The sequence below is a fragment of the Nothobranchius furzeri genome, chromosome 9 (genome assembly GCF_043380555.1).
Source record: "Nothobranchius furzeri strain GRZ-AD chromosome 9, NfurGRZ-RIMD1, whole genome shotgun sequence".
Lineage (NCBI taxonomy): Eukaryota > Metazoa > Chordata > Actinopteri > Cyprinodontiformes > Nothobranchiidae > Nothobranchius > Nothobranchius furzeri.
Genome location: NC_091749.1, coordinates 35,760,457 through 35,828,637, shown reverse-complemented (window position 1 = coordinate 35,828,637; position 68,181 = coordinate 35,760,457). Strand labels below are relative to the sequence as shown.

At 42.3% G+C, this 68,181-nt stretch overlaps 2 protein-coding genes across 5 annotated transcripts; one reads left to right on the top strand and one right to left on the bottom strand.

Annotated features, from left to right (window-relative positions):
* Positions 1-7,627: 7,627 nt before the first annotated feature.
* On the top strand, positions 7,628-46,473 carry LOC107381152 (LIM domain only protein 7). 4 transcript variants are annotated; one of them, XM_070554819.1, is made up of 31 exons: positions 7,628-8,260; positions 8,361-8,456; positions 11,517-11,587; positions 11,785-11,854; positions 12,874-12,980; positions 13,432-13,462; positions 14,529-14,642; positions 14,719-14,872; positions 19,435-19,576; positions 26,185-26,244; positions 27,049-27,214; positions 27,399-27,544; positions 28,127-28,211; positions 28,491-28,731; positions 28,830-29,125; positions 30,033-30,350; positions 33,715-33,829; positions 36,513-36,674; positions 36,800-36,975; positions 37,071-37,134; positions 37,225-37,284; positions 38,953-38,978; positions 39,058-39,165; positions 39,250-39,333; positions 42,192-42,358; positions 42,460-42,504; positions 42,658-42,710; positions 42,790-42,958; positions 43,025-43,213; positions 45,608-45,710; positions 45,908-46,473. In XM_070554819.1, exons 2-31 carry the CDS (start codon positions 8,388-8,390, stop codon positions 45,956-45,958), a joined length of 3,642 nt encoding a protein of 1,213 aa, XP_070410920.1. In that variant the 5' UTR covers positions 7,628-8,260; positions 8,361-8,387; the 3' UTR covers positions 45,959-46,473. The 4 variants fall into 4 exon arrangements, with proteins under 4 accessions (XP_070410920.1, XP_070410921.1, XP_054587811.2 ...); XM_070554820.1 differs by lacking the exons at positions 7,628-8,260; positions 42,460-42,504 and having other exon boundaries at positions 8,297-8,456; XM_054731836.2 differs by lacking the exons at positions 7,628-8,260; positions 26,185-26,244 and having other exon boundaries at positions 8,298-8,456.
* Positions 46,474-59,542: 13,069 nt separating this feature from the next.
* LOC107381153 (BTB/POZ domain-containing protein KCTD12) lies at positions 59,543-62,589 on the bottom strand. The gene has a single exon (XM_015952710.3). The coding sequence runs from the start codon at positions 62,503-62,505 to the stop codon at positions 61,714-61,716; it is 792 nt and encodes a 263-aa protein (XP_015808196.1). The 5' UTR covers positions 62,506-62,589; the 3' UTR covers positions 59,543-61,713.
* Between the last annotated feature and the right edge of the window lie 5,592 nt (positions 62,590-68,181).

Sequence of the window (68,181 nt, the reverse complement as noted above, 5' to 3'; positions counted from 1 at the left end):
GCTGATTAGTTGTTGCTGCTGCTGACGACTGTAATGATAGTGGCTCTAATTGAAAACGGAGTATTCTGCAGAGAGCAGCATCACATTACTCCTCACCTCTCTGTGGACTGGTCCCAGAGAAACACAGAAATGGAAAATATGGGAGCGAACAGCCTCATGTGAAGGCAAATCAGATTGTCGTCACTGTCCATTTCACTCTATCCCTCCACCCACCCTCAAATGACACAATAAAACCTTTAAAAAGGCCGCCTGCAGAGCTACAGCACCCCCTGCTGGTGGTAAAAGGGAAGACATTTGATTCCTCACCTCTGATAAGGTGATGTATTCATAGGAAGTTTTGCCACAAATAAAATGAAACACATTTCATTTCTGTATGTTTCCTTTAATGTTTCTACTATTTTTTTCTTGCTGTTCATCCTTGGGGTTCCTTATCAAATAAAAGACAGACACTGGCATAGGGAAAAGTCAATCAAAGGCAGGTGTTTGACTTTTGTTTTAAACTGCAATTATACAATATTTCTGTCAGGATGAGGTGCATCTTGTGTATTTTTTAGATTTAAGTCTAAATTATTATATCCTTTTTATAAGATTTACAAGCCTACAACATCACAAATTACTAAATGATGTGGCAAGAGTTTAGAAAAGTGACTCGTGGTGTGGGTCACATTTTCTAACTTTAGAGTACAAACACTGTTTAGGTTAATGTTTGAGAAATTTACACTTTGGGAGACACTTTAATAAAAGCTGCAGCAGGAAAATGTAGAAAACCTGTTGGTGCAAAAAATATGTATTTATTTCTTTAAGTAAATGTGTATGTTTTTTTTTATTTCAAGCATGTTGAGATCAATTAAGTCATATTTAAAATTTTTAATTCATATAAACAAAGCAGCGGATTGTACATGTATAATGAATACATTAGAAAAGAACAGAAAAATTATGCTGATTTTAAGATCTTATTCATTTTCACTGACTTTGTTAAAGGTGCACTATGTAAGAATATAGTGAGAATTGTACGGTGAGAAAATCCCAGAAAGAATGTAATAGTTCCGTCATTTGGGAGGGAAGGTCATACTGAAACATATTTCATATCCAGCTGGCTGCAGGGATTGTCAGTTTTTCTCCTTTCAAAATAAAAGAAGGAGGGACGTAACTACTACTTACCATCAGTAAGTGTGGGGTTGCCGTGTCTCCTGCGAGTTAATACTCCAGCGCAGACAAAAATAATGTGATGAAGGCTGGCAAAAAGCTCCATAGTTGTTTAAAGTGGTTGTAGTAACCACATTTTAACACAGGCTGTCGTTTTTGCTTCATTTCTACATAATGTACCTTTAAATTAAATGTGTGAAACACTCATTTAATCAATACATTTGCTGTGGTCTCTAGTAGGAATGATTACCTTGTAAGCTGCACTTGGAGTGCAAAAAACACATGGTGCACCATTACTGGGAACTAGCAGAATGCCAAATCTGAGGAGAACAATACTTGGAGTCTTATTTCCTGATATTTGGACATCTCTTCTCTTATTGGATAACAGCAACTGAATCTGTTTATTTAGCAATTTTGATGTTTTATCTCCAAAACAAGCATAGAGGAGTTCTGCTGAGTGGTGGAATTGCTAATGCTAACAGCTAGCTTCTACTAGTCGAGACATTATCTGCCGTTTCCTGAATGCTAAACAAACAACAGCCGTCCCCATCGTGAGCCAAGATGGGTGAGTCCATGAATGTTAGTGACAGTGTGACATAGATCTGTCAGGCCTTTCAAATCCTAGAAATTCTGTTTTCTATCACAAGCTACTGCAGGAGATAGGTGTAGGACACATGTTCATCCTGCATGAAAAATTCAGAGTGACCTTTTATAATCAGAAATAAGATTTAAAGACGTTTTTTAGTGTTCCGCACCTTTAATGTGGAAAATGTACTTTGTCTTATTATCATTGTTTTAATTTAATGGTCTTTAACAATTAACCATTTCACGGTTTTATTTTAATAGTGTAGAATGACATTAATGCAGTTTATAGGACTTTATTCATCCTTGCCCCTCTTGCTTTGGCTCAATGAACACATCACATCATATTAAGTGCAGTCCAGATAAATCCCCATTGGATCTGTGATCGCTGGAGCTTCTGCGCTGTTACACGAGCTACTGCTGACTGACACTAATCCTGCTTCTTATCCAATCAATAGATGTGTGACAAACTCTCATAATAACCACTATGATCAGGTAGAGTTAGCAAACAGAGAGATGTGGTGATGGTGTGATGCAGCACGATTATATCTACATGCTAACTTTACTCAAAATTCAATATCCACACAAAAAAAATCACATTTTTAATATTCAGACGTAAACAGAGCAGAGGTCACACAGCTTACTGTTTAGCTTGTTCTGTTTGGACCACTTATACGATCCTAAAGCACGGTTGAGACTCATTCAGAAATGAGTTAAATAATTTATGTTTGCGTTAGAATAAAAGTCTGATTTGAATATTTTTTTTCGGTAAATGTCTTTTGTTTTCATTGGTTTGGTTAATAGGTGGGAGGTGTACGAAGGGGATTATTGATTATTAATTAACCCTGCATAAGTGTTTTAGACCTAATTTGTCTATAGAATCATTCCATCACTGCCCTCGGTTCCTTTGTGGTGCAAATCCTCAGGCTTTTAGCAGGAAATTGGATTGGAGTGAGCACCATCTGGGGTACAGGGTGAGGCCATCCAGCAGGTTCTCATCATACTTTCAGGTACATGAAAAATAAGATAAAAACAATTTTACATTGATACCAGGGGGGTTTATGAATGGAAATTAAAAGCTCTGAGGCAATCTGTCATCACTTCAGTGTAAAGGATGGCCTGGTGGAAAATCTGCCCTTGAAATAGACCGGCAGCTATCGAGACAGAGAGAATGTGAGGAAAATAAAACTCCACATTAGTTTGTATCCTTATTTTTATTATTCTCAAACATTTTCTTTGACTTATTAAAATGCTCCCCATCCTGTGAAACTGATGGTTTGTGTGCTTCACAGACAACAACAAAGATAAAAGAGACCACTCAGGAATGGAGACTAATGGGAAAGTAAACAACTTTATTTTTCTTGTGGAAAATAATATGTATTTGTTACAAAGATTTTAGCTCTGAGGACTTTATAGGTGTGAACCATGAAGTCAGAATATTCTATTTGGTTTGTGAAAATGCAATGATCATGGCACATTGGTGAATTGCACATTCAGCACATAAAGTTTAAAACGTATATTTTTTAAACTTATTTAATCCTCATCAGCCTTGGATTTGTGTTGCAACTTGTTGGTACAATAGTTGTAAAATAATTAAAGTCCAAATACACAAAGCACATTTATTTTTGGAGATTTAAATATTAGATCCAAGTGAGAACATTTTTAAAGACATACCTATTTAACTTTTTCATATTTTTAAATCAGTTTCTTGAGCCAGTATGTGCTAAAATAACCCTTTAAAAGGTTAATGAAGCGTCACCCCAGATCCCACTGCCCTCTGTGGCCAGAATACCACACTTGCAACATCAGAGTAGCGGGCTGATCCCTGTTGGACTTAGTAAAATTGAGTTGACATGCATGGTACTGTAGTCTGCTTCCAGAAGTTTCCTGCATGTTTTAGATCATAAACACAGCTGATTTGTTTAACTTGGTTGTGAACTGCTCCTCTAGGTACTTAATGAAGGCTAAGGAGACATTTCAGCTGGTAAATTATGGGAGTAAAAATACGAACGCACAGCGAGGTTTCACTTTTGGTTTCACTAACTGGACACTAGGGGGTGCTAAAAGCAAGCCAAAACTACAAAGTCTCCCTATAAATGTCAAGAGTGTTCTTACTTCAGTTTCTGCTGCAAAACCTGGACTTTCCCCACCGCAGTGACACGTTTCAGTTCCTCTTGGTGTTGTCAGGCCAGAGAGGATATACACTTCCTCTGGGGAATTTTGGGTCCCCCTCACTGTCTCCTCTTAGTGGGAGAAGACTGATAAAACTTCAATGGAGCCAGACCAGGCATTGTGGAGGAGCAGAAACTGAGGAAAACGCTAACTTTCCTCCAGGATCTTAATCTTTTGGTCACGTTACAAATCTCTTGGCTACAGGTGAGAGTTCCTTTTGTCACATCTTCATTACTGATCCACTGGTCCATCTTCTGCTCCTTACTACATCACTCGTTAAAAGACACAAAAAGCTAAACCTTCCTTTTGAGGTAAAGAATCACCACCTTCATGTTAGGCATTCAACAAACATAGAAGGGTGGGGAATTCACTTGTTACAGCAGCACCAACACTTAAGAGAATCATTTGAAGAAAATAATTACAAAGGTATGTGTATATGCACACCAGAGGTGGAAAGAGTACTAAAATGTTGTACTTAAGTACAAGTATAATTACTTTCATGAAATTTTACTCAATTACAAGTAAAATTACCTGCCTCAAAATGTACTCAAGTAAAAGTAAAAAGTAGCTTATTTCAAATGTAGTCAGAGTAAAAGTTACTTAGTTACTTTTTTGACTGTGCAAGGACGGGCTCTTCTGAATAGTTAAAAAAAAAGACAATGGGGTATAAATGTCTAAGTGGCCGCTTTTTTATTAAATGAACAAATATGCATATTGAAGTGCAAAGGCAGTTACACTGCAAACTAGTAACATAAATTAGGTTATAGTCACAAGCCCATGACTTCTCCCTAAATGACCCCCCCCCTCCCCCCCCTCCGGCAGATCCTGATAGGCCTACCCAGTCTCTCAGCCTCTCCAGTAGCAGTGATGGTCAGCAGTGTCAAAGGCTGCAGTCAGGTCCAGCAGGACCAGAACAGAACAGTCCCCTGCATCACTGTGAGTCAGAAGGTCATTAGAGACCCTAAGAAGAGCTGTTTCAGTAGAATGAGCTCTACGAAAACTTGACTGGAAGCTATCATAGATGTTATGTTGATCATGAGCAGCTGTGAGGTGTTTAGCCACAACCTTTTCCAAGATCTTGGAGATGAACGGAAGTTTAGAGATGGGTCTGAAGCTGCTATGGAGAGAGGGGTCGAGACTCGGTTTTTTAAGAAGCGGGTGGATTACACCGTTCTTAAAGAAAGCAGGGACCTGACCAGAAACCAGAGAAGCATTAATAATGGAGAGCACACTGGGACCGATGGACTGAAAAGCACTTTTAAACAAAGATGAGGGTAAGATGTGATGACTGTTGCTTGACTTGCTCCGCCCCAGCCTCTGCCATCTGGTCAAGGTGTCTTCTCATATTGATCAAACCTGTTGAATGACAAATACATAACACATATTTAATATATCTGGCAATTAAGTTTTGATAGAAGATGCAACAAGAATTGTTTTTAGTAATACATGCCTTACAAATACTATAATTTGTGTCGACAGACTCGTATAATTGAACTTTGTATGTTGACAGGATTGAAATGAATAAGAAACAGATTAAGGTATGATATTAAATTATAAAATATTACCTGCTTCAATGATATCGTGCCTCTCAGTCCAGGTGGTCTTGAACTTTGGAAGAAGGATTGCAGCAGCAGTCAGCTCAGGGTCTTCCATCATCTCACCAAAGTGCTTTTGGACACCATCCTGAATGGCTCTGAAGAGTGGCAGACACATCTCGGAGACAGTCTCCAGTCTGCTGAGTTTTTCTTTTAGCTGGAAGATCACTTGAGGGGTGGGACTAGGAAGCTCAAAAATGACCAATCAGAAAAAAGAAGGAAATCCCGACTGTACCACACGACGCGGTAGATTTCTAGTTGTAAAAAAAAATAGCATATGGCAATGGCGCAAACATCTTTTATTTTTTAGAAGAAATGCTTTTAGTGCGTCTACTTGTGGTTTTAAAGACATCTGTGTCATTTAGAACAGAGGAAAGAGCCGCAGGGAACTCCGCCGCTGTCTTCATTGTTTATGAGAAATTGAGCATCGCCGTGTATGACGTGAATTAAACAGGGGGAGTCAGTGGCAGGCCAGGCTATCTTTCTCGTACCAAAAGCGCCTATTTTCTTCTCCTACCCACCATTCATTGCACTGTAAGGTCACTGAACACATGCTTCACACTAAGAAGTTCAACTCACCTGTTGACCGCTCAAACATCCCTTCATTCCTTCTCACAAGCTTTGATCTTCTTAAGTGATCCTCCAGTCATCCGAATAGTCAGTTAGTGTTTCTTATCCTTTCCTTCGTACCCCGTAACACTCTCGTAACTTAAGCACTCAGTTCTTCTGGTGCGCGCCTTCAGCGTCCGCAGCACTTCCGTGTTTGGGTCTTACCAGTATAGACATACATATACATAGACACTTCGTTAAGCGCTGGATCACTCTCGAGTGCGTTAAGACGCTTCTACATATGTATATGTTTATACTCTTGTCTCTCTTCTCTGTGGTGTCTGAATCATCGTCTGAATCCAGTGCGAACCGTGCCGACAGTATTTTGCAATGTTGTTTGTTTTTTTTTTACTCGGCAACGGATAAGATAAAAAATGTAGCAAAGTACAATACTTACAAAAAACAATACTTAAGTAAAAGTAAAATTACAGATTTTAAAAACTACTTTAAAAGTATAAATGCGCAAAAAATCTACTCAATTACAGTAACGCAAGTAAATGTAATTCGTTACTTCCCACCTCTGATGCACACTGACAGTAAGCTAGGAGTTTAACATTCGACCACTAAAAAAAGATAAAAATTAAGAACTTGGGTTCTAGATCTATGCAGCGTACTGTAAGGGACACAGATATAGTAATTAAATCCGGTAATGCACATGTACTGAATACATGCTGGGCATTGCATTGATGTTATTGTGTACCAGGATAATGCCACTACAGCTTAAACTAACAAGTTATACACTCTTACTGCAGAGGGAATGAAAGATCTACGGTAGTGCTCTGTTTTATATCTGGGATGTCTCACTCTGCCTCTGAAGGAGCTGTCTATGGTCTCCAAAGTAGAAGGCAATGGGTTGAAGCGGTTTTTAAGATGAGGTCATCTTCCCTAGCATTCTCCTCTGACATCTCCTCAACTAAATCCAATTGGCAGGCCAGAACTGAGCTAGCTTTATTAACTAGCTGGTTAGTCTCTTCCTGTCCCGGTCAGAGTTGCCTGCACCCCAACAGACCACAGCAGAGTGGATAACAGGTCCAACCACAGAGTGATTAAAGGATTTTAGCAGATAGGAATTAACTCCAAAGGACCTCAGACTCCTCAGGAGGTGGAGGCAGCTTTGGCCCTTCTTATCCAGAGCATCTGTGTTGTTGGATCGGTTCAGTTTGCTGTAGAGGTGAACACCCAGGTACTTAAAGGTATCCACCACCTCAATGTCTGCTCCCTGGATGTTTACTGGGGAGTGAGGAGGAATGTTTCTCTGGAAGTCAATCACCATTTCCTTTTTCTTACTGGTGTTCAAGCGAAGGTGGTTACACTCACACCAGTCCACAAAGTCCATGATGACTGACCTGTACTCCAGGTCGTTCCCCTCAGACACACAGCCGGCAATGGCCGAGTCATTAGAGAATGCCTGGAGGCGACAGCTGCTGGTGGAGTAGGTGAAGTCTGAGGTGTAGAAGGTGAAGAGAAAGGATGAGAGCACTGTACCCTGTGGAGCTCTTGTACAGCACACAACCACCTCAGATGTACAGTTGTGCAGCCTCACATACTTGTCGGCTGCTCAATGGTCAACTTTCCTCGCAGGGTCACACCCATTAGGACAGTGGGAGGGTTAAATACCTGGGATGTTCATCTCATATATATAAGGAAAAAATGTAAAGATAGAGAATTTTAACATTTTTCTCAGAGTTCTTTAATCTCAGAATTCTGACTAATAATTTTGAGAAAAAGTCAGAAATCTGAGAAAAAAAATCTAATTCTGAGAAAAAATATCTGAATTCTGAGATTAAAGTCAGACATCTTTCTTTTCATTTTTTTTATTCAGTGGGCCTAGTCCTCCTTTTAATACTTAAGTCAAACAATTCACAAATAATAAAAAATAATCATAATATGTGAAATTATGTCAGTGCATGACTGTATAAGATAAACACTATGAATGGACTTCCATAAATTGCAAACATTCTCAAACATTTATAAGGACTCTGGTGTTATACCCTAACTGACCACCAGGAGGCTAATCATTGAACTACTTCCTCCCTTCATAAACTTTACATTAGTGGGCGGAGACTTTAAGCTCCACTTCACCCAATAACCTGTCAGTGATGCATCCTAATTAACTGAGAGCTTCAACCTGTGAGCTGCAGGACGAGTTGCATCAGGTAGGAGCTTATTTATTTCCTTTCATCCTACACTCTGACTCACTTCAACACATTGAGGCTCTTTCTGCTGATTCAAGCCGCGGTTCTGCTGTTTAATTAGAAACTTTCTTTCGGTGAGAAGATTGGGATGGAGTGGCGCCAACAGAGCAGCGTCAGCTGTGAAGACGCCTTCGACGAGGCTCAACGCTGGATTGAGGTTGGTTCTTGGTTTCACATCTTTTCCTTCTATTTCCTACAGAGACGCAACTGTTACTTCTATTTTTGCACGCCGTTATAGTGAAGACAGGAAGTGAAATCACATGTGCATCGATTGTTATTGAAGTTAAACGTTAATGAGAACTTTTCACCCTGATTTTTGACTTATAGGCTTTTATTTATTTATTTTTGCAACTTTTAAAATATTGTAAACTAGCAAATGTGTAGAGTTGGCTCTGAGAATAAATACAAAGGCACAAACAGCTGTTTAGATTAAATGGTCTAAATGGACAGAAGACACTAACAAGCATGACTTGGCCTTAATTGTTCCACTAATATCGGCCTGTAAGAAGAGTTAAACCTGCAAAAGTAGGTTTGTGCAGGGTCTTGGCGCACCATTGAGCCACACACACACTTTGGCACGCATCCTGGAGGATGTAGTTTTGCAGCAAAACATTCTCTTAATATCTCTGCCTGCTCCTGTCCAATAATTTTAGACTTTCTCAAATCAAAACCAATAAAACAAACGTGTGGACTGTAGACACAGTGTGTCAATCAACTCCAAATGGGACCATTAATGTCACTTATGTCTGAGAATATAGTTATGAGAGTTTCTGTCCAGGCCTCTGCTGGCAGGAAGCCCATGCCAATTTTACGAGTCTATTTTTCTGCACTGACAGATCAAAGGAAGGCAAACAATGATGAGATGTGTGTGTTAGACGGACAGGAGTGAAGCAAGGCGTGCTGATTTTCAAATAGTAAATTGAACGCTCTTGCTTGTGCCAAATGACGCTGTGAATGTGGTATCACAGATAGACCCAGCAAGGCTGTGAGATAATGGGCTTGCAGAATCCATACATAGCTGTTTTATCCCGAGCAGCTGCATGGAAATGTTTTCTCAGTACCTGCTGGTCTCACAATCAGAATGGATCAGCCTCCATGTTTTATGTAGAAAGCAATTTTTGTTTTGTGTGAAACTTGAGGAAGCAAAGTCCAACGGTTCCAAATGCTTTCCTGCTGTGGGGGATTGTCCTCATCTTAGGAAGGACAACCTTGCATTCAATTCCCCTTAATTCAAATTCAAATCAGAAAAATGTTAGAATACATGTTTCTTTGTTCATATCCTTAAATGCTTAAAATCTTCAAACTGGAATCGGCCAAGAAGTGGCACTTCTGGTCCTGAATGAACTATATCTGACTTGTGAAAATCCCGTCTTGCATCTGTAGACTCTTAGCTGTTGAGAACCAATTAAAGCCCCGATGCAGACCGTATACCACAGTGGCACATTGTGTTAAGCTGCATTAACCTTGCGCTGCATTGTTTGACTGATTCCACTGAGAAGCATCCGTGTGTGCCCAGTTCAGCTGAAACGGAGTTGTGATTGTGGGTTCCTGGGGGGACTAATTAGTGAGAAGAACAGCCTTTTGGGGGCCCTCTGTTAGCCATAGAGGCGGACTTTATTAGTCCCATTTTTATGTCCTCATTACAAAGCCCTCTTGCCCGAAGCATACTCCTGCTGGAAAAAAATGGCAATCTTTTATTTTTGGTCTTTGCCAAAAATAAATACATAAAAATAACTTGTTATGCTAATGAATGTCTACATACATTTTTTCTTGTATATTTTTGTTTTGCAAATAATCTCATTGTGTTTAAGTGGTTGAAATTAAATGTTACTTTTAGGCTGTTGAGATAAAACTTGCAACTCTATGGATTAAATGGAATTGTTTTTCTTCTACTTGGAGAAGCGAAAGTGGTCATCTTAGATTTAAGGATGATTGCCACAGTTAATATTGCTTACTGCCAAAAGGAAGACGATGCTTTTGCCTTTATTTGTTCATGCGTGGGTGTCTAACTGTTGGCGACATCTCATGAATCACTTGATGTACTTTAATGAAACTAAGAAGTCATTGGATACGTCTGGGTAACATTTAGGGTACTCTTAATATTGCTGCTGCAGCTAATCACTAATCAAATGCAATAAATATTAACATCTTCATTTGTGAACTTTGATGTAATATTTATAGTTGGTTGCTGACTTGTGTGCTAACAGATCACACAGGATCTTGTGAGATGTTTTCAAGGATGCACAAAAGTAAGATGTGCGTACCTGTGTTCTTTGGCCAACCAGTGATACGTTGTTAATCCTGACGCCTAACTTCTCATCAAATCAGGCATTTCCTGTTTGCGCCACTGGGTGATCTCCATGAAAGGTCAAAACGTGTATTAAAAGACAATGTGCTTGATGTTGCCTTAGCAACTTTATAGAACAAGCTATGTTTTGAACACAAACCTGGTCACAGAACACTCGCCCTTCCCCTCGGGTATTGTCCCTGACACGCTTCTACCAGAACCCACATTTCAAGAGGAAACAAAAGAGCACTGAACAGCAGTTGCTGTTTTCTAGGTCCAAATGTCTTTTGTTGTTTGTGACTTCAAATGGTGTTTTTCTTTTTGGGACTCTGGTAGTTTGTCCTAAAGTTGAAGAGGTAGCAGCTGACTGTTTCTCCTCCTGATATCATTGAGCTGCTAACCCCTCGAACCAGTGGTGTTCTGTTGCTAGATGCATAGTGCGTAATGAGTGGAGGATCCACAACATATTTATAGCTATACTGTTATAAATTTAGGAGGCTGGGGGGGGGGTAGCCCATGTGTTTTCCAAATTTGTCATTGTAGTTTCTGTCATAAGAACTTGTGAAGTTTAAATGTGAATCTGAGCATTTCGTTCATTTTAGACTACAATAAATCACCATATCTGTTTATTCTCCTGCTTTAAATATTTCTGTTTAGCATCAACCCAGCTGTTAAATTAAAATCTAAATAAACAGAAATGAATTAAGAAGTCTGTGCAAATTCTGTTTTTCATCTTAGCTGCTGACCTGACTCTGCACGAGTGTTCCTATCTTTTCAAATGCTGCTGGAAGCTGCAGTGCATCTTTGGCATGTCGGTGTCTACCATGCAGTCGGACGAATCCTTAAAATCCAGAATGGTTTTAGAAGTGAGAGAAATGTACTTGTCAGTGGATTAAATGATATCCCTTTTTTCCTTGTTGCTTCTAATAGGAAGTGACTGGAAAATCCTTCGGTTGCAACAACTTCCGTGCCGCACTGGAGAACGGAGTCCTGCTTTGCGAGTGAGTAATGGTTCTCATTTAGGTTGGGATGATTGAATTAAACTGCTGCAATGCAGAATACAAGTTTATTGTTGAAAAGACCGATGAGGCAACCCATTCTTTAGAATGTAGGTGATGCACACACATGTAGCTAATGACATGTCTCGGTAATTCCTTAACATTCAGCCCTTTTGCTAATTTCTCATTTCTTCATGAAGCCTGATCAACCAGCTGAAGCCTGGCATCATCAAGAGAGTGAACAGGCTTTCCACTCCAATCGCTGGCCTGGTGAGTGACAGACTTCACACTTCAGCCATCTGATGCATGTGTCAAGAGTGCAATAGGAAAATAACAAAGCACCTGTTAACCAGGAAGTGTTGACACATTGAGTGGTTTCCTGTCAAGACACCAAAGGCTGAAAACTGCATTTCTATGCCAGAACCAGGTTGCTGCATATATAAAGTTTTATCGGGCATCAATGCAATGCAGAGTTTCTTTGTTTTGGGCTCAGGGCCGTGTTTCAGTGGCGCCATACAAGCCTAATTACCAAAACTGCCCAAAGCAAGAGCAGAGAAGCATCGATAGCAACCTCTCCACAGAGGCCAGCAAATTGACTGAGCGTAACAACTGAGGCAGGAGTTCTGGTGGTGAGATGCAGATACAGGAGAGGTCTTGTTGATTTTACAGCCTAGAGGGCCTTACCTGGGGTTTGCATGTTTTTAATCCACTAAATGTACTAATATTTAACAAGGCAGCTGTCAAAACTGATCTACGTGTCAGTAGAAAGTGTTATTCATCGGGACTGAAACTGTTGGATAGTTATCATTACCACCTCTGTCTGGACATGATCCTGAGCTGCATCTCACTTCCCAAAATGCCTCAGAACCACAATAACTAAAGTATATTCACTCATGCTAATAAAAGTTAAATGTTTGTTTATGAAGTAAATTATTTGACTTGGGAAATGTATCGACACTTACAAGAACTCAGTATTTGTTCTATGCATGAGCAGAAAGAGAGCAATTTTAAACAGCCGACTTTATCAATTCCTAATTAATGGTTGTCTCTGGCTGTTAAAATCTGCTGTGTCTAAAACACTTATAATTACTGATAAATCAGTAATTATCGATGGGCAGTCCCAGCCCCTAATGGAGCTGCAGCTAAACACATCCATGTTTACTGTGGATCAGGCACTTTCCAGCTTCTACTCTCCTACTAATTTGAAGGCTTACTTTGTATAATCTGATCCCAAGTATTTAATATTTTTTCACCTATTCTGAACCTTTTTGATCTTTTGGCTACTTTAGGACAACGTGAATGTTTTTCTGAAAGCCTGTGGACGACTTGGCCTTAATGAGTCGCAGCTGTTTCACCCCGGCGACCTTCAGGATCTGTCCACTCGGGTCACCCTCAGGTGACGGTTCTAAGACTCCACATGTCATCATAACTTTCAAATGCTAGACTTATTTGTTTAGGACATAAGAGCCTTGTGTTCGGTTTTATCTCTACAACTTTCACCATAATTAGTCACGTAAACTGATGGGATGTTTCAGGTAAGCATCTGTTAGTTTTAGGATTTTATGACACCTGTGCTGAAAAAGGTAACTGTATGAGTCGCTTTGCATTGATAGTGATGAAAGCTTTGCCTGACTGAATCGTCCTGTTATGGAAGTTGTTCTGTATAAAAGCTGATAACCGGCTGATCATTGGTAGGTTGCAAATGAGGACCACTGTGATGTCTTTGTGGCTGTTTTACTGGGCATGCATTAACTGCATTCTGGTTGTCCATTAGTAAATGAAGTCAGAATATAGCGATATGATCATGATAAGTTCTGCTGTTGCAAATTGGTCTTTTATCGTTTCAGGAAGGATGAAAGTCAGCGGCGACTCAAAAATGTAAGTTCATATATTTATTTACCTCCAAAACCCCTAAAATGGTTTTTGAAAATTTTTATATTAAGCATTGATGTTCACTGAAAACCCATCTTGATTATAATCAGTCACTGAGTGTTTCATACAGGCTGTACATGAAAATAGTCTCCTACATCGTCTGATAGAAAATAAATGGTGAATCTCTAGAATTTGAGACGCCTGACAGATCTACGTCACACTGTCACTTGAAGTTAGAATATGGAAAATTTGAATAAAACGTTATGTTTAAATAATAAATAATACCTCCAGGGGGCATTTAGAGGTGTGCAGAATGAATTAAGTTCCTTCTTTAAAAGCTATATTTAAAAAAAAAAATTACATTTTGTTTTGAGCACAACACCAAGTTCATTTTTACATCTGCCAGCCACTAAAGTTGTGCTAAAGTCTGCTCAGCAGGGCAAACTAAGACTGTAAAATGTCAGACTTGACAAGTCAAGCAGCTGATTGAGCCCATAAATTGTTCTAAGAGGAAATAAACTTGTTAGTAGAAATGAGTGTACGATTCATCACTGAACATGGTGCTGGAACGTGTCGGAAGTGAACAACATCCCAACGGCTGGAAAATTAGTTCTGTTGTTGCGAAACCACCTCTTACACCAGAGTTTGCCTTGTTCATGTTCCATATTCAAACTTTAACATTCGACTAACCCATCTTGACTCACAACGAGGAAGGCTGTCGTTGGTTTAGTGTTCAGGAATCTGCAAAGAACGTATCTGCTAGTAAAAGCTAACCGTTAGCATTAGCAACACCAGCACACTTCAGAACTCCTTCAGGCCCGTGTGTCTCGTCTAGTCCTGCCTTTCCCAATTACTGATCGGTTTGCCTATCTTCCATTTTCTGGTTGGATTTTTTGTCGGCGGCAATTTTTGTTGTCACCTTTTAAAAATCACCAGAATAAAGTCTGATAACAGCGAGGTCATGAAGGGTGGCCTGCATTATAGCGAGGAACTACTGTATATATTTCTATTTCTATAGTAAACAAGGGATGTTTGTATAAAACATGTTAAAATCTATTTACTCCTTTTTTAGGTTCTTATTACAATCTACTGGTTGGGTCGCAAGGCTCAACTAGACACATGGTATGATGGTCCTCAGCTTAATTTCAAGGCCTTTGAGGGGCTGTTGGGTTTAGCTTTGTCCAAGGTAAGATGCTATTTTTGATCCTAGGCCATAGATGAATAAAATTTATATCAATATCAATCTTGTTTTGTGAAACTAGGCCTTAGAAGAGGGCAGTAATGTGTGTGTGAAAGATGAAAACAAGGATCGCCGCTCCTCAGAGGGTGAGGAGTGTCCTGACATGCGTTCTGCTACAGTGAATGCCGTGGATGGTTTTGAGTCCCTGAACACTCACACCAGCCGCCTACCTGAAGGTGTGTACAGTGTTAATACAGCACGTCTGTATTACTACATCAGACTGAATGTTTTTTCTGTCTGCATTTTTACGTTGTGTATTCACGACGATGAAGATATCGTGCAGACTTTTTTTATTTTTGAAGATTTTTTTTTTTCTCAGTGTCCTGTCTGGCTGTGAAGCAAACATAATTGATGTCTGAATGCTGATGACAAGCCTTACAGATTTACACTCAGGTGGAGCATCAAAGCGTCTGCTTTAATGTCACGCCTGATACATAAAACTTTATTGTTATTGTTTTTGAATGCTCTTTAATTCCGACCAGACATGCAGAGGTGAAAGGGAAAGGGAGACAAAGGGGGGTGGGGGGGGTGGGGGGTGGGGTGGGGGTTGTTTCGGTATCATAACTTAAAATATTATGATCTTTCAGTGTGTTTATTTTTGCCAATTCATATTTAGAGCCTCAAATGGTACAGGACCTTTTGAAAACAGACTATTTGTAATTTGGGAGAAATAAAAGTTCTCCTTATTAATCTGAGAATACCGTTAAATTTCTCAATAAAATCAGTATTCTGACTTTTGTTTCTGACATTAAAGTTAGAAATGTTTATTTAATAAATATTTAAATAAATGTCAATTTAGATATTTGTTGGAATTTTGGAGGGATTAGTTTTTAAAATAAAAGAATAAAACATTTTGGGGGAAAAAACACGCAACAATACAATACTGAGTCAACTTAGTTTAACTGAACAATCGCACGATAATAAATCACAGTGCATTAAGTGCCCACCATAGCCTTAAGATATGTGTTGAACCTGCCCAAGTCCATACTTATGAGAGCACCATGTGAGCACCTGTGTGTGTACACGCGCTTGTATATGTAAGGTTTATCTATAGGAGCTTCCAATAGTGTGAGGGGCCACAGATCAGCCCCTCAAAGATGTGCAGGAGATGGGGGGAGCTCCAAGTCCCAGAGATCCAGGTGCTGCCCCAGAGCACAGGAACTCCAGGAAGACTGTGACCAGAAAAGTCCCTGCCCCCTCAAGAGCCGCAGAGGATCGCCCCGGGGAGCCACAACCAGCAGCCGGCAGAGTCCCAGGAGATATCAGCAGCAAGCCCACAGGTCAGCCCTCAGGCTCCCACCCCCTAGCCGGCCGAGCCCGGGACCCAATCACCTGGGACCCAGGGGTGACCACCCCCACCGGGGACACAGCAGAGCCCAGGGACCCAGACCCCACCAGGCCGCCACCGGGATTGGTCTGACAAATGCCAAAAATCTTAAACTCCTTGACCCGAGAGTAGGGCTGGGCGATATAGCAAAAATAGAATATCACGATTTTTCCAATATTTTATCACGATTTCGATTTTATCACGATTTTTTATCCATGAATAGCATAACTTCAATTGCGTATTAAAGAAGAGAAACATTGAATAAATAAACATTTATTCATATTAGGGATAATCAGCACAGTGCTAACACACTTATATTTTAAACTCACACCAGAGATGATAAAAGCCCTGAGAGAAACAATTACAAAAATCAGTTCTCGTTTTTCAAGTAACTTAACATAAATTAAAATCATAAACATATTTAAAGTGCAAACATGTCAATTGCAAACGTATTGTACAAACATTAACTTGTTCAAAATACTATGTAGCTCCCAGTTGCTCATGTAGTGGATAGTTAAGCTCAAACACGGCTCTGATGTGCGGCTGGACCAGAGATCGCTTGTGGTAGAAAAAACTGCGCATTCTGAATATTTTCTGCAACAAGTCTCTAAATAAAGTAAAAATTTCCAGTGCAGATTGGAGACAACCCATAGAAGCACTGATTTGATCTCATTTCAGAGAAAAATAGAACAGGTTAGATGCACCTAATAAATAAAATTACTAACAAACTCGGGAATCTTTCTTTTCTTCACTGTTCTGGTGCTGAAAATATCACTAATGCGGATCAAAGGAGATACACAGATGAATGCACCTCTTATTATTTGGAAACTACATTTACTGCAGCTGGCAGACGCAGAGATTGTTTCTATTGATACACGGAGTTTACAGAATCATTTTAAATTGTAATAGGGGAAGACTGCAGGAGGGAGCGGTAAAATACAGGGGGTCCCAGCAAAAAACAAGAAACTACGAGTCTGATGAAACCCGCTGGTTTTCCATCAGGCAGTCACGGTGCAGCTCCAACGACCCAGTGACCGAGCTCAGTCCGGTACCGACACCGGCTCGGCAGAGGGTGGACGAGCCGAGGCGGCGTCATGCTCTTCTTAAGAAGCGGTGTTATTTTCCTGCTTCAGAAGAAGCGTCCAACGTGTTTTTACGCTTTCTCCGAGACATGTCACGTCGCTAAGTTATTAGCGCAGCGCGCTAAGGAAACCCTGCGTTCCTCTTCGGAACGAAAACCTCGTTGTCGCTCAGCCGCGGCGAAGCCATGTTTGTTCACACACAGGTGTAAACAAGCGGGGCACTAATATATTACTATGACTCACTCTGATTGGTTAAGGGTCAAACAAAGGCGTGTCATTCGCCTGAGGTAAGTTCCATTTTCATTCAGAGGCAGAAATTCAACAGCAGAGCTGTGAATCGTGATAAAACGGTCTCTCAAAAATGACAGACCGTCAGATGTGTAGATCGTAAAACGGTCTAAAATCGTCATATCGCCCAGCCCTACCCGAGAGCCACGACCCAGGCAGACCAAGGCACCGCACTCCACACCAGGTGTGGCAGGGAGAGGGGAGACGAAGATCTATATCATCAAAAGTCTCAGGAGATGGGAGGAGTCAAAGGCCCCACCTGACATACACAGTCATACAAACAGTCGCACACTCCCTCTCTCATGCTCACACATGCACATACAACCAAAGACTTACAAAAATGCATGCCGGACACCCACTGATGCTCCCCATACACACCCTATTCACTCTGGTCCCTGTACTGCTGCACATGGGGTACAACCATCACTGGCTACCAGAGTTTGACCCTTTCTGCTGGGGTGCTGATGAGCAGGCTCCCCCGCCCAACGCTGAGCACAGCAACTCACCACCCCAGACCCCAACCGGACAGCCAGATCTCCCTCCTAGCCTCCAGCCCCAGGAAACAAAGTAAAAACTGAGGTGTGCGAAGACCCCTAGTCTCCCTCCGCCTGCTCCAATATGGTGTTAGTGAGTGTTGATGAGGTTTATTCCATGGCTGTGGTGTGCGGGCATCGTCTGGCCTATGCCAGCTGATGCCACCACACCACCCTACTTGCACCCACAGCCCTCAGTGTCTAAGTGCGGTTTAAAATTGGAAGTTGGCACCGGCACTTGGGATGAGGCTGAGAAACCCCCCTGCCAAATGTCGTTGGATGTGCTCACTCCCAAGGCCCTACAGGTTGGTTTATGCTTGACGCGTCCGCGAGGTCCGCACGGCTCCGCGCGGAAAAGTTGCGTCATTTTAACAACCACGCCCCTCCACCGCATCTCCGCACGGCCCAAGATTTCCGCAACGCGCTCCTCGGAAATTATAACACACACGTAACAGGTTACGTGTGTGTTTGCATGGAATGTCGTTGGTGGAAGTGTTTAAGGTGCAGATAAAATTGGGGGGGGGGGGGGGGCAGGTTGCCACAGGAATGCGGAAATGGGGTTTATACCCGCACTCCCTGACTTGTCCACCCCCCAAGGTCCTATGTGCATGATTGTGTCATGATGTGAGGGAGCAGGAAGAGAGAAATATGCGGGGATGGGGAGGAATGGCTGGTTGGGCTTAGCCCTCCAGGGAGCCAGCTCCCCTACTGGCCCCAATAGGCACCTCTGCCAAAATGCCACCCAGGGCATGGAGACCCCAGCCCATCCTGCCAGGGCCCAAAGCAGCAGCATCACAGAGCCTCACGGAGTCTGAGGGCACCAACCCAGCCCCACCCCAGCAGAATACCTATGCCCATCCCTGCATTTGCACAACTTCCAGATTATACAAGACATAGGACATCCAGGTAAGGTTGGGTCCTCCCCCTCCTGGACTTCTGCCTCCCCTGTGATGGGACAGCAGAGGAGCCAAGGTCTACCTGAGGCCCCTGAACCCGAGCCAGGCACTGCCGCATGTTCCTGCCTTCTCCCCGGCAGCATACATGTCAAGACCCGGCCCCGCTCAGACCCGCCCAGGAGCAATGCAGCTGCCGGGCAGTGACCCATGGTCACCGTCAAGACCTCCAAGGGGCCCCACTCACAACTGCCAGTAGACCACCCCCTGAGGCAACCCAAGCACCTCCAAAGGGGGGCAACAGAAGAATTTGTTTCTCAGCTGCTGATCCTATGACTTCATATTATAATTTGGCTGCATGTGCCTATGCCAGGCTTGGTGCACGTCAAAGTTGCATTGTGTGAAGTTCCACATTGTGGTGTGTGTGTGTGTGCGCTATGAGAGAGGGTTCATTACTTAGCTTGATGCTCCCTAGAGACTTGGCTGCTTGAAGGCTGTCATCCTGCAAGGATTTTTCTCCTGTCTGATGTGCAGCTTTTCTTTACTACTTTCAATTTTTTTCCTTTTCTGTTTCCTTTTTTAAAATTCTTTCTCATTTTCCCGTGTAAACTTAAGGTTGTGGAAGTGACTCAGAGGCAGAGCAAGTGTTCAAGATGAACAGAAAGTTGTCAGCCCACCAAAACAGAGGCTATGTCCGATCACCACTTCTACGGGGAGAAGAGAACAACGCTGGGGGCTCTGGGAGCCCTCTGCCCAGGTAAAGATCATGTGTTGTCTGGTGTGTTCACAAACTCAACACCCTAACTTGCTTATCCCAGCACTCACCTTGCAGAAGAAATTAGCTTGCAGTGACTAACCTTTCTTTCCACTGTCTGTTGGATTTTTGCTTGTTTTTGCTGAGCATTTAAACGTGTGGTTGTGGTGCTTTGTTCTTTTTAATCACATTAGCTCAGTGGCCTAGCTGTATAAGTGCCCACCCTGAGATGGGTAGGTTGTAGGTTCAAACCCAAAGGGGTTTTAAACGAATGCGACTGGAATTCTTGGGTGATGCACTGTAGTATAAAAGGCTTTGGAGTCCTCTGACCCTGAAAGGCACTATACAAGTACGAACTGGATATTTCAGCAACATATTTGACAACATAATTCAAAAGCATGGTGCCAAGTACCAACAACAAAAGGTCCATGAGTCGAACAAAGATCAGGGGCTGAAGACCAGAAATGCTCATTCTGGAAAAACTACTTTGTGAAGAGATTGGTGTTGCCTACAGACCGCACTTTTACAATTAATTCCTCATCTTGCAAATAGACCAGAGCTCTAATCACGATGAAGTGTGAAACTTCCACCACTGAGCCAGTGGTACATCTTATTGTGCAAAAAGGCTCTGATTTAAAGATGCTGCTGCAGAACTAATGCAGTTACCTGTTGATTTCTGATTACTTGAATCTGTTCAACTGAACATGATTTGGACAAACTCGATGACGATTGCACTGTTTTCTCTCCCAAGAATAAATTACATTTGATGTAAATTGCTGACCCATATATAGAAGGTAGTGTTCTCATGGAGGCAGTGAATTTAACAAAACATCTGTACATTGCTTAGCTCTGCTTAACACATGTAACCAGGATTCAAAACGACTCATATTTAAGGCTGGAAAAGATTTTTATAAGTAACTTTTCTTATTTGTCACTCTAATTAACAGCTGGTGATGCTGCCTCTTAACATTTGGAGATACTTTGTTCATTTCCTTTAATCATTGTTAAATATCACTTTTTGTCCATGTAATTGGAAATGGATACGCCAATCTTTACTGCAGCAGTTCCCCATCTCCTCCATCACACCTCATCATGCCTCCTTCCAAGAGGGCCTTCAGTGAGATATTTCAGCTAGCTCAGGGTGAAGAGGATTCAGAAGATGATCACACAGAGGCAGACCCAGTGCTAGATGATTTTTACTTTCGACGAGTGCAGCAGACCCTGCACCAGACATTCGCCAATCCTGACTATGATCGCTTCCTGCCTCAACTGTGGACACCTGAAGAGGAAAGCCGCGTTCGCAGGATCTACCTTGGCTCCCAGAAACGACCGTGGTATCGTAAAATGCTTGGCCTAAGGTCTGCTTTATTTGGAGCAGTAATACAAATTTTACTGTAGCTTTGTATAAAGGGATCTTTTTGTGCCATTTTCTATTTCTCATTGGAGAAATAGTTCACCCTTCGTTAAGCCACTTAAATCTTACAACACTTGATATAAATGCTATTTATGTGAACATTTTACATAACATTGGTTTTTCTATTAGATTATTTCAGCTGACCTTTTACTGCTCTTTGATCTTACCTACAGTACTACACCTTTTTGGCTGCAGGTGATATTTTGCTTATTTTAAAACTCCATGTAGATAACTAATAGAAAACTCATGGTGGTGTAAAATGTCTAGAATAATATAATGGCAACACAATTTGGTCTTGGATGCACGTAGAAAAGACTCAAGTGCTGTGAGATGTAAACTTTATTCCCAGAACAATGGCCGTTTGGGGGCAACAGTAAAACATTTATTCATCCATCCATCCATCCATCCATCTATTTTAGCCGGAGTCTGGTCGCGGGGGCAGTAGCCTAAGGCGAGAGGCCCAGACTTCCCTCTCCCCAGCCACTTGGGCCAACTCCTCCGGAGGAATCCCAAAGTGTTCCCTGGCCAGATGAGACGTAGTCCCTCCACCGTGTCCTAGGCCTACTTTTAGGTCTCCTCCCGGCTGGACGTGCCCAGAAAACCTCACCAGGGAGGCATCCTGACCAGATGCCTGAGCCACCTCAACTGGCTCCTCTCGATGTGGCGGAGCAGCGGGTCTACTCCGAGCCCCTCCCAGATGACCGAGCTTCTCACCCTATCTCTAAGGGAGAGCCCAGCCACTCTGCGGAGAAAACTCATTTTGGCCGCTTGTATCCACAGTCTCGTTCTTTTGGTCACTACTCAAAGCTCATGACCATAGGTGAGGGTAGGAACGTAGATCGACCAGTAAATCGAGCTTCGCCTTTTGACTACTCTCCCTTCACCACAACAGACCGGTACAACGCCCACATCACTGCAGATGCAGCACCAATCCGCCTATCGATCTCGCGCTCCAGTTTTTCCCCTCACTCGTGAACAAGACCCCGAGATACTTAAACTCTTCCACTTGGAGCAAGACCTCATCCCTGACCCGGAGAAGGCATTCTACCCTTTTCCAAGCTGGTAGGAGCTGGTTCTCTTCCCAGCTGCTTCGCACTCGGCTGCGAACCACTCCAGCAAAAGCTGAAGACCACGTTCTGATGAAGCCAACAGGACCACATCATCTGCAAAAAGCAGAGACCTGATCCTCAGGCCACCAAAACGGATGCCCTCCACACCTTGGCTGTGCCTAGAAATCCTGTCCATATAGGTTATGAACAGAATCGGTGACAAAGGGCAGCCCTGGCGGAGTCCAACTCTCATTAAGAATGAGGCCAACTTGCTGCCGGCAATGCGGACCAAGCTCCGACACCGGTCATACAGGGACCTAACCGCCCGTATCAGAGGGCCTGGTACCCCATACTCCCGGAGTACCCCCCCGCCACAGGATCCCCCGAGGGACCCGGTCAAACGCCTTCTCCAAATCCACAAAACACATGTAGACTGGTTGGGCAAATTCCCACGCACCCTCAGGATCCCCCTAAGGGTATAGAGCTGGTCCAGTGTTCCACAGCCAGGACAAAAACCACATTGCTCCTCCTGAATCTGAGGTTCAACAATCCGACGGACCCTCCTCTCCAGAACCCCTGAATAGACCTTACCAGGATGGCTCAGGAGTGTGTTCCCCCTGTAGTTGGAACACACCCTGTGGTCCCCCTTTTTAAATAAGGGGACCACCACCCCTGTCTGCCAGTCCAGTGAGACTGCCCCCGATGTCCACACAATATTGCGTCAGCCGGCACAGCCCCACAACATCCAGAGTTTTAAGGAACTCGGGGCGGATCTCATCCATCCCTGGAGCCTTGCCACAGAGGAGCTTTTCAACCACCTCAGTGACCTCAGCACCAGAGATTTGAGGCCAACCCAAAGTCCCCAGACTGCTTCCTCACTGGAAGACGTGTCTGTGGAATTGAGGAAGTCTTTGAAGTATTCTGCCCACCGATCCACAACGTCCTGAGTAGAGGTCAGCAGCACACGACAGGCACCGACAGTCCTGCGACCACAGCTCCGGTCGGCTGCCTCAACAATGGAGGCACGGAACAGGGTCCATTCAGACTATGTCCCCGCCTCCCCCGGAACATTTTGGAAGTGCTGTCTGAGGTGGGAATTGAAGCTCCTTCTGACAGGAGACTCTGCCAGACGTTCCCAGCAGACTTCCGTGATACGTTTGGGCCTGCCTGGTCTGACCGGCATCCTCCCCCACCATCTGAGCCAACCCGCCACCAGGTAGTGGTCAGTTAACAGTTCTGCCCCTCTCTTCACCCGCGTGTCTGAGAAATGTGGCCGCAGGTCAGATGAAACAACAAAGTGAATCATCGAGCTGCGGCCTAAGGTATCCTGGTGCCAAGAGCACACATGGACACCTTTATGTCTGAACATGGTGTTCATTATGGATGATCCATGACTGGCACAGAAGTCCGATGACGAAACACCACTCGAATTCAGATCAGGGGGGCTGTTCCTCCCAACCACACCTCTCCAGGTCTCACTGTCATTGTTCACGTGAGCGTTAAAGTCCCTCAGCAGAACGAGGGAGTCACCAGAAGAAGCGCTTTCCAGCACCCCCTCCAAGGTCTCCAAAAAGGGTGGGTAGTTTGAACTATAGTTTGGTGCATAAGCACAGACCACAGTCAGAACCCGTCCCCCCACAAGTAGGTGGACGGAGGCTACCCTCTCATTCACTGGGGTAAACCCCAGCGTACAGGCACCAAGATGGGGGGCAACTAGTATGCCCACTTGTGCTTGGCGCCTCTCAGTGGGAGCAACTCCAGAGTGATAGTGTCCAACCCCTCTCAAGGAAACTGGTTCCAGAGCCAGAGCTATGCATTGAGGTGAGTCCGACTATATCTAGTCGGAACCTCTCAACCTCACACACCAACTAAGGCTCCTTCCCCACCAGAGAGGTGACATTCCATGTGCCAAGAGCCAGCTTCTGTAGCCGAAGATCAGACCGCCAAGTCCCGCCCTCGACTACCACCTATCACATTTTAACATTCATTTACCCACATTTTAAAATGGTCATATCCCTTTGAAAACTAATGCATGGGCTAAACTAGAACTACAGATTTGTACTGTTGGGCTGGTTAGTGCTAGCCTGGCCTGCCAGCCTCGTTCTCTTGTCTATTCTAGAGGACGAGTCTGGACACTCTGAGGCAGAGAGCACCTTGAGTGGCGGGACTAGACTGCTCAGAAATAACTAAAATAACCACTCAGAAAAAAAGGCGGAAATGACTCTGTTAGCTGTAGTCCAAGATGGTCTGACAGCGCAAACATTTTTCTTTAGAAGACTTTTAGCGCTTCTCATTATGGTTTTAAAGACATGTCCAAGTCATTTAGAACAGCGGAAAGAGCCGCAGCGAACCCTGCTTCAGGCACCATCTTTGTTTATGAGAAAAGGAGTGTGTGCGCTGATTGGCTCGGTTAGAATTCTTAGAGGGTGGAGTTATTTGAATGGGGGTGTTACCAGGCCCTTTGCTTCCCATGAGGAAGCATTGGCATGGCTGGCCAGGCTGTCACTGCTAGAAATTGGTTTGACACGTTTCTTTTTACTTTACTTAATTGAGCATGGGAATTTTTATCTTGCTAACCAAAATAACCCACTAAACAGATATTTGTGGCTTTTTGTATACACTGCCTGGCCTGGATTTAACAGAACATAGGTGCGAGCCTCCTATTAGATAGTTAATGCACGGGCGATTATCTTTCGGCTGACAAGCTATTCAACCCCAACTGGTGCAATGAGTTTGTTCTCAGTTCCTAAACTTCCATGTGGAAAGACTCATCTGGTCATCGTGGAAAAGATGTTAGTCTGTTTGAGAAGGGTGAGATCATTGGTGTGCATCAAGCCGAGAGAACATGAGATTGCAGAATCGGGTTAAGAACTGTCAAACACGTTATTAAAACCTGGAATTATAGTGGGGAGCTATCGTCTTTGATGAAGAAATGCGATCATAGAAAAAAATCCTGAATGATGGTGATCGGTGATCCACCAAAATATTAGTAAAATATTTAACTACTACTTAATTTAGGCAGGTGTGTGTGTGTGTGTGGCAACAATATAAATGAGTAGGAATCTAAATGCAATTTTAGGTTGTTTTTTTTTAACACAGGAAATGTTTTTTCCTTGCTGACAGTTTTGACCACTCCTGCGATCTTCATCAGAGCTAGCCGCCAATGGCGCCTATAGCTCTGAAGATCACAACTCAAAAACTGTCAGCAAGGAAATAAAACCTTTCCTGTGTTTAAAAGAACCTAAAATTGCATTCAGAAGAAAAAGAATGAATATACAAAAGATGAGTAGGAATCTAGCTTATGCTAATCCATTTGTAGTTGGCTACAGGCCAGTAGCAATTTGTAAAATTTGACTTTGCAACAACTAAACTGTTTCCTTTTCTGTGTAACAATTTATTCTCCTGTTGTAGCCAGAAACCGTTGGCCTTTTCTGAAGAGTTGGACATCATTTCCCAGCATGCAGCCCCCACTGCTTTGGTGCAAAACGTCTCCGACAGACAATCCTACTGAAGAACATTTCTCCAAACGTAGACTTCCATGCACCCTATTTCTAACCACACTATTCTGGACGACCGGCACAGGCTGTTGCATGCCGGTTATTTTTTAAACCGGTTTGTCATAAGAGTGTTTTCCTAAATGCTACATGTTTTTTTTTCTTCACCAGTCTTATGTTCACTATTTTGATCGTGCTGATGATGTCAAGACATTTTAACAGTATCATGCTGAGTAATTCAACTGTTTCTAATTGTTAAACATGACTCATGTGTTGTTTAATCTCTGTAGCCATAACAGAATCGTGTTATTCCTAACAGCTTTCCTGTCAGCTCTGTTTTCCAGTTTGCTGTTGTGTGACATGGTTGTTGAAAAATTGTCACCGTGGGCTAATAAACTGTCAAATACTCATTTTTATGCAGCACATCACGTTGAACAGCACATCACGTTGAACACAACTACCAGCCGTCATATTTGGTTTTAAATGAAGATGTGGGTTTGAAGTGTTTCATAGCTGCCAGAAGTTGTTTGTAGAATAGTATTTTTTTTTTTTGGGGGGGTGTAAACATTTTGTACCTTCAGTTGTGGTTATGTAACAAACCTCTTGGCTCCCAGTTTGGTGCACATTTATATATTTGTTTTTCTGGTTCTGTAGACTTTATCAAATCCAGGTTAAGCCAGAGAAACCAGTTCAGGTCAACCCTGGCTGGATTTGGTGAGTCCTAAACATGTAATTGTCTGCATTGCTGCTGCTTTATCTGCTTTTATTTTGCATTGAATGCACCCACAAAGGCAGGTCTGCTGCAGACTTGGTGGTCTTTTTGTACAGAAGTGCTTTTTTCCTGAGCACAGAATCCACAGCAGAGTTTGTATCGGACTTCCACATTTATCAGCCTTGCTTTCTCTTATCAAATAATGTTAATGTTTTGAATAAACCACCTGCTAAATACTGCTGTAAGCTATTCAAATGCCACTTCTGAGGCCCTGTCGCCCACAGCCATGTCATTACTTGTTACTGTACAAGTTATGGCTGTTGCTGTGCAGACAGCATCTGTCTTTTACCCTCCTGAACTGGCATGCTGCTCCCTGCTTGCACTTCACTGAGGATTGTGGTGTTTGGATGCAGAATGTGCTGTGGGAATTGGCAAATGTGGAGCCTGTTGTGCACGTTGCAGAGCACCAAGCATGCCTGTTATGCTTGTGAGGAGAAACTAGGGATCATGCTTGCATTGCTGCTTTATGTTTGAGTCTTTTTTTTTTTTTTGTTTAGGTGCTATTAAACTGCGAGTGTTACTTGTAGATTTGGTGTTAAGAATTCATTTGGGAAGACTGAGACAAACCCAAATGATTAAAACAAAATAAATGTTTTAACAAATGTTAGTGTTTTTTAGTAAGAGTTTTTTCCTCCTTTTATTTCAATTGATAGAAATATTAGCTTTGGACTTAAGGTCCTGCATAACGATTCAGTATTTGCTTGCTCCGTGTGTCATCAGCATGTCCTTATTTCTTTCTGAACCAGGAGCAAATCCCTCAGCGACATCCCCATGGTGTACTCAGTTCGCAAAGCTTCAAATGGAAATGGCACCTATACTCGAGGACGGAACGCCGGCCCGGCGAGGTACTGGAGTCAAAACGAACCAAAGTGTGACGTTGCTGCCAAAGACGGTGAAGCTCAGTGGCAGGAAGTAAGCCAATTGTAATCAAATACCTCATTTATGTATGTTTAGAGTCTAGAACATGAAGTGTATCCTCTTATTTTTATTTTTAACTCTGCCGACTAAAATTGAACATGTTAAAGTTTTTTTTTTTGTTCTAGAATTCTGTTTGAGATGGCACTTTGTAGTAAAATAGGTGAAACGTTTGTTTCAGGACTTGACAAAGTGGAAGAATCGTCGCAGAAGCACCAAGTCTGAACTCTTCAGGAAGTCCCAGGACAGGGAGCATGTCTTCAACCAGATGACCAATGGGGCTGTGACGAGCCATGTCTGTGAGCCTCAGGACGGTCCGATGAAGAGGTGTGTGTGTGTGTGTGTGTGTGTGTGTGTGTGTGTGTGTGTGTGTGTGTGTGTGTGTGTGTGTGTGTGTGTGTGTGTGTGTGTGTGTGTGTGTGTGTGTGTGTGTGTGTGTGTGTGTGTGTGTGTGTGTGTGTGTGTGTGTGTGTGTGTGTGTGTGTGTGTGTGTGTGTGTGTGTGTGTGTGTGTGTGTGTGTGTGTGTGTGTGTGTGTGTGTGTGTGTGTGTGTGTGTGTGTGTGTGTGTGTGTGTGTGTGTGTGTGTGTGTGTGTGTGTGTGTGTGTGTGTGTGTGTGTGTGTGTGTGTGTGTGTGTGTGTGTGTGTGTGTGTGTGTGTGTGTGTGTGTGTGTGTGTGTGTGTGTGTGTGTGTGTGTGTGTGTGTGTGTGTGTGTGTGTGTGTGTGTGTGTGTGTGTGTGTGTGTGTGTGTGTGTGTGTGTGTGTGTGTGTGTGTGTGTGTGTGTGTGTGTGTGTGTGTGTGTGTGTGTGTGTGTGTCATACCTCTTTTACTCCCTCCATAAATTCCCCATGGAGGCACAGTGCTGCTCCCCGTCCTTACGCCACCTCTCTTCCATCAAAATCCTTGAGCGCTGACCTCAGGCCTCACACTCGAGCTCTGCTGATCCGCAGCTCTTCCACTGAGGAACCTTTTAACTCCCAAAACCAGATTCGGGTAAGATTGCGGACAGTTTGTTTTTGACCTTTAATGGATAGTTCAGTTTGCAAAGTGAAGTTTTAGGAAGCTCTTTCAATCTTAGCAGCAGTAAAACGTAGTCCATCTGCTGAGGAAGCATTGGGTTTGTTTGAAACCTACATTTTCTCTCGATCTTCTATCTGCCTAGGGTGAGATACTCGATTACTCAGGAACCCACATAATCCCACATGGAGACAACATAATTAAAGCACTTTAACAGGATGTATATAGAAAAGTATTTGTTTCGTGTCTTCTCAGGGATCATCATTGGATATGACTACTTCTGATGGGAGTGCCTTAGGACAAAAGCCCCAGTTTGCCTCCTTGGCTTCACGTGGAGCAAGAATGACCACGCTTTCTCTAGATCAACCTTTCACCTCTCAGACCCAAGTCGAAGCCCTGAACAGCCAGTCTTTCCACTCCTCAGCAGAACAGGCTCGGCTACAAAGCCTTTCCACAAATCAAACCTCCTTCCTTGTTACGGTTCAACCAAGAAAAAGTATACGATCAAACTTTCTGAATCCTCCTTCATCCATGGTGAATTGTGAAAATCCTCTTTTCACCGTTGATTTAAAAAGATGCATCTTTTTTGTCTAGATGCAGTTAATCAGGATGGAGTTAATGCTGCTGCTGAGAATTTGCAGGATCTGATCCACAAATCCCAGGAAGAGAATCGAGCATCCTATTGGGGGGATTCAGCGTTTGATGGACGAGCTCTGTCAGCTGATGAGAACTCCAAATACTTATCGTCAGCTGCACCATGGTCCAGCTCAGCCAGCCTCCCCCGTGGTTACCGGCGGTCTGAGGGTTCCTCTCGTATCTCCTCTGCTATAACAGCTAGACCCTTTGGGACCAATCAGTCCAGGCGTTCCTCACTACCGAGATTCTACAGTGTGAGTTCAGTGTTGACAGCTGCTGTTCTTTCACTAAATCACAAACCAAACATCCAGGCACTGAAACCCCGACATGGATGGTTTATAGGAAAATGTTTTTCTTGTTGGGGTGAAAACACCACTATGGTGAAAACATCAAAGGCGGAATATGGGACATTTTAAATTTTAAAAAGCTTTATTCCACAGGGCATTTACGGGTGTGCAGAATGTATTTTTTCCTTTAAAAGCTATATTTAAAAAAAATAATAATAATCTAATTGTAATTTTCTCGGGCACGACACTAGCTTTGTTTACATCTACCAGCCACTAGAGGGCACTGTTGTGCTAGAAAGTCTGGTCGACAAAGCCAGGCTGGGACTGTGTAAAATGGTGGACTTGACGAGTCGAGCAGCTGATTCTGAGCCCAGAAGATGTTCTAACTGTAAATACTGTAAACGTATTGGTCCTTAACCTGTACGATATGATGCTGGTTGATCACTTAACATGTCAGCAGTGAACCAACACCTGATGGCTGAAAAACGATTTATGATGTTGCAGCTACCACCTCTAAACACGAGATGTCGCCAGTGTTCATGTTCCATACTCAGCCTTTAACAGTTGAAATGCAAAGATGGAACGTTCTGGTTTTGTAGTTTTTAGTCTGCCATTCTTTGCTGTTAAGTCATCTAGCTGAGTTTGTGTGACTGCTGTGCTTTTTATGAAGGAGCTTTTGTTATCTTGATTACTGTCATAAATAAGATATTTAACACAATGCTTGTGAACAGCAGGGAATCGCAGTGAGATGGAAGATTCTCGCTCCACTGATCGTTTTTAAACCAGCTGTTCTGCATCACTGCTGATGGACACGTGGTGTTGTGCAAATGTATCAGACTCCATGTGAGCAGGTTTTGTTTTTGTTTGTTTTCAGGTTGATGATCAAGATTTGCTGTTGAAAAGCGAGAAAGAAAATTCTCCTTCATCTCCCCAAGTGTCTCTGAAGAGACAGACTGCGGCTGCCAATCTCAGGGGTCAGTACCAGGCGTCGATCCGACAGAAGAAAGCCAATCAGGCCAGGCAGAATGGCTCGAAGCAGAGAGAAGTCAGCACAGTGGGTTTCTCCGAGCAGATGTCCCTGCAGACCAGCAGCCTTCCCTGTCAGTCCTCCACTCAGAAACTGTCTCAGCCTTCTACAAACCTGCAGTGCTCAAACTACAAAAACTCTGCTTCTACCACACTCTACTCAAAGGTAGGTCCTCTCAGTTTATAGCTCCGAACATGTGTGCACTGTGCATGTAAAACCCTGACATTATAAAATCTGGAGTTCAATGTTGCATCAAGTTGCCCTTGTGAAGAACATAAGAACATTTGGGTGGAAATTTCTACTCATCTGTTTTGAAAACTGATTTAAAAGAAAATAATCAGCTTTTTGTCCTACTGGATTCTAGTTACAGCTGATGGGTAAAATAAAATATTAAACCCAAGGACTCTAAAATACTCTGGTGCCGAAACATTTGAAAATTAAGCCTCTACCTACGCAAGGGTTTTTGTGGAAAAAACAGAATTAAAAGTGTAATTAAATCTCTTTGACTGAAATATTTTTTCATGGGTACAGGCTTTAATTTTTGACATTGTAGTGGTAGGTTCATCATATTGACAGTATTCTAGATTTGAATAGGAAAACCTTATTTTGAAGCACCGTGTTTCAGGTTTTTCAGGCTGTGGTGGGAGATCCTTCTGAGAACAGGCTGATGGGGAATTTTATCTGTCAATGAGTTGAGAAAATAATCTGAAGAAAACATGTTTGAGCCTGATATTGAATATTTTAACTCTATCTTAATTAATGGCAATGCTAGAATACTGCCTTAAGATCTCACTCATAATGGCAAGGATAGGTTACTTAATTGGGCTGCGTGGTGGTGCACTGTTGCCTCGAAGCAAGAAGGCTGCAGGTTCGAAACCCGGCTGTGGCCTTTCTGCGTAGAGTTGCACGTTCTCCCCATGCATGCGTGTGTTTCCTCCGGGTGCCCCAGTTTCCCCCACAGATCTCAACATGCCCTGTAGGTTAACAACTGTAAGTCGCTTTGGATAAAAGCGGCTGCCATGTTAACACAATTGAGCATGGAAATTTTTACTTTGCTAGGCCAAAATAACCCATTAAACTGGTAGGGTGTAGTGTATATATTTTCTTCCAGTTACTAAGTAATTTAGACAATACTCCAATCCCCCCCACCCCCCCGAGATAATTTCTTTAAATGATTTTGCACGACTAAACCGGTGACACTCTAAAATCCTGAGACAAAAGGTCAACTGACCAATCACATCAAACAATTACAGGTCCTTCTCAAAAAATTTGCATATTGTGATCAAGTTCATTATTTTCTGTAATGTACTGATAAACATTAGACTTTCATATTAGATTCATTACACACAACTGAAGAAGTTCAAGCCTTATTTCTGATGATTTTGGTATACAGCTCACGAAAACCAAAATTAGAAACCAATATCATGAAAAGGTTCTCTAAACGAGCTATTAACCTAATCATCTGAATCAACTAATTAACTCTAAACACCTGCAAAAGATTCTTGAGGCTTTTAAAAACTCCCAGCCTGGTTCATTACTCAAAACCGCAATCATGGGTAAGACTGCCGACCTGACTGCTTTCCAGAAGGCCATCATTGACACCCTCAAGCAAGAGGGTAAGACACAGAAAGAAACTTCTGAACGAATAGGCTGTTCCCAGAGTGATGTATCAAGGCACCTCAGTGGGAAGTCTATGGGAAGGAAAAAGTGTGGCAGAAAACGCTGCACAATGAGAAGAGGTGACCGAACCCTGAGGAAGATTATGGAGAAGGACCAATTCCAGACCTTGGGAAGCAGTGGACTGAGTCTGGAGTAGAAACATCCAGAGCCACCGTGTACAGGCGTGTGCAGGAAATGGGCTCCAGGTGCCGCATTCCCCAGGTCAAGCCACTTTTGAACCAGAAACAGCAGCAGAAGCGCCTGACCTGGGCTACAGAGCAGCGGCACTGGACTGTTGCTCAGTGGTTTAAAATACTTTTTTCGGATGAAAGCAAATTTTGCATGTCATTCGGAAATCAAGGTGCCAGAGTCTGGAGAAAGACTGGACAGAGGGAAATGCCAAAATGCCTGAAGTCCAGTGTCAAGTACTCACAGTCAGTGATGGTCTGGGGTGCCATGTCAGCTGCTGGTGTCGGTCCACTGTGTTTTATCAAGGGCAGGGTCAATGCAGCTAGCCATCAGGAGATTTTGCAGCACTTCATGCTTCCATCTGCTGAAAAGCTTTATGGAGATGAAGATTTCATTTTTCAGCAAGACCTGGCACCTGTTCACAGTGGCAAAACCACTGGTAAATGGTTTACTGACCATGGTATTACTGTGCTCAGTTGACCTGCCAACTCTCCTGACCTGAACCCCATAGAGAATCTGTGATATTGTGAAGAGAAAGTTGAGAGACGCAAGACCCAACACTCTGGATGAGCTTAAGGCCGCTATCGAAGCATCCTGGGCCTCCATAACACCTCAGCAGTGCCACAGGCTGATTGCCTCCATGCCACGCCGCATTGAAGCAGCTATTTCTGCAAAATGATTCCCGACCAAGTATTGAGTGCATAACTGAACATAATTATTTGAAGGTTGACTTTTTTGTATTACAAACACTTTTTTTATTGGTCGGATGAAATATGCTAATTTTTTGAGATAGGAATTTTGGGTTTTCATGAGCTGTATGCCAAAATCATCAATATTAGAAACAATAAAAGCCTTGAACTACTTCAGTTGTGTGTAATGAATCTATATGTGAAAGTCTACTGTTTATCAGTACATTACAGAAAATAATTCTACTTCATCGCAATTTGCTAATTATGAGAAGGACCTGTATATTGGTTATTTGAGGCTTGAACATTTAATCCACTGCATGCCTTTTTAAATTTGGCCAGCAGGTGTCACTCTGGATCACATTTTTGCCACTAGGACTCCACACTAGCGTTCATAGTTACACACAACTCAGTGAAACTACAGAGAAAAATGCTTTTCTAACTCCCTCACCTGGACTCGGCTCCTTTTTAAAAAGATCTTGCTCTTTCTTCAATGGTTTAGATTTAAACACACCTGATGGGCAAAATTAGGTCTACCATCTCTTACCTGATTTCTTTCCTAAATTCTTTTCTAACTACATTTTAAAAAATATTAGAATGGGCAAATGACCTCTTCTAAAGAGAAACGATTATATTATTTGCCTATTACTTCAACATAACAAATCAAAGGCTTGTGGAAAAAATGTCACGTTTTTATAAGGTGACACAGCTGTTTGGTTCGACTCAAATTATCAAGGAATTTAAGACCTAATTATCAGTTTAGCCTCATTTGAAAGAACAGAAAATGTGACTATCACCACATCACAATCTATTAAATCTACATAAACATTTAGCTGAATGGGCATCTCATTAAAACAATAAAACCCTGGTTGAGTATTCAGTTTACATTACTGTACTTGTGTAGCTGGTTTCTAGTTTCAACCAGGAAGCAGAAGACATTGGATCGCAGGGTGTCACCTTTACCTTGGTGTGTGTGTGTGTGTGTGTGTGTTCAGGTTGATTATAGTGACATGAGAGTGAGCCTGACTCTTAAACCGAACAGTGTACCAGACTTTGGGTTCCAAACTCACTGGGATTCCACAGGAGCGAGAGTAAAGTTCATCCAACCTGGTGAGATTTTAATTTCTTCTGGAACAAAACATGACTGTTGAAGAAAATTTGTATTAATGTTTTTGTCTGAGATGGGAGAAAGTGTTGATGGAGGTTGTAACTCTAATTTGGTCTTGGATAAAAGTGTATTTTCTTTTCAGTTTGATGCTAGAATTTTGGTTTAGAAAACAAGTTAAACTGAACTTGGAGGCTTTGGAAATGTTTGTGGATCAAATTTTAGAAAATTTTATCATGAACTCTACATAAGACTGCTATTGCAAAAACAAAATGATAGTTTAGCCTGGGGCTGGGCAATAAAGCAAAAATGTATTATCAAAATGTCTGACTCTTATCGAATTTTTCCCATGTCATTAAATTTGATTTAAAAAATGAAGAGATGTGTGTAAGATGGCAACGTCCATGTGCCTTTAAGAAGCTGTACCACCTTGAGTCACGTAAAACTGACTCAATGTAATACACGTGACAGCCCCATCTAGTGGACCGCTTGTTTCTGCGCATACCTGTAATTATCGTCCATTTATCGTTATCGAGGTGAAATCCTCAACATATCGTGATATTGATTTTAGGCCATAGTTTAGCCATTTTTAAGTGTTTCTGTATAAAGGGAGAGTCAAGAGTCAAGAGTCAAGAGTCATTTATTGTCATATTCTCCACATGTGCAGGACATACAGAGAAATGAAATTCAGTTTCAGCACACACAATTCAAAGATCAGACATACGTGGGTGAGACACATAACAAGAATTGGTGACTGCGGTCATTCGCAACATGAGTCGCGCTACCTTAATAGTTAGATGAAAAGGGTGTTACATGAGGAAAGTTCAGGGAGGGGAAAAAAAGGCATTAACAGGGTTACACCAGCAGGGTGTAGCACTCCAATGCAAAAAAACACCCGACATGGAAGCACAGACAGCACGTGTACAACATCAGAGTCCAATGGGGAGGTGGGGGTGGGCGGGATCCTGAAGCCTCCAATGGGAGCTGCCACTGCGGCGCATCGACCAGCTGCAGAACAACAGGTGGGAGGGAGAGATAAGGAACAGAGAGCACATTGAGGTCCTTGCAGATATAGCCTGAAGGGAGAGGGTGAAGGTCGGGACACAGCATCTGTCGGCATTCCTCCTTTTGTGGGGGTGTGTTGAGGCAGCCTTGAGAGGCTGCTATGGCGTCAGATAAGGATAAACATAACTTTGTTTAGGGTAGACAGAGATAATCTTCCCCTCCGTCTTGTAGTCTCTAAGTGGTCATTCATGTCCACCAGTGAAGCCAATTTTACATTCCACATCCCCGCATCGTCCGGCGACCCTCTCCGAGATCAAATCCATCTTGCGCACTAACACAGGCAACGCCGCAAGGACATTGTCCAGCTTACGGTTCACCTCGAGTAACGTCCCAGTCTGTGAGGTCACCGCACGAGCGGCACATTCCGTGGGTACGGGTCGCACTCCAATCGCTCCCGTCTTCCCAAATTTCCAGAAAACCAGATATCCTCCCACTCCAATCAGAAGAAATCCAGTGATCATCAGGCCGAATATCCACAAATCTTCCACGTCCTCGATGGACAGCTGAGAGAGGCACACGATTCGCCAGACCTCCCAAGAATCGAGTGCATATCCCGATGCGAATGTCCCCTCGGGACAGGTGGGAGCCCCCTTCTCCGTTCTCATCGTAGAGAAAATTTTGTCAATCACGTTGAATGACCAATTAATTAAGTCCATATTTACAAAAAGAGAGTAGTGGTTTCAGGAGAAATGCAGAGAAGTGCTCTGTAGGCAGACAGGACAAGAGCCTTGGGGAAGCCGATAAGGGAGCTGAGAAAAAAGCGTCTGTACTCTCTGAAGGCTGAAGAAGGATTAAGGCATGACCATTTTTACTCATCGTAGATGGCTTCCTGAAAAGCCTTATTTTTCTCAGACCATTAAAATAAAGTTATCCTAACAGGACTCCGTTGCTCTCAAGTCCAGCCAAGACCAAAGCGTGTCGCTGCCATCTTAAAATAATTCTATTCTCCCAATTATCATAGCGGTTATTTAAATTTTTTCCATTGCATCCTTTATTGCGGATGCATCAAATTTCTGCTAAACTTGACGCCTAGATGGGCCTCGTGCTACATATAGCTGCTGTTGGGGATGCCAGGTTTGTAAATAACCAGAGGGTTCTTTGTGAATAGCCAAAACAATGCAAAATCAACAGTGATGTAAAGGTTTAAAAAATAAAATGTATTTTGTAGATTAAAGCAGTTTGAATATGGCAGGATTACACACTGGTCTTGGCTGCACTTGTACTAGCCATTAGCCTATCAGTCCTGAGGTATATAAATACAATTTCTCTGAACTGAAGCGGTTTAAGAAGCTAAAAATAGTCCAGAAATGATTTTTTAACGGATGTAGTTTTTTAATTGTACTTAAATTTCCCGTTACTTGACTTGTAAGTAAATGCTTATAGAGTAGTTTTCAGCCTCTCAGCAGATCAGAAACCTGGAAAATGTTCCCAGTGTCTCAAACCTTAATCATAAAAAATTAACAAGCATCAGAGGTGTCACTTACTTGCTGCTTTGGGTTAAGTGACCCACTTCTCAGTTTGGAGCAGCATTTTAAGATGTTTTTTCATAGTGAATGGAATATTTCAAGAGCTGATTTCTGTTTAATTGTCTCGATCCTGTCCTGGTGCCTGTCTGTCCCACAGGAAGTCCAGCAGAGCTCTGCCAGCTGTGTGTGAACGATGAGATTGTGGCGGTTGACGGCGCTGCAGTGGCATACCTGACCTACAGCCAGTGGAAGGAGAGAATGGCATCTTCCTTGGAAACTGGGAGTCTAACCATGGACATTCGACGCTACGGGAAAAAGGGTGATGCAACAAGACAAGTGTTTTTACTACTTCCTAAGTTATTTGCAAACATTTTCTGTTAATTTACTCGCTTATTTGAACAAATTTTCACCATTTTATCTGCTTTTTTTTTTTTTTTTTTTAAGATTGGAGCACCAGTAGTGATGGCCATCCTAACCAGCCTGGACAAAGCAGGAAAACCCTCAATCTGACTGCTGCAGCACCCGTCCTCATCGGTTACACCGATCGCCATGCCAACGGTGTGGCCCGTACTGAAACTGCAGACAGACAAGGATCTAAATTTAACTGGCAGACGGATCATGTGAGCTGCTGTTCTAGCCAGTGTATTGCACACTAGTTTCTAAAAGTTAATCTGATGTTTTTCCAAAAATTATTTTTGTGTTTTCAAAAATTCAGGCAGTGCAGTGTAAAGACACGGATGGAGCCCTTTCAGGAAACTTCCATTCCTCTAGAGGCAAAGGTAAAAGAACTGCAATAACTGAGAAGAACTATTCCTTTAAACAAGGTCAAAGCATTTTTTTCACCATATGTGTTCTTCCTTTTCACGTAGACTGCATTAATGTTGCTAAGACAAATCAGAAAAGAAGGGCAGACTTTTTCAATCAGACAGGTAAAACACTTGCACTCCCAGCGGGTCCTTATGCAGCAGCTTTAGTGGTCGGCGCCTTGCTTGGTTGGCTTAAGTCTTAAAGCTGTGCATCTAAAAATTTGTAAGATTAGTTGAAATAAAGAGGTGAAATTATCGGACTTGTGCAACATCAACTTTCTTATGAATATCTGATGTATTTTTGATTAGAACTGTGTCCAAGATGACTGAATAAAACCAGAAAGCTGCTTCACCCTGACTCATAAAGTAGCAATGGGAGAATGTCCCATGGAGCTCCACCCCTACATGCTTGAGACTTGTTAGGGCAAAAACCTTATTTATACATCCTTTTAAAAGAAATCATTAGTAGTTGGGGAGGATGCAGTCTGAAAAATATTTGAAAATAAATGAACGCGCTCATTGTGCTGCAGTAACTCTGATTAAAAACGCCAGACGATACTGAAAGATATGTTATAAATCAAAGTGTCAGTGGACAGAAACATGCCACGACATTCATCACACTGGATGATTGTCTGCTGTTGCAAATGTCGGGATTTGCCGTCTCCCTGAGTCGTGGTTTGAGCTGCTTTCTCTTAACTTTACAGCAGCACTGCAGGTGTTAAGTAGAAAAGCATGGGCCTGCTATTGGAAATAAGAGCAAAGTTACTTTTCAATATAGTGATATAGAGGGAAATATTAAAAAACCACAATAGACAATGTAAAAGTTCCAGCATTTTTTAGCATCTCCACATAATAAATAAAGCAAATTGTGTCAAGCTGCAGCGTTTGTCTTTGTGCATCACTTGGCACAGTCTTGCCAAAAAACCACAGGACTGACTGCACTGATTGGTAATGATTAATTCTAGTTGACACCAATCTAAAAGCTTGTAGTGACACACTCTGCAGAGTAGTCTCTTACTGTAGCGTCCCATGTTTTGTGTTCAAATGGGTTGGAAATGTTCCTGGCAAATATAATTATCTATGATGCTTTTTTTTTTTTTTTTTTTTTTTCTTTGTGGCTGTCTTCTGTGGTTGTTAATGGATTTGACGTTTGTCACGCTCTGGCTTCCATCTCCAGGCTCTGCAGGAATCAGCTCGTGGGTTTATTTGTGCGGTAAATGTTTGCTCTTCGTGTTTTTGTTGACATTGAGCGGCTTGCTAGACATTAACGTCTCCCAACCCCCCGTTTGCTGAGCATCAGCAAGTGTACAAAGAGGACTGACGTTTGTCAAATGATGCATGGATTTCTTCTTGTTGTGTCCTCTTGCTCTGTGCTAAACACTTTCTTTTTCAGCATTTTCATTGTGCCTTCTTTAAGCTGGGGTTACTTTTGGACCAAGGTGCTGATTTGCATTGTGGCCCTGCGGATGCAGGGTTCCTGATCCCAAGTCAGGAGCGGTTGGCTTTGCTAAGATAAGTTACTTAATTCACGTCAGAGCTGTGCAACCACCATGCAGTCTTCTTGCATTGTGGTTGAACAAAATCTCCAGTAGTTCTAGATAAAAGCAGAGTGGCTAGAACAAGACTGCTCGAAAACCAAAAGGTTGTAAAGTTTGTGCTTCTGTAAAAAGCTGCTAAGCCACGCTTTGAATTTCACTTCACGTTGTTCTAATGTGACTCCAGTGTTTCAGTTTGAATGAAAACTGATCATCAAATTAAGAAGTGTTTCTTTACACGTATCTCTTCACACAGGAGGCTCTGAGTCTGCAATATCAGATGTAAGTTACCGCACTACCTACTGAAAATACAGATTTATGCGTGCTCATTTATAACTACGTTCTGTTGGTTTACTTCCAGCTCCAGGTGCCCTCCCTGAGTTTGTCCACCTCCAACTGGTTGTGGGACCGAGAGGAGGATCGCAGGCGGCAGGAGAAGTGGCAGGAAGAGCAAGAGCGCCTCCTACAGGTAAAGAATAAAGCCTGACAAGCACAGAACAGCACAAAGAGGAGAGGGTTTATGGCTGTAGAACATGTCACTTTTGTGTTTTAGGAGCAATACCAGCGAGATCAGGAGAGGCTGGAGGCCGAGTGGCAAAGGGCCCAACAGGATGCTCTGGACGGAAGGACCTCACAGGTCTAAACTCTAATTGTGCCTACTGGATACAAATCTTGCAGACATTGTGCTTTAACATATGTTAAATATCTACATCAAGCAGCAGTATAGGGATACAATATAAAGCTTTTTGAACGTTATTCACTCAGATATTCTCTAAATTAACATTTTAGTAGTTTGAGAATTTTTATTATTGCATAATTAAAACTCAAGAGGACAGAAATTTACCAATACTAAATAAGAGAACTTAGTGAAGAAAAAATGTTGCATGAATGAAAATAATGAAGGAAAGAACGTATGTTAGATTAGCATGAATCTCAGCATAAAGAGAAGTCTTGCTGCTGTTTATATTTCTTAGTTTATTTTTGTCCGATCCAACACTATTGATTAAAATTTTTATTTTATATATAATTATATATATAATTTAAGTATAATATATTTATATTATATAATGTATAGTGTATAATTTAAGACAATATATTAATATTTATATATAATTTTAGTATAATATATTTATATTATGTATTATATAATGTATAGTGTATAATTTAAGACAATATATTAATATTAATTTATATATAACTAAAATGATTGTAAATTCCTTTACATGAATTGTTTTCAAGCTCTTTAATTTCTGTTGAATTGGGGATTAAGCTGTTTTATGTGAATATTTAGTCTGGCCACGGTCCACTGATGGATCTCAGTCATGGGGCGGGATCTACAGGTGCTGGCCAGTAAATTAGAATATCAGCAAAAGGTTGAAAATATTTCAGTAATTCCATTCAAAACGTGAAACTTGTACATTATATTCATGCAATGCACACAGACCAATGTATTTCCAATGTTCATTACATTTAAATTTGATATTCATAAGTGACAACTAATGAAAACTCCAAATTTGGTATCTCAAAAAATTAGAATATTCTGAAAAGGCTGAATATAGAAGACACCTGCTGCCACTCTAATCAGCTGATTTACTCAAAACACCTGCAAAGGCCTTTAAAAGGTCCCTCAGTCTTGTTTTGAAGGCACCACAATCATGGGGAAGACTTCTGACTTAACAGCTGTCCAAAAGACAATCATTGACACCTTGCACAAGGAGGGCAAGACACAAAAGGTGATTGCTAAAGAAGCTGGCTGTTCGCAGAGCTCTGTGTCCAAGCACATTAACAGACAGGCGAAGGGACGGAAAAAATGTGGTAGAAAAAAGTGTACAAGCTCTAGGGATAACCGCACCCTGCAGAGAATTGTGACGACAAACCCATTCAAAAATGTGGGGGAGATCCACAAAGAGTGGACTGCAGCTGGAGTCAGCGCTTCAAGAACCACCACGAGGAGACTCATGAAAGACATGGGATTCAGGTGTCGCATTCCGTGTGTCAAGCCACTCTTGAACAAGAAACAGCGCAAGAAGCGTCTCGCCTGGGCCAAGGACAAAAAGGACTGGACTGATGCTGAGTGGTCCAAAGTTATGTTTTCTGATGAAAGCAAGTTCTGCATTTCCTTTGGAAATCAAGGACCCAGAGTCTGGAGGAAGAGCGGAGAAGCACAGAATCCACGTTGCATGAGGTCCAGTGTAAAGTTTCCACCGTCAGTGATGGTGTGGGGTGCCATGTCATCTGCCGGTGTTGGCCCACTCTGTTTCCTGAGGTCCAGGGTCAATGCAGCCGTCTACCAGGAAGTTTTAGAGCACTTCATGCTTCCTGCTGCTGACCAACTTTATGGGGATGCAGACTTCACCTTTCAACAGGACTTGGCACCTGCACACAGTGCCAAAACCACCAGCACCTGGTTCAAGGACCATGGTATCCCTGTCCTTGATTGGCCAGCAAACTCGCCTGACCTTAACCCCATAGAAAATCTATGGGGTATTGTGAAGCGGAGGATGCAATACGCTAGACCCAACAATGCAGAGGAGCTGAAGACAACTATCAGAGCAACCTGGGCTCTCATAACACCTGAGCAGTGCCACAGACTGATCGAGTCCATGCCACGCCGCATTACTGCAGTTATTGAGGCAAAAGGAGCCCCGACTAAGTATTGAGTGCTATACATGCACATTCTTTTCATGTTCATTCTTTTCAGTTGGCCAACATTAGAGAAACAAACATTTTTTCATTGGCCTTTAGAATATTCTAATTTTCTGAGATACCAGATTTGATGTTTTCATTGGTTGTCACCTATAAATATCAAAATTAAACGTAATAAACATCGGAAATACATTGGTCTGTGTGCATTGCATGAATATAATGTACAAGTTTCACGTTTTGAATGGAATTACTGAAATATTTTCAACCTTTTGATGATATTCTAATTTACTGGCCAGCACCTGTAAGGTTGTCTTTCAACGGTCTCCGTATGCTATTGGACAACAAACAACATTGCATACTCACCACTGCAGTTGTCAGTCAACAAGGTCTCCGCTGTGGCGCTGTGGAAGACGACACAAATAAATGTTTCTATCTGCTCTTGACTCAAAGGAAAGCCGAAGTCTAAATGGTCCGAAGTTGATGCCAAAGCAGTTTAAAAACGAGCCGCTGCCATCTTTGTTTATTCAGTAACATCCCGCCCACCAACAAAGTGCTGTGATTGGACCGCTATGGATGTCGGTCGACGGGGCAGTCTGCCATGCATCGTGGAAAGAAAATGAAAATGCGTGTTTGTTTTTTTTTAATGAAGCGCAGTGATTGGCAAGCCTCAATACTGGCCAATATATGAAAATTCCAAATTTTTCAGATCGCTGTAAATCCAAATGGAAAAATAAACTCTTCGCAATCATTAAGCACTCTTTTTGTATGTTGAAGTTTGTGCTTTCATTTATTTTATAGCATTCAGAGGTGAAAATCTGTATGAACATGTTTTTCTTGGTTGATTTAAAGGAGAATACGTTGGAGTTGCCCAGTGGCCCTGAGAGGTTCACCAGTGGTCTGTTTTATGTGAACGGACTGACAAAGAAGAGCAGAGAAGATGAGCGGGGTCCCGACCAAGACCATCTGAAAGAAGCGGAGCTAAAAGTACAGAACAGCAGGAATACAGAAAACTGCTGGTAAGGAAAGCCTTTCCTCTTGTTGCATGATCAGGAATCTGCTGGTTTCTTAATTGCTGGTGTGACTCCTGCTGTGCTTGGGTCCATCTGCTGCTGATCAGGGCTGAGGGCTCCTGTGGTTTCGCTCAGCTGTCCCCTGCACACAGGTCAGAACAAGCTCGGCTCAATTTGACTCAAACGGGGGGGGAAAAGTGCTTTTTTTTGTGCGTGTATCAGCATGAGTACAGTATAGTGCACGTCTTAAGAAATTGCATTATAGATTCATATCTAAATCCTTGTGTCCTATGTCACTATAACAGGGCGATGTCTTTGTCGACACCAGCATTATCCGAGCCCCACAAGCCAACCAGAGGTCAGGTTGCCTCTCCTCTCCTATTTTCTTTTCATCTCCAGACGCTCTGGTTTTTACTCCCAACTTTCAATTCTTTCAGTTGATCAGAGAAGATTTGGGCGTTCCTTGTCTAAAGCTGAGCGAGAGAGGCAGCAGATTTTGGAAGAGATGAAGAAAAGGACTCAACTTCTGACAGACAACAGCTGGATCCGTCAACGCAGCAACAGCTCCCACAAGGAGCCCATCGATGTTGCTGCCTGCATGAAGAGGCAAGCCTTGTATTTGTACTGCACCCACAGCCAAATGTATTTTTTAATTTGTTTTTTGATCTGCAGATACGAGTCTCTGGATAACCTGGACATGTTGCGTCATTCCCCTGATATGGCTGCAACATTTACATACCCTCGCCCACATTCAGTTGCCGGCGGTTACGGCATTCCAACGAGGAACGCAGCCTCTCGCTACAGCACTGGATCCATGTCGTCTCAGAGAAATATGTACACGGACTCCTCTCACCTTGCAAGGTACACGAATGATGCAACTTTTCTTCCCCGTTCTCGTTTGCAAGTCCTTTTTACTACATTTATTGTATTTTTTTTCTTACACATTAACATGTGGCCGCAGGATGGTCAGAGGCGCAAAGAGTTGCTGTGTGTGTGTGTCCTGGGTAGTGGGGCAGCCATGGTCATAGAGGCCCTTAGTCTCTGCTTTCACCTTACCTGTTTCCAGTTGAGGCGTTGTGAGCAGGTCAAGGTGCAGTCATAATTAAAAAGCCTTTTTATTATTTATTTATTTTTTGGGTGCTTAATTTGGGAAAGCTGTGCAGCTAATGTGACCTCTAGGAGTCTTGAATGTATTCATCATGGTTTCTGTAACCTCTCATGGAACACTGGGCTAATCAGCCTCTTTTCTGCACTGTGGAGCAGCTGGACCGTCGACATGAATGAGACCAAAGACAGTTGAGCCAAACTTTGGGATGCTTGATAGAAGATATTGGCCAGAGGCTAAATTCTTCTGAATGACATGTGTAAAAAAAGTATTAAAACCTCATATGAATAAGGTTTTTGGATTTTCACGGCTGGAATTGAAATGACCCACACTTGTATAGCGCCTCTCAGAGTAAGGACTCCAAAGCGCTTTACACTACAGTGTATCATCCATTCACACACAAATTCACACACTGATGGTGATGAGCTACGATGGGGCACACTGACGGAGGCGGTGCCGTGGAATTTAAAGGGGGGGGGGTCATAGCTTTCACAAATTACTTGTTTATTCTTTACCGGAGCTAACACGGTTTCTGTTGCGGCACTCATGCTAACGTGACTCGCCTGCTGGAGTCCAGAAGTACCGGTGCGTTTCTAAATGGATTCATGGATGTAGGTTATTTTAGATCAAACCTATGTTGGTTAAAAATACGTGTAGGACACGGACATATGGCTCAGACCTTTAGCTGCAGCTGTAAATGCAATTTTCTGTTTTAATTAGGAACACGATGGTAAACAAAATACAGTGATTTACCATGTTAGCACCAGCAGCTACCTAGTATGACGTGTGTGAGTGACATATGCAAAACAGTTCTTCACTGCCTGGAGGAGAGAAATTTGATTTTCTGTAATGATTTATGACTAAATTCCTTAACAAAATGAAAAACTGAACCCAGTTCATATTTATATAGATGGTAAAGCGTAGTTGTACTGTGATTTTAAAATGTTAATGCTGAGTCTGGCCACTACCTTTAAATACCAGTTTTGTACAAGGTCCTTTCTAAAAAAAAAAAATGAAACAAGGGGGATAACATTACATTTCTCACATCTTGCATACTTAAACATTATCTATGCAAACTACTTCAGTTCAAGTTAAACCAGTTGTGCCAAACAATTATCTCAAGCTACACATCAGGGCCCTCATTCATCAGACGTTCATCATTCCTTCCTATGAACGACATTTGTGTGTACAAACGGTCAAAAACTTGATTTATGAAACATGCAGTGACCTGTCGTACGCGTGTTCCTCCGCAGTCTTCGGATGATAAATCCCACCTGTGCGTACTCTGGTGTTTGTGTCTGTTCGCAGACATTTACATACACAAACGCCCTCAATTTACCTTATTTGGTCACACCACGTCCTCAGAACGTGAGGGGGTTCCCTGCGTTCTACCTGGAAATTAAAAAAACATTTTGTAGAGATAGACACACTGGCTGCCGCAGTGCAAAAGAACCAAACAAGTTGCAGAGGTTATAAACGCGGTTGGGACAGAGGGCTTCATTACTTATTACTTCATCAGTAATAAATAAAAAACGGAATATGATAAATTGTAGATTAACAGGTTCATTTACATTTAAGGACTCATTCTGTTTAGTTGGTTTTATTTAGACATGTATAAGTGCAGCCTCTTCTGAGCTGTCATTCAGTCTGGTTACCATGACAACGCAGCATGTATAGAGGTTGTTTTGGGAGGGTTCTCGGAGTTGTAAAATGGAATATTGACTAGAAATGATTAGTGCGTGTTGTAGTCACTCCACAAAAAGTCCCAAATCACAGATCCAGAAAGAATTCCTTTCAGTGCGCTCACAGAAACGCGTTTAGTCCAGAGAGTAACAAAAAGCCAAGTAAACTGAGGCCTGTTATGCTGTCATACACGTTGATGATCTGGACTGGTGGCCGGGCTCAGATGTGTTTAATGTCTGCAGCGAAGAGGGAGAGGACTGCCATCTGTCACATTTTGTTTTTAGATGCTTATTGTGGAAGTCTCACTGAAAGAGAATCCCTATATTTAGTTGGCATAGCTTCATTAGTACGAAGGTGTGAGTCTGTTCCAGTTTGGCCCCACACTGCCAGAAGTGAACAGAACGGTTTATGTAACTGGGTTTTGTTTGGGAAATGACGTTTATTTTCTCACTTCTCCCTCCTGCCAGTGCGTGGGCTGCCGCCGACATCTCGGAGGAACAGAGACGGGAGCCCAGGTCCATGTCAGAAACAGGAAGCCCTACTGTGATCACTGCCATCTCCTACTCGGGTGTAAGTATTTGTCTTTTGTGAGGATTTCATTCTGACTAATGCATTCTAAAAACGTAAGTCTTATACCTTACAATTTCTGTACAACGTCCCGTTTTTGACTCTAGACTTTGTCCTTGTACAGTTGGTACTGATACACCCTTGATCTTCTGTAGGAAATTATGGATTTCTATTGAACTTTTTTTTGTTTCATATTTTAGCCACTGGTACTTTCACCATGTGACCAAGATGATCTCCAGATTAAAGAGTAAAGAGAACAACCAACAGTCACTCTTGAAGAAAGTGAAGATCCTACCAACAAAGCCAATCCATTACTTTGTTTCCTTATTTTTGATTCAAATAAGCTTAGAAATTGGTACAAATTCAGGAAAATTTGACTAAGTGTCTTATTAGCTGTTTTTATCAGGTTGATTCAATTTAGTTTGAATGTCCTATTTTTTGTTAATTTAACAGAAAATGTAGATTTGATATATTCACTGTTAAAAATCTTTTGGTTTTATTTCCTTTTGGAAGTTACTTTTGCTTTTTATCGCATCAGGGGTGTTTGTTTTTTTTCCCCAGACTTAATTTAGCATTTTTTAAATATATCTGGTTTATTTTGAGATTCTTATTGCAATCCAGATACTGAGACACACTTTAACATTCACTAAAGCTTTTGTGTTCTGTTGTAAAGTCACAAAGTGCACGCTGGGTTTGCTCACTTATATAAATGTTTCTAAATAAAACTTTTTCGTTTCTTTTTGTAAATAAAGTCCTAAATCCATCAGATTTCTTTCATTCATCTGTTTACCACATGGTGGCAGCGTTGATCTCAAACAGCCTCAGTTTTGCAGTAAATGCATAAATATTTCAGGCCACTGAAATCTGAAGATTTGCTTCTGCAAAATGAAAATCATGTGGTTTTAATTTTGAATCAAAGAGCTACGTGTACTAATGAGTGCAGGACAAATTCACATCATCGCCAGACAGGAAGTGGAAAGTCAGAATAATCTGAATGGGGGGGGGGGGGGGGGGTAAATTACTGAAATGCCAACAGAATCTCTGCTTGCCTGGGTTGAGCTGAAAGGTTGCACCTTTGTGGTAATCTTCCAGTTTGTTGTGTAATGCAACAGTGCTGCAATTGTAACACAAACACTTCTTAGAACTATGACGGGTCTGGTTTGTGCTTGTTTTACTTTGTAGTGACTTGTGAGAAATGTCAGCTGAGTCGACGAATTGGAGTTCTGACCCTTTAAGGGAAATGCTGCATGTCGAGCAGCATCCTATACTCAATATGAACACAAAATGCATATAGCTATATTTCAGAAGTTTATTTGTCTTTCCTCAGCTGTAAGGCTGATGACAGCTTGTGCCCGTTTTCACTTCTAGAACAGAAGTCTGAACATGCAAACCGAAAATTATTTCGTTGGCTGACGTAAGATTTTTCTAGAGGGCTTTGTTTAATTTTTCTACTTTAAATTAGGATTTCTTAAATAGTTTTTCTATGGACTAATCTGATCTTTTTAGAAATAAATACCCAAGTAAAAATCTTTAAGATTGTCAATGGCAACATAAAATGTGTTAAAGTGAACACTTAAAACAATTTACATTAATATTCACATTAGCAATTTCTGCAGTACCAACACTTATTTAGCAGCTTCATCACTATCGGACAGGATCACAAATAATAAATTTGAGTAAATAAAAAGTTTAAATGCCATTATTGTGCAGCACAATCTCTGGTCAGGCAGATGATAATCTGGGGAGGGGCAGGGTCCCCAAGCCCACATGAAGCAATCCCAAGAGCAATGCCTTCCCCAGCCACAGTTAAAGTGTTTCAGTAATTTAGTTTGTTTCTCAAATTTTAGTACAGAACATGTTAAAGAGCATGGATGCAGTAGCAGTTTGCACAACATCGGTAACGGCTCGAATCACAACAAAGCATAGCTGTGTTTCACGGGAGCAGCATTAGCATGTGGAGCTGCCCTTGATGCCCACACCTGGTTTAGACTCAGAATGGAGGCTAAACACAAGTGATGTCATTCTTTTGTAATGAAGAGAGGAGGGAGGAAAATAGGGGTTTCACAACAAATATTAAAGGTGTGAAAAACTGGAAAAAAAAGTTTTATTATTTTTGATTATAAATTGTCACTCGAGTTTTTCATGCAGGCTAAACATGAAAATGGTTTCTTACACCTCTCTCCTGCATTAGCTTCTGACAGAATAGAATGTGGAATGCTAGCATTTGAAAAGTCTCCATCACACGGTCACTTAACATTCATGGACTCGCCCTTCTTGACTAGCGACGGGGAAGGCTGTTGGTTAAGAGTCCAGGAAACCGTGGAGAAGGTCTCAGCTTGTGGAAGCTAACGTTGGCATTAGCAACTCAACCACACAGCAGAAGCTCCTCCAGGCCTTGGTTATTTATGGAGCTGAAACATCCATGCTGCAGAGCAGTCAATAGTGTTGTGTTGCTGTTATCCAATCAGACTTTAGTTATCCAAATATCAGGAAATAAGTGTCCAAAGTGGCCTAGTGTGCCGGGCTGGGACTGGGAGATCGAGGATCAGACCCTGGTTGGATCATACCAAAGACTTAAAAAATGGGACCCATGCCTCCTGCTTTACACTCCGCTGTAAGGGGTTGGATTGGGGGGGTTATACCACCAAATAGTTCCCAAGCGCAACCACTGCTGCAGCTCCCCATGGGAATGGGTTAAATGCAGTGATGTCATTTCACCAGTGTGTGGTGACTATGGGACTTTAAATCCTGCCGTGTGGTGTCACACTCAGCTCCAGGAGACTCCTCTGTGCTGATCCAGGGGCTTCTGGGGTATTCTTCCCCTGAGTACAACTTGCGAGGCATTTATTCATTCTTACTAGAGACCACTGCAAATTAACTGATTAAATGAGTGTCCCACACCTTTAACATCAAATTATTAAAAAATATCTTAAGTGAAGGATTTTTCTAATATGGTCCAGCCTCAGGAGTTTAGCCACTAGTCAAACCTGCCCCTGCTTAAATACAAGCTATGTGGTTGTCTTCTGCTACAACGGCATTACTGTCTAAACTTTACCAAAGTAAGAACTGCTGTACACTTTCTATGGTTAAAGACTGTTTATATTTTCTGATCTATATTTATAAAATATCCACAAAGGAACAAATGCTTTGCTTCGTTTGTTTAGGCTGAGAAAAAAATGTTTAGTATTTTTGGTGAAGTGACTCAGAGGAAACTGCTGAAACGACGTCAACGCAACAAAAAGGAAGAGAAAGTTTACCCTCAGACTTTCATCAAAGTGCTCTGAAACAGTTGAATAAAAATCTGAAGTTTACAGGAATGATGTTTTGGTTTACGGGACCAATTCCATAAAGTTTACATTGTAATATCCTATTGCAAGCAACGGGTGAACATGACGTGAGCTTGTTTAGGTAAAACGGGTGTGGATGATGGAGGAACTGGATGCTCACAAAGGCAGCATTTACAACTGTGTTCACAGAATAAGGAAGTCATTTGATGCAAATAACACAGCTGCTGTTAATCACTCGGCTCTCCACAGCTCATTTCTCCTGACAGGTTTATGTTTTTAGTTCAACATGGGAAGAAGGCGGCAGGATTAATAAGGTCTAATTTAGGTCACAGCATCAGTTTGGAGGGGCTCTCTGCAGACAGACTGGTCGATCTCACTCTTAAGGATATAAATGTTTTTACTTTTCACTGCAACCTGAGACTGCTCACTTCCCCAAAGGCAAAAGTCAAGCCTATTTTTTTCTTTCCCAGTTAACATCCTCCATCTGTTAAGGATGACACCAGTAGCTCTAGCTTGACCCATTAAAATACCACAAATATACAGTAGACTGGAAACGGGTCTGACAGAAGAACCACCCGACTGCACAGACGTTTGGTCAAATTTACCATGAGAAGCTGATCATCTGGATCATGTTTACAGAGCCCATCTAACTACATGGGTTTTTATTTTCCAATGCCACTTGTTTTTCCCATTGACATATATATGTATGGACAATGGGTTTCCATAGGCTCCAATATCACGTTTTTGAGGTAAAATGGGAGGTGGCCACCACCGCCATTTTGACTGTGTCAGGTTCCGTCAAGCCCAGACAATTCCACAAAAGGCAAGAGAGGTGGAGCTGAGGGTGGGGCTGTAAGGCTGGGATCAACTGACGACACCCGGTCGAACTGAAGCTAATGTAGATACAAGCTAACCTGAAGCTAACCCAAAGCTAATGCGGAGGTGGGAGCTAAGCTGACGGAGGTAGCAGCCTAGCTACAACCAGAGTTAACTGTGCACAACACCAGAGCTGGCAGACAAGCGCCGCGGCGATCAGAGATGCGCCGAGCTGTGGGGAGGGGACCATACCGATAGTGGGAACCCAGCTCCACCAACATGTTATATTTCAACCCATTTCCTAAAATGCAGCATTATGTTAAATGCACTGGGGCTTACCCTATTACATTTAAATTTCATGGTTAAACAGTACATGTTAAAATCTAAGCTCAGCTCGGCAGTGACCTAAAATACATAAATATAACTTTACTTAAGTGGAGACTCCTTGGACGCTCTATTAGTGCAATAAATACCACAGCAAGTCATTTTGTCCAACAATTGCACAAATAATATCCAAAAAAGAATACACAAATGCTACAACTAATGGTATAAGTTAAGAGACTAAAAATCGCGAAACAGTTTTCAGCCGAGGCTCACCCCGGGTTTCCACGGGAGCCGTCAGCAGCACGTTACTGCAGCAGCACGTCTTGCTCGCGTAAGCTGCTGCTTGGCCCTTCCCACGAGACGATAAGCAGCAGGGGAGCAGCTGTCACTGACAGAGCACGAAGTCACACGAGTGACTTCATCAGTAAACACAACAACAAGCAGGAGAAAATTACAACATGGTTTGTGTTTCATGTTCTGTCCGTTTGATAATCGCCAATACGGACCTGAAAAACAAAGGAGACCGCTAGCTAGGTGATAACTTCTCACGGGGCCGCACAGTTAGTAACCTTTTTTTAAAAGTAAAGCAACCGGAAGGCAGTACGTTCTTTATTCTGAAAATCTCGGGAGCTTCTCTCCATTTCCGCGTCCGATTTCCTGTCTTTCCTTCCCCAAAAATGTCGAACTTGACCCGTTTCAGAGGCGTCGCGCGTAGAAAATACCCCGGCTTTCCACAGGAGCCGTCAGCAGCACGTTACTGCAGCAGCACGTCATAGCTGCTGATAGGAACGGCTGTGGTCAACAGAACCTTTTCCACCGGAGCCGTCGGCAGCCGTCAGCAGCGCGAGTCGGCCGCATCTCAGGAGCAGCATGTCTTGGCCTTTACGCGCCGGTTCTATTTTCTACGTGCGACGCCTCTGAAACGGGTCAAGTTCGACATTTTTGGGGAAGGAAAGACAGGAAATCGGACGCGGAAATGGAGAGAAGCTCCCGATATTTTCAGAATAAAGAACGTACTGCCTTCCGGTTGCTTTACTTTTAAAAGGGTTACTAACTGTGCGGCCCCGTGAGAAGTTATCACATAGCTAGCGGTCTCCTTTGTTTTTCAGGTCCGTATTGGCGATTATAAAACGGACAGAACATAAAAACACAAACATTTTGGAGCCATGTTGTCGTTGTCTCCTGCTTGTTGCTGTGTTTACTGACGAAGTCACTCGTGTGACTTCGTGCTCGGTCGGTGACAGCTGCTCCCCTGCTGCTACGCGTCTCGTGGGAAGGGCCAAGCAGCAGTTTACGCGAGCAAGACGTGCTGCTGCAGTAACGTGCTGCTGACGGCTCCTGTGGAAACCCGGGGATAGAACCGGCGCGTAAAGGCCACGACATGCTGCTCCTGAGACGCGGCCGACTCGCGCTGCTGATGGCTGCCGACGGCTCCAGTGGAAAAGGTTCTGTTGACCACAGCGGTTCCTATCAGCAGCTATGAAGTGCTGCTGCAGTAACGTGCTGCTGACGGCTCCCGTGGAAAGCCGGGGTGAGGCCTTTCCACGGAGCTAACTCTGTGGTCACATGGGTCTGATGCTCGTTAATTAATCCGAATTTTAGGCATTTAATACACTTTAACAGAAGAGTAACAAAAAATTCACCCCCCTCAGAGTTGTCATGAGTATCAGCTAGATCATTTAAACCAAAAACATGTTTTGGAACCAGGCTGTAAACATGTTTATTTCTGCTGTGAATTTGGTATTTTTAACATGGGAGTCAATGAGGATTTGCTCGCTTCTGAGGGTGGAACTGCAATTTTTTTCATTTCCGCATTGGCCTCACTTTCAGAACCTAATTGTGGGGGCTTCGTTTTTCCCAGTAGTTCTGAAACCAAATGCATAAACCAAAACCCGACCAGTAAGGTCTAATTAAATGTTAGATATTTTAACCTCATACAATTTAGTTCTGCAGCTTTGAGAAAATGAGTGGGATTGAGGTCCGTTTTGAGTTTTATTACTTTTTGTGCTGCAGGGAAAATCCTGACCCTGCTCTTCACTAAAGAATGTAAAGAATCCTGCAAGTCTAATGCGTTCTTTGGCTATTGGGAAAGTCTTCTAGGTTGTTGTTTTTCATGTGGGAGAGGGTCGCAGATGCCCTGGAGCATTTTATGAGACTACAGGAAACGGTGCATCATTTAAAACTGACTTTCTGTGAGAGGCTCTCTGTTCACGTTATTAATGATTAAAAGTTTCCCCTACAGCCAGCTCTGTCCACTCCGAGCTGAGGGATCTCTTTCATTGTGTCGTGTTGCAACTTTTCAAACAATTTGAAGAAAAACTTCCTCTTCATTTTTGGGAAATTAAGCAAAACACAAATCATTGGGATTCGCTACTAATCTGTTAGCCGTTTTTCAGCTCTTAAAATAACAAAGTGAAAGGCTGCATGGTGGTGCAGCTGTAGCGATGTTGAATCAAGGCGAGACAGTTGCAGGTTCGAATCCCAGCTGCAGCCTTTGGAGTACCAAGAGAAAACACACACATGCATGGGGAGAACATGCTAACGACACAGTTCCTCGTCACACACACACGGAGAACACATAGGTTAGGCTGACTGATGACCCTAAATTGTCCCTATAGGTGAGTGAGTTTGGTTGGTTGTTTGTCCCCGTGATGGACTGACGATCTGTCCCCCGTCTCTTGCCAGAACACTGTCGATACGCACAATGCTACTGAGGATAAAACAATTAAGATTAGTGAAAAGTGACACTTTATTTAGCTTCTGAGCTTTCTAAATCTCACAGAAAAGCATGAAGACACTGGAAAACAGTTTTAAGCTACAGGCACAGAACCCTTTTATTTATCTTTTGAATTACAACCCAACATTAAGCTGTCTGAGGAAAACGAAGAGAGACAGGCTGAGCCTTGCTGTTTTCAGCATGTCCCTGTGGGAGAAACCTCACTTAAAAAATGTTTTCCAAAGCCTAAACCGACATCCACATGCTTGGCTCTAGGGACAGGCAGGCTGATGTGGAATGTGGTTTTACAATCCTCACTTGAGCTGTAATCATGTCTAAATAAGAAATGTGTTTTTCCAAGTGAGGAGGCTAATTCTGTTTCAAATGCCCCTAGTCGGCTTTGTCAGCAGGGAGTAGTTTTATTTTATTGGTTGACATTCTTAAATTAATACCTTAATGCAGTTAAGCTAATTTAGTTTTTGCTGGGTTTTTTTTTTGTTTTGTTTTTTTGTTTTTGCTTTTGTTTTTTCAATAATTTTATTATTTTGTTGCAGCAGCAGCTCAGGAGGTAGAGCGGGTTGTCCAGTAATCGGGAGGATGCAAGTTCGATCCTGGCTCCCATCAGAGAATGCTGCTGTTGTGTCCTTTGGCAAGACACTTAACCCGCCTTGCTTGCTGGTGGTGGTCGGCGGGACCGGTGGCACCAATGTTGAGCAGGCCTCGCCTCTGTCAGTGCAGGGCAGCTTCAGCTACATTACAGCTCATCCCCACCAGCGTGTGAATGGGTGAATGACAGGTTGTGTTGTGAAGCGCATTGGGGGGCTGTAGAACCCTAAGAAGGTGCTACACAAATGCAGACCATCTTACTTTTACAACTAAATGTGAAATAACCTGGCTTTATTTATTGTGTGTTTCTCCATTAACAAATGTGCAAGAAATGTGCACAGAGGAAAATCACCTCAAATATCTTCGTATCAAAGGCTTTTAGCAGGATTTTACTGGATCTGCTTTTCTTTGTCAGTCATAATTTCTTCTCCACAAAAGGAAGAGAGCGGATTTAAATGGAAAACTTTACACAAGTTCTACACCCTCAAACTGTTTCTGAAAGGTTTGAGCTGAAAGTCCACGTTTGCACGTCTGCTATGATCTCCAAGCTCAGTTACTGTTGGGAAATAATTGTGTTGAAAAATGCTGCACAAGTACAAAAGTTTCTTAAAATTCACAAGAAGTGGAAATGAACATGACCTTAACAGATGTCTTGGAGGCGTACACTCACACTCGCTAAGGATGTGGTGGCTCATTGCTGGACTTATAGGTTCTTTCACGTCTTGCCCTTTTTAAAAGCCTTGAAAGAGAGGTAGAGGGGAGCTGCACTTCTTGTGAAAGGAAACCTGCTGCAGCACCAGCAGGGGAGGAGGATGCTCCCTCTTTAGCGCTCTATTCCCTGCAGCTGATTGATGCTGGCAGCCTTTTACCTTTTAGTTTACCGGCACAGTGCAAGGCTCCGCTTTGTCACTGGGAGCTGCAGCAATCTCCGGTGTGCTGCTGGGAGCTGAGAGCAGCTCAGCGGAGACTGGCGACATTTACGGACTCCCTCAGCCTGAAGGGGGAAAAAATAAATAAAAAAGCATTTTTGTCAGAGACATGATGGTTAAAAAAAACCTTAAAGGATTCAGTTGGTGGAAGTTGACGGTCTACACCTGGTTATTGTCCTGCTGCTGGATGTTACCATGACGCGCAGCTTTCAAGTGGTTCAAAAGAGCGTGTTCCATGCACCAGTCAAAACGGTGAGGATGAATCTACAGAGAGGAATTTAAACACCTCTTGGCAGTTTTATGTGCATGTCAGCAGCTGCTGTTTAACTCGGCTAGTTCCAATATTCTGAAAGGCTAATGTGTTGCAGAGCCTTCCCTGCAAACAGCCGATGTAGCACGGGCGTGCAGATCATGTCTATATTGAGTCTGTAGGTCCAGACCATGTCTGTAGGATGTTCGAACTGGGTCTTTACACAGTGGCTTTTTTGGAGCTAAGTGTGTCAAACAAAAGTTTTATTCAGGCTTGCAATGGGAATTGAACCCCTTCCTTTCACCACATCACCCCGGTTCTCCAACAGCTTCACTGGCTCCCAGTTAAATTGAGGTCCATCTTCAAAATTCTCCTCCATACCTTCAAAGGAATCCATAACCTCTCTCCTCCATTTATCTCAGACCTTATAAGTATTCACACCCAATCCCGTTCTCTCAGATCTTCTTCTTCCATCCATCTTGCGGTTCCTTCTGCCCGTCTCGCTACCATGGGGAGCAGAGCTTTCAGCCGCTCTGCTCCTCGTCTCTGGAACTCACTTCCCCCAGACATCAGGAACATCGACAGTTTTACTCTTTTCAAAGCAAAACTCAAAACACACATGTTTAAATCTGCCTACAACCTCTGATTGTATTGAACTGTTTCTCTCTTTGTTTTTTCTTGTTTGGGTTTTATTGTATTTTATTAAGTGTTTTCTGTCAAGTGACCTTGGGTGTTCTGAAAGGCGCTTTTAAATAAAATGTATTATTATTATTAAAGGTTTGCCTCCAACTTGTCGTTGTATTCTACCTCTTGAACATTTATTGAACCCTATTCAAACACACGTTAAACACACAGCTGATCAATCATTCCTGTAAACACAATGTGAAAATATTGGCAATCCATTTTGGCAGTGAGAGAAGTGTCCAATTTTGAAACTGAATGATGCGACTGATCATCACAGATAACAAAATGAACAGCTATGGAATAGAGAGCTGTATTTCAAGAGCACATTGAGGCTGCAGAATGATGGATTGTTACTTCAGGGGAAGATTTATGAATGGATGTTTGTTTTTGTGTGAAGGTTTCAGTGCATTTAGGAGCAAAGTTCAATATAGTGTAATTTATACGGTAATGACACATAAATATATATATATATATATATATATATATATATATATATATATATATATATATATATATATATATATATATATATATATATATATATGAGAAGATGAATTCATGAGTGGAAAAACAAATTAAGTAGTGTTGATGAGTTAAGAATGGTTTGGGCTTTGAATGGTTTTACTGCTACAAAAACAGTTAAATCTCTGTTCAAGTGGAGGCCAAACGCTGTCTGTTACAGAATGTTTACATTAGCGTTTGATGGCTAAATACTTGTCATCCTATACTCAAACAGTGAAGTGTTTACTCTGAAACCAGGCTGGATGGGGAGATTGAAGTGCTGAGGAGAAGCTCCAGAAGCACGTAGGCCTTTGAAGAACTTTTATCACTAATTCCAAAGTTTATATGAGTCTTCGTTTTGCCAACACTTTTTATCCAAAGGGACTTGAAGTTATCTAACGTGCCTGTTTTTGGCTTGTGGGAGGAAATTGGAGCACCCAGTGAAAACACACATGCATGTGGAGGATTTTCGACTAACTCACACAAAGGTTGCAGCTGGAATTAGAACCTACAACCTTTTTGCTGTGAGGCAGCAGCAGTGCTACCAATTGCATCACCAGTATACAGCTAACCCTAAATCATTAAACGGCCAGATAAGAAAGTCTCCAGTTATCTGAGACAGCTGTGTTTGCAAGTTGAAAAACAGAGCTTCATTGTGTTTGCTTTCTGCTCCTGGTGCCTCAGTGGGAGGGACAGTAAAGTAACGGCATGTGCACGATTAAAAACGTTCACATATCTGGCTGACTTCCCATGTGGCTAAAGTGGTGCTTTCATAACAGAAACCTAAGTTGGTGCAATGCTTTTGTAAGAAAGCATAAAAAAAGCATTTCCTGAAACCATAAGTAGAGTATTTTATCAGCCTCATAACAGACGACGCTTTAAAGGCCTGGTTTTGGTACGGTCCATAACACAAGGTTCCACTTTGCAGGTGATTCAAGTTCCTCCATACCAAACCTCCCTTTTCCATGTCTTTCCTGATGCATCTAAATGCATCATTTGGTAGGATGTTTCATCAAGCAGCAGTGTATATTAGGTTGATGGTCCCATCACACGCATCATTAACTGATGTCACCAGCTCAGATCAGATGCTTCTGAAAGGACATGTGAGGGGTCACGTTTTTATAAAAGTTTAATGTAATCCGACAAAATCATAAATCAAATCAGCACATATCAAGAGGGAACAGATTTCAATCTAGAACCTAATTGGTTCTTAGTCTGCTCACTTTTATTTTCAGAATAAAAGCGTTCTCAGTTCAAAACTTCCCCAGCAGATCCAAGGGTAGCAGCCTGTTTACAATCTGATTCAAACTTGTGACATTCTAGTATGAATCGTGTATTTTTTTTTATTCATTAATACTTTAGCAGTATTTATCTTTTAATATATGGTCGTTTTTTTATTAAATTAAAATAAATGAGGCAGAGGAGCAAAAAATACCTTTCCGCTGCTTTTTTGCTGCATTTTTAATCCCGACAGATTAACATCTCTCAAACACGAATCAAATATAATCCTTTAGCTAACAGAGCCTGTTCTGGCTTGTTTGTCCAAAGTGAAGTGGCTGTTTGATCAATGCTGTCTCAGAGTTGTAGAAAATGACTTTAAAAACTAAATAAACTGATTTTCCTTTGAAAATAAATAAAACTGTCTTCATCTTTAAGTCTGTTGCCGAATTTTACCTTACCATGTTCTATATTTAAGTAAACTTTTCATTTTTTCTATTGAATATTTTCAAAGAAATGGAAAAAAAGTACAATATTAAACTTTAGCTGAGGGTTTATTATAAGCCTATTAGACAATTGTAGATCTGATAAAATATGTTTTGTCAAAGATTCAGCTGAGAAAATACATTTTAAAGGTGTGTAACTCTGAAAAAACATGTATTATTATTAAAAAACACTGGGGTTTTCATGCAGACTGAACATGAAGATAGTCTCCTACACCGATCTCCTGCATTCGCTTCTGATAGAAAATAGACGGTGAAACTCTAGGATTTGAAAAGCCGGCAGATCTATGTCACACTGTCACTTAACACTCACTCATCTTGACTCACGACGAGGAAGGCTGTTGTTATTTTAGCGTCCAGGAAACAGCAGAGAACGTCTCGACTAGTTGAAGCTAACCGTTAACATTAGCAACTCATCAAACAGAATAACTACTCCAAGCTTGTGTCATTTGTGGAGATAAAACATCAACGTTGCAAATCAAATTGTGACAGAGTCGTGCTGCTGTTAGCCAGTCTGAGGCGAGATTTTCAAATATCTTGAAATAAGAACCCAAATCCTGCAGTCTGCTGCCACCCTGCGGCCCAGTCCTAAAGGTTGCACTTCCAGTCTTGCACCCTTCAACTGCGCATTCTAGTCCAGGGTTGCAAGAGCATAGGGCGTCACGGTTCTCAATTGTGGAAGTTGACCATGTCCCTTTTGCGTACTCTATGCAAACTTAGTGAAGGGTATTACCCACAATCCATTGCTGCGTGGGAATTTTGAGAAGAAGACGGAGCAAAGGCTCGAGTACTATTTCTGAAAATATGTATTCATCCATCCATTTTCATCTGCTTATCTGGACTTCGGTCGCGGGGCAGCAGCCTGAGTCGAGATGCCCAGATTTCCTTCTCCCCAGCCACTTGGGCCAGCTCTTCCGGGGGAACCCCAAGGTGTTCTCTGGCCAGCCGAGAGACATAGTCCCTTCAACATGTCCTGAGTCTTCCTTTAGGTCTCCTCTTGGTTGGATGTGATCAGAAAACCTCACCAGTGAGGTGTCCAGGAAGTATCTAAATTAGATAACTGAGCCACCTCAACTGGCTCCTCTCGATGTGGAGGAGCAGCAGGTCTACTCCAAGCCCCTCCTGGATGACCAAGCTTCTCACCCTATCTCTAAGGGAGAGCCCAGCCACCCTGCAAAGAAAACTCATGGCCATAGGTGAGGGTAGGAACGTAGATCGACCAGTAAATCGAGAGCTTCACCTTCTGTCTCAGCTATCTATTCACCATGACAGACCGGTACAACACACTCCACTTGGGGCAGGACCTCATCCTTGACCCGGAAGAAGGCATTCTACCCTTTTCCCGACTTATGACCAGGGTCTCAGATTTAGAAGAGCTGATTCTAGCCCCAGCTGCTTCACACTCGGCTGCGAACCGCTCCAGCAAAACCTGGAAAATATGTATTTTCAAATTAAAGGAGTTCATCAAGATGATTACAATTTAATGTGAACAGCAATGAATTGTAAATTTTGTCAAATGTTTGTTTGAAAGTTATTAAATCATTTAAAAAAAAAGTAGCACAAATGGCGACCCGCAATGCTCCCTGTCCCAATTTGGCAATCATTTGCACACTTGTGAACTACGTAGTCGAAGCCTTACAGTACACTTACTCCATGTCCCCTTCACAGACGACAGTAGGGGGCAGTGGCAGCAGACTTGTCCCTGCTGATCCAAGCAATTCTGGTATTTTATTGCCCCGAGTTCAGCTTGCCAGGCAGAGATCCCTGCAAATGTATTAATTTAATGAGTTTCCCACACCTTTAAAATCTAAAAATCTGGTTTGCCTTTAAAAATAAAAGAAACAATCTTCATTGTTAAATCTGTTGCAGAATTCTGAGATTGTGCTCACCCTTTATTTTGATTATAAATAACTTTACTAGGTTCTATATTTTAAAGTTTTGAGTTGTTTTGTTATTAATTGAATAATTTCAAATGAAGAAAAAACATGAAAAGTCCAATAATAAGATTTAGCTGATGGTTTATTATAAGCCTATTAGACAAACTTAAATACATTTTATTGACAACGATTCGGCTGAGATGAGACAGTTTTACGTTAAGTGAAAAATTAACAGATCATTATTAACCTTCACAAAAGAAAATGTGTTGTGTTCAGTTTTCCCACCTAATCTAAACTAAAAGAAACAAAGCTTGAATTATTTATTCAAGTGTGACTCTCAGTGTGAGTTTGATATATTTGTACCAAGGGATCCAGAGCTGATTTCATAAGAATAAATAAAAAACAAACAAGACATGCAGGTCACAGTGAGCTGCAGAGGAAGACTGTAGAAAAGCGTGAAGGACTTAGCACGACTGAGAGAGCCAGCAGGCCGGCGTTATCGCCAGCTCTGTAATTTGGCTCCCTTCGTCTGTCTGCCGTCTGCGCTTTGTGCGTTCAGAAGTGTGTAAGTGTGTGTGCACATTTTCAGCATTTGTTGATAAGAGCTTGCTGCGAGAGAGAGCGAGAGGAACAAATGTGTTTGGGAGGCATTTTATCACCAGCGACACAAATCTTCCTCACATGCAAGACAATATTAGCAAAAAGGAGCTTGGCAGAAAATGGTAACATTGCTCTGGCAGAATGTAGGAAGTCATTTCTATGAAAGTATGTTTTTAAACAGAAGAGGATCATCCTTGATTTTTAGGGCTTTTAAAAGTTTTATTTTTGTTCAAAGTTCGATTGTGTTTCTTATTATGCTGACTTTCGTTTTATCCGTTTTGGTGAAGGACAGCTTGCTTGTGTATCCTGTTTCTGGGGACGACGTTAGGGGAAGAGTTGTGGTTGCTTCTTCCCTTTCCTGTCCAGATGGCAGCATCAGCTGATGGCAGATACAAAGTCTCTTGTTTTGATATGTCAATCTTTGAAGCTCCCTCAGAGAAGAAGTGTGTGTGTGTGTGTGTGTGTGTGTGTGTGTGTGTATGTGTGTGTGTGTGAGAGAGAGACTCGGGGAACATAACCAACACCCTTGGACATTTATTAACTGCAAATGACTCACTTAGCAAAATATCCTTTCCAACTTGGTTTTCAACGCTCTGACACAACCCACACAAAGCCTTTCTGTATTAGACTTGATGCTGGGACAGCTGGGATTGGTGCACCCGGATCCCAAAAGGGAACCGACATTCGATTGCTGTACTTGTCAGCCATAGAAAAAGCCCCCCCATCTTGCCCAGGGGAGATAACGAGCCTCCTGTGTGTCACTTTGCTCTTGCAAAACTGCCTCCAATTTCTGTTTTTTGGCTGCAGTTTGCAACTTTAACTATTTATCTTGTGCTGAACCGGAAATGTTGGCGTTTGGTTTAAATCGTGTGCAAAATTTAGAAGATTCTGAAAACCGCTTTTAAACAGAAATAAATTTGCATTCGAGCAGTTTGGACTTGGACCGATGACGTTTCACAGCAATCACAAAAACGTAAGACGAGGTGACGATTCCTTTTTTCTAGACTTGATGACCTTTGAAAGTTGCTATGTGTAAACATCAAACTTAAAGTGACAACAGAGACTTTTCACTTTGACAAAAATCAGATCAAATCCTCATCAAGTAGTAAAATCTAGCATTGTGGCCTTGCCTATCATCGCTCAATCTGAGCTAGATTTGAAAATATTCAAGTAAAACAATTAAACCTATAAAAAATAAAAACATATCCTAAAAGGATGGCTAGCGTTACATCACCACACTTTTATTTTTTATATCAAATAAGAGCATTCACAGCACTTCCAAATGCACAATAAACAAAGTGTTATCTGCTGAGCTAAGTGTAAATCATAAAAGTTTTACCATCACAGCTACAGGATCGAGTTGCTGTTAACACACATTTTAGAGCCTGAATGTTTACAGTGCACATTCTTTTTGTATCTAACATTTTCCTCCTCCTTAAGGACGAAACCCATCCCCCTGAAAGCTGTAAAGGTTATGAGGCCAGTGGGGTATAAAAATAACTTGGTGACATTATCTAAAAAGTCATTTGAGATTTAAGTTGGAGTTTGGCAAAAATAAAAACATTAAACCTCAACGACAGCACGGATTGTGGTACAGTAGACACAACTAAGTCTGAGTTGTTTTCTAAAGTATTTTTTTATCCCAGTGTTGTTTGATGAGAGGTGTTCTTGAGGATGGATGGTTCTCCCTTTAGTTCATCGAGAGAAGACGTACTCGGTGTAGCTGGTCCAGAGTTTGTCCTCCCCGGGGTCGCTGCTGCCATAAGAGCAGGTCCCAGTGGAGTTACAAGCCACCATGTGGAAACCAGCCTCCGCCAGCCGGTCGAACGCCTGCTCCAGAAAGTTGTACTTCAGGTAATACCTGGAGGTGTATTTGTCGGGCGGGCGGTCGGGGTCGCGGCTCTCGTTCAAAGTTTCCCCAAAGACTTCTTTAGTCAGTGAGATTTTCCCGCAGACGGTGATTCGGGCCACCCTCCGGAACTTGGCGTCGGCCTGGATGTCTCTGCCGATGGTGTAGCTGCCCCGGTACCCGACGGTGATGTAGCCGGAGCTGGCCCCAGGGGAGCGCAGAGCTCTGTCCGAGCAGGAGGAGGAGGTGGTGACCGGGCTGGTGAGCTCTGCCTCCTCCTGCTCCCCGCTGTCGTCCGTGGAGGAGCTGTCCTTACTGACTGCCGCCAGGCGCCTCGACAGCTCCGGGAGCTGGAAGAAGTCCGCCTCCTTCTGCAGCCGCTTCCTCTCCTTAAAAAACTCCGGCAGAGAAAGCTCCGAGTCCCGTAAATAGTCCAGGATGTAGCGGAACAGAAAGCCGTCCCTGTCGAAGAAGAAGCGGCCCTTGCTGTCGGTGGGCAGGTCGGCCGGGGAGCTCTGGGTGAACTTCGACCACAGAAGCGAGTTGGGCGCCGCGGTGAGAGTTTCGAGGCGGGTCACGTACACCTGACCGCCCACGTTGAGCTCCACTATTTCGGGGAAAGTTGAACTTCGAGCCATCTCTTACCTGAGGCGGATAGATACTGGGGGAGCGTGTGCTCTGTCTGAGCAGAAACGTTAAGGCTGGCTGCGTGGGAGGAGAGGGGAAGGGAAGGGACGGCCAGCAGAGACATTAACTGTTCAGCAGAAAGCTCAGAGAAAACATCATCATGCTGCCTTCAGGGACCCCTGTCAGCTGCGCCTTCCTTACGAAGAACAACCAAACATCTTCATTTGCGACACAAAGAAGCATGAGAGAGAAACATGGCTGTTTGAGTAAATCATCCAAAGTGTGAACAGGAGCAGCAAGACTGTTCAATTCTTGTTCTACAATTTATTCCGAAGTTTCCAAATGTACACATAATCCAAATATTAAAGGTACAGTGTGTAATATTTTTCTCCAACATCTATTCGAAATCGCCCTCTTAGCTTGAAAATGTACAGTTTTAAATTAATATATGTGGTTGATGCTCCATAGTCATGCCTCATCTTGAAATATGCTGCACTCACGGGCAACGGCCACTTAAAAGGAACTCTGGCTATGAGGATGTGTATGCCCTAATAAGCCACACGGTTTCTGTTGTACCAAACTATGTTGTTAGAAACATTCAAATAATTGCTGTTTATTTATACATCTATAATATTTAGTACATTTTGACATACGTAGGACGCCATGTTTTCTGCACGCAATGCCCTCTGGGGGCGATGACGTATATTGGATGCGCTAGGAAGAATAGCTGTTGATGCTAGTGTTTGTTTACCTGCGCACCGTATTAAAAATTAACCCTTTAAGTGCCAAAGTCCCAGAATTGCGACAAGCAGCAATGTTGGATTTAATAAGCCACTACAGCAGAAATGAGCCCTCATGCAGTTAATACGTTACACAGCGGGGTGGCAGACACCTGTAACTTCAATCCAAGCAGCATTTGTGGATGTGTTACTATTCAAATTTATGGAGTATTTAGAACTTGAACCCCGCCCACCAGTCGCAGAGCCGCGGGGCTTGTCAGAGCAGTTAGATGAGTGAGAGCGAGCTAGTGGTAAAGAAAAAAAAAAACACAATGCCGAGAGGAATGTTCAGTGCTGACGAAGCTCTTGTGTAGTAACTGCAGATTCAGATTTGGAGGAAGAATATTTCCTTTCTGAGGATGATCTGCGGTCTTCTAGCCAGATGGACAGCGTGGCTTCAGCGCGCAGCGACAGGGAGTCTGACGACGCGGTTACACAAGCAGCCCATCCAGCCCTTATCTTGTCCGATGTTCCGCCTCACCGTGTCTGATCCTTTGCTCCACCGTGCCAGGGGGGAGGAGGGATGTGGTGGCGGTGATCGGGCTGGTGAAAACTCTGCTGGTGATCGATTCAGCCCCGGGGGTGTAAACCGCGGGAAATGGAGCTGGAGGGGGAGGAACCGCGGGGAAAAAAAAATCACTGCTAGCAGGGGAGTGGCCCAACACAACCTCAGTTACAATAATAATGATGATGGCTGGGTTAGTTTGGGAGAAGAGGAACAGTATTCCAAGTGGATCAGGCATGTTGATGAGCCAGTTGGATACTGTGGAGACAGGGATCTGCCAAATTCAGAACACATTGATTTTCTGTCAGTTTTTTTGGATGAGGAATTCTGGACCCTCATCACAACTGAAACTATTTAGAGAGGGAGGAACTGAAATCTATCTCCAGATATAATGACTGGTACGATGTAACTGTCCCAGAAATGAAAGCGTTCATTGCCATTCAGTTCTGCATGGGGCTTGTGGAAAAGCCTGAGATTGAGGATTAAATATATATATTATAAAGAAAATAAAACAAAGAAGGGATGAGTGAAATGTGTTCATGACACTGAAGCACCAAAAACAATGTTCTTGATTGCTACACTGTAAACATAGCAAAATACCAATAAAGTAATAAATATTATATATATACATACATAGTTATATATGTCTACATAGGAATATGTATATATGTATCATAAACAATAACAACAATAAGAAAATAAGACAAAAATATTTAAAAAAAATCTGCAAATGTGATGTAATCCAATATGGCTGCCACCTGATGACATCATAATATGCAAATTATGTGAGTGAATTTATTCTTTTCACAAAATTTGGCTCGTCCTCAAGATTTTTCTAATTTACAATATTCCTCTATCTCTAACCAGATTTAAGCTACAAGCTCTTTAAATAGTGATATAAAAAATTCACATTTTACTGAAAAAACTATGGCGCCTAAAAGTTTAAGTAAAATGCCTCATTGTGTGTCTTTTGGATGTAATTTCCAGTCAGAGGGCAACAAGGGGAGTGATGTGAGTTTTCACAGCTTTCCCACTGGCAAAGGAGAGGAGAAAGCAGTGGGAAGATGCCTGTGGACGGACACAACTTCCCAAAGATCCGCGGCTGTGTTCCCAACTTTTTTCTCCTGATGCGTTTGAGGCTTATAGTCGACCACAACTACTTAAAGAGCTCACCAGAGCGGCTGGGTATAAGAGATGGCGGAAACTAAATGCTTTACCGACCATTTTCCAACACAAGGAGCCTAAACGCCCTCGGAGAGACAAGAGATGCTGGACGCTCTCCTGAGCCGACAACACACTCCTGCAGCTGCCGCTTCTGTCATGTTGGGCGAACCATCGGACACGCCACTCGTCATGGATGAAGCTGAATATTCACCTCTCCCGTCAGTAAAACATGCAGTAAGTTAAATGATTAAAGTCGTTTCACTGAATATCCTAATAATCTATGAAGCACATGACAGCTCTGGATGCTAATATTCTCCAAAACCATTGGTAACTGAATACATTTGATCACACAATAGCTTACCGTTAACGTCTGCTGACAAAACTGTGAGCTCTTGACAACAAATACTCTCCCTCTCGGGTACCATGGAGACACATTTCCCGCAACACACACCACAGGTTTTGTCCTGTTCTCGCTTCATCCCGCCCTTCTTGCTCTTCATTTTGATGCTCGTTTTGTGAAACATCATCGATGTCCTAATTAAAGTTTCACTCTGGTTCAAACTGAAAAGGCTAAACAGATGACATGTTGATGTCGCTGAACAGTCACAACAGGGTCCCAAAGCCGGCCGGTGCAACAGAGGTACAACCATGATGTCACTACCCAGAGTGCATTGCAATGCTAACAACAATGGCGACCTGCGAGTTGAAATATTTTTTACCAATTTTATTAAAATGAAGGCATTAAGAAGGCTTTTTACACCCCTTTAATATAACTGATACTAACGTTTATCTTTTAAGAACCACAACGTTTTGTAACCTGGGTTCCTTTTAAGAGCCACTTGAGACACGCTGGTTGGGTGTCAGACAGCCTGACAGCCAATGTGCTTCATTCAACCACAATATACTGCAGCAGTGGAGCAACGCGCCACTTTACATGTCCAGTAACGGTAATGCCATTGCAACGATGGGAAAAATTAATGAAAAAACCCATAGGGATGCTAATGCTAATAATGCTGATTACATTCTTACAAATTACGAATTAGAAACGTGCCAAATGATTACATTTGGAGTCTAATAAAATGTTAAAACTGCCATTAATCAAATAAGTACAGGCAGATATTTTAGCAAAGCTAGAAAACCGTAAGATACTTTAACTCGACTGAGTTTTGGCTAGCAGCTATGGATGTAACTGAACTACGGAAGCTCTGCATGGACAAGACGTCAAAAACTGTAAACACAAAAGACTTCAATAAATGGGACACACTTCTTTCCTGCAAATAAAATGTCACAGGTGTTGCTAGTACCTGTGCTCCTTCAAGGGATGTGCTCCTGGCTGCAAAGGATTGCACCTTCGAATACAAAATTTTGTCTTTATTTGTGAGTGTTTATGTTTATGTAGACAAATAAACATGTTGATATGATATGTAGATAAATGTGTAGATACATAAACATGTTTATATTCATTACAAGTTACATTGATTTTTTTTTGTTGCTTCGGTTAGTTGAAAAATATGAGAAAAGTCCCTTAAAAAAACATTGTGAATCAAATCGCTGTTAGATTACTTTCCAGAATCGTTCAGCCCTATCATAAACTATCATCAGGTGTATTGGCCTTTTTATACTAGGAATCAGGAGTTGTTTTGGAAATTATCTTATTTCTTTCTTTTTCCTCTTTATTTTTGTCCTGATTGTGCCCTGAGCAATTTTATGACCAGATAAATAAATAAACAAATAAATAAATAAATAAATAAAATCAACATTAATTAATCAAGGTCTCAGTTTCAGTCTAAATAATTGTGCTAATAATTTTTGTCATTATTGAGCAGCCCTACTACACACCAGTTTAAAATTTTGCTATTAGCCCCAGTAAAGTGGAGTATGCTAAAATAATTAAACTACATTTTTTTAGACCATCAGTTACATTGTGAAAACTTTGATTCTGGGATCTGTGAGTGTGTGAGTAAGGGCAGCGTAGCTCAGGAGGTACAGTCCAGTAATTGTAAGGTTGCAGGTTTGATCCCGGCTCTGCCAGAGAATGCTGCTGTTGTGTCCTTTGGCAAGACACATAGCCCCTTGTCTGCTAGCGGTGGTTGCAAGGACCGGTGGTGCCTGTGCTCAGAAGCATCAGCGTACACCAGGGCAGCTGTGGCTACAATGTAGCTCATCACCATCAGCGTGTGAATGGTTACCTGTACTGTAAAGCGCTTTGGAGTCCTCCGACTCTGAAAGGTGCTATACAAGTGTGGGTCATTCATCATTTATTTATCATTATCATTTATCAAATTTGCTCACGAACAGAAAAACTAAAACACAAAACATGAGATCCCTTTTGCCAACACTTTTGCTGCTGGTGGAAATCTCACATTCAACCCATAATTACGGGTTCAGTAGCATTTTCTTTTTTTTTTTTTCTTTTCTTTTTGCTGAGGGACCAAGGAAGGCCTTTTGATGTGCGTGGGCTCGTGTGCTACCGTAGCTGCAGCACTTACTCTGAACTAGATGGTGCTAAAGAGTTGAATGTTGTTGCACACTGGCCTTTAACTTGCAGGAGCATTTATTAAATGTATGTAAGAAAAAAAAGGAATAATTAATGATCATTTGACTGCATCAGTTACAAAATTGATCCCACATTGAAGAACAAAGTCAACAGGAACCCATGTCCATGTGTGGAAACTCTGGTGCTGTTCAGATATTTTTACATCCTCTTCATGTGACAAGGGGAAGCTGGTAAAATAATGAAGTCATGGTGACAAAGATAGCATTGTTTTTTGCTTATGCAAAGCACCCCGGTGTTGATTTATTTCACAGGGATCTTCGAAAGTCTTACTCCAAGATCCATTCAGTAGAAGTTTGGTACCTTTTTTAAATTTGTCACATGATTCTCATCAAGAGCAAATTGTTCCGTTTTTCCTCCTGGGGTTTTTAAAGGCTCTCGCGTCGGTATTAATTCCTCCTAGGCAACCAAATGTACTTAAAACATCCCTAAAATTTAAATGACATTCTTTATCACAGCTGTTTATCATTTCACCCATATGAACATTTGTATCAGACTTCCTGTCCAAAACAGGCCTCAAGTGGTCTGCTCTTCCTCTGTGTCCCTCTTTAATCCACTAGCCATAAGATGCTCTGTGTTACTGAAACATTTCAGCTGGGAAAATCATTTTGATATTCAGTAGATCATAGTTGACACTTTTAAAGTATTGTTGTTATATTTCCTTTATTCTAAAGGTGTTTTATAG

Excerpts from the sequence above, each read along its gene's own strand:
- LOC107381152 (XM_070554819.1), top strand. The coding sequence starts at position 8,388 with ATGGAGTGGCGCCAACAGAGCAGCGTCAGCTGTGAAGACGCCTTCGAC. Across the intron at positions 26,245-27,048 it reads GTCAACCCTGGCTGGATTTG|GAGCAAATCCCTCAGCGACA; the intron begins GTGAGTCCTAAA and ends TTTCTGAACCAG. Across the intron at positions 38,979-39,057 it reads CTGAGTCTGCAATATCAGAT|CTCCAGGTGCCCTCCCTGAG; the intron begins GTAAGTTACCGC and ends GTTTACTTCCAG.
- LOC107381153 (XM_015952710.3), bottom strand. The coding sequence starts at position 62,505 with ATGGCTCGAAGTTCAACTTTCCCCGAAATAGTGGAGCTCAACGTGGGC.